This window comes from Musa acuminata, chromosome BXJ2-4, assembly GCF_036884655.1.
Source record: "Musa acuminata AAA Group cultivar baxijiao chromosome BXJ2-4, Cavendish_Baxijiao_AAA, whole genome shotgun sequence".
NCBI lineage: Eukaryota > Viridiplantae > Streptophyta > Magnoliopsida > Zingiberales > Musaceae > Musa > Musa acuminata.
In genome coordinates, this window is record NC_088341.1 from 39,283,204 (window position 1) to 39,342,272 (window position 59,069).

General features: G+C 37.5%; 3 protein-coding genes across 6 annotated transcripts; 1 reads left to right on the plus strand and 2 right to left on the minus strand.

The window, feature by feature from the left end:
* The first annotated feature begins 653 nt into the window (after window positions 1-653).
* Window positions 654-20,757, plus strand: LOC135610805 (regulator of nonsense transcripts 1 homolog). 4 transcript variants are annotated; one of them, XM_065105765.1, is made up of 29 exons: window positions 654-1,402; window positions 2,950-3,201; window positions 3,282-3,452; window positions 3,634-3,684; window positions 3,911-4,003; window positions 4,095-4,190; window positions 4,364-4,414; window positions 4,501-4,619; window positions 4,855-4,963; window positions 7,770-7,892; window positions 7,971-8,042; window positions 9,059-9,130; window positions 9,213-9,279; window positions 9,741-9,883; window positions 10,135-10,206; window positions 10,290-10,418; window positions 11,641-11,796; window positions 11,922-12,035; window positions 12,114-12,212; window positions 12,289-12,366; window positions 13,439-13,573; window positions 16,312-16,386; window positions 16,535-16,649; window positions 16,859-17,232; window positions 17,318-17,380; window positions 17,470-17,541; window positions 19,616-19,747; window positions 19,835-19,931; window positions 20,027-20,757. In XM_065105765.1, exons 1-29 carry the CDS (start codon window positions 872-874, stop codon window positions 20,068-20,070), a joined length of 3,705 nt encoding a protein of 1,234 aa, XP_064961837.1. In that variant the 5' UTR covers window positions 654-871; the 3' UTR covers window positions 20,071-20,757. The 4 variants fall into 4 exon arrangements, with proteins under 4 accessions (XP_064961837.1, XP_064961838.1, XP_064961835.1 ...); XM_065105766.1 differs by having other exon boundaries at window positions 655-1,402; window positions 19,838-19,931; XM_065105763.1 differs by having other exon boundaries at window positions 656-1,402; window positions 19,835-19,957.
* A 3,797-nt stretch (window positions 20,758-24,554) lies between these two features.
* Window positions 24,555-26,631, minus strand: LOC135610806 (E3 ubiquitin-protein ligase ATL4-like). The gene is made up of 2 exons (XM_065105767.1): window positions 25,354-26,631; window positions 24,555-25,032 (listed from the first exon to the last, which is right to left on the minus strand). The coding sequence occupies exons 1-2, from the start codon at window positions 26,400-26,402 to the stop codon at window positions 24,993-24,995; spliced, it is 1,089 nt and encodes a 362-aa protein (XP_064961839.1). The 5' UTR covers window positions 26,403-26,631; the 3' UTR covers window positions 24,555-24,992.
* A 23,038-nt stretch (window positions 26,632-49,669) lies between these two features.
* LOC103983128 (probable ubiquitin-conjugating enzyme E2 16) lies at window positions 49,670-54,815 on the minus strand. Its single transcript, XM_009400296.3, has 6 exons — window positions 54,675-54,815; window positions 54,450-54,553; window positions 54,260-54,362; window positions 54,107-54,170; window positions 50,132-50,220; window positions 49,670-50,041 (listed from the first exon to the last, which is right to left on the minus strand). The coding sequence occupies exons 1-6, from the start codon at window positions 54,702-54,704 to the stop codon at window positions 49,946-49,948; spliced, it is 486 nt and encodes a 161-aa protein (XP_009398571.1). The 5' UTR covers window positions 54,705-54,815; the 3' UTR covers window positions 49,670-49,945.
* Window positions 54,816-59,069: the final 4,254 nt, after the last annotated feature.

Here is a 59,069-nt window from a genome sequence, read left to right on the forward strand (position 1 = left end):
AAAATTTTATGAATATTTTCCTTTTTTTAACTACAAGATTGAAAGAGAATAAAATTTTGCTATATTTATTACTCTGTCATCCTTTTGATAATCTGTTCCTTTCCTATCTTTTTTTCACTATATAATAATATATCATGTAATATAACATAATATTATTTTATATTTAAATAAAATTGTTAAATATATGATTTATTAATTCGGTGGTCAATCCCATTTCCACCCACTTGCTCTTGAATTCCTAAGTTTCTAACAAAATTAAAAGGAATATGAGAAAGATCACTAAGAACTATTTTTTGAATGATAGCATTGACCATAATAAATGCAAGCTTATCAATTGGGACTAAATCACAAATCCTAAACAACAAGGTGGCCTTGGGATCGAGACATTAAATGGGTGAAGCAAACTATTCATACAAAGCCAATCCTTCTCCGTATCCAAAAGAAACAAGAGGTGGAATCAACCAATCTCCTTCACTGTATCCAAAAGATTACTGTCTAAATATAACAGGATAAAACCTATGATCATGGATGCAACGTCTGCGAAATTTTGGGGGTGACGCAACCTCTGACAAGTAATGACCAGAGGTCATTTATGAAGCCACTCAAATCCGGCGTCCCTACAAATGCTCATTTGGTCAAGCGGTTCGGATTTAATTGATCGTCACTTGGTTTTGTACCCAATAAAATTTCTTTCGTCCCTTCTTCTTCTCGTCCTCGCTCCTCTTTTTCCTTTTCTCTCCCGTACTATTAAACCCTAACACTAGGACCTCGACCTCCCTACGCCCTCCCCCTCTTCCCGAAAGCTCGGATTTGGGGAGATAGGCGAGCTATCTGACACTCTAACCCTAATCCTTCCCCGGCAGTCCTAGCCATGGCCGGGCAGTCCGTGAACAACCTCTACGAGACGGCGTCCCAGCCCGACACCAGCGGAGACGCCTACACCTTCCTCGAGTTCAACACCCAGGACGACTTCGACGACTACCCCGAGTTCCAGGAACTCTCCCAGCCCTCCCGATCGACCGCTTGGCCCCCTCCCTCTCCCCCACCAGAGCCCGTTCGGGACACCCCGGCCGCCGATCTGCAGGCACCGGACTCCGCTTCCCCTTCCCCCGCGCGCTCCCCCTCCGCCTCCTCGTCCTCCAAGGTCAGGGGTGCTTCTGGCGGTCAGGCAGCCAGCGCTGGCGCAGTTGATGCCCTCGCGGCCGGCATGAGCGGGCTTAACTTCGAGGAGACTGGCGATGAAAATTATGAATTTGGCAAGGGGGATTTCACGGAACACGCTTGCCGGTATTGTGGGCTGCAGAACCCCGCCTGTGTTGTGAGGTGCAACATTCCTACGTGCAGGAAGTGGTTCTGTAACTCGAGGGGGAACACCTCGGGCTCCCATATCGTCAATCATCTGGTGGGTGGTGATATCTGTTTGGAAGTTCTGCATGACACATAACAGATATCTGTTTCCATTAAACATAGCATAATTGATTTAGGTCCTCAATTTCAGATGGTTTGATGGAAATCTAAATGTAAACTATGAGTTTTTATTAATTTTTCCCCTGAACTAAGTATTCACTAGTTGTTAAATTATTTTACTAGAGGATGCTTCATGCACGGACTTCTAAATTTTATGTTTCCTCTGAACTTAGCCTCCACAAGTCTACTACTTTTTTTCTTTCTGAATACTGTTCTTTTTTGGTTGGAAACGTGAATGTTATGTTGTTAAATTTCATTGACATGAAACATTGGACTTTAGTAGAAATATGAAATTGTAATTTGCTTTCATATATCATGGCCTATCCATCTGTTTTAGTTTCGTTCTTTTGGGATGGGGGCCAAGTTCCGGGCAGAACACTCTGTAGTTTTCTGATATTTTGGATAACATTTGAATGAGATCAATTGTTGTCTTATTTTATGCTACATCAGCTATTTCAGCATCAATTAAAGGTAATTAACAGTGTCTTCATTGCTGATCCATTTTTTATTTAAGGTTAATTTCTGAGTGCCTGTGTGTAGCTTCTGTTTTCTGTAAAATGTAAAAAAGGCAGAGAAAAGGAGGAGAATGTTGTCGCGACTGTTAAGTTTTTGTATAGGCAGTGACTAATTTTAGGTCTTATATTCAGTACATATGGTGAGATATTCTTCTAATAGTTGCATAATGTTAAGTTTTGCATCAGCAGCAACTAAATTTAGGGTCTCATATTCAGTGCATGTGGTGAGAGGTTCTTCTAACATTAGTTGCATAATTATGCAGAAATCTGTTGAGCAACTGTCATGTTTGGTTCACTTAGTCAACCATTTGATGTGGATCATAGGGTAATGACTGTGAGCACAGAATGGGTTCAGGTTTCTTGACATATTTTAGTGATTTAAACTTGGCAGGAAATGTAGTTCCTAATATTAAAAATAATAAAATGATTGAAATCATGAACTGGAAGTCTTTTGCATAGAAAGTAGGCTTCAATCTTTAAGACCTAAGACCTAAGACTAATTTTTCATTCTGTATCTATTACACTGTGATTACTTAATCATTTGAATTTCTATGGTTATGCTATTCTGTTTGCAATATGTTAGATGATATATCATAAGAAATATTCCTTGTAGTAGAATTAGATCTCATAGTAGGTTGAAAGCTGGAATCGTTCCAAAGATGCCAAAATATAACAACAAATGAAACATAATTAACCAGGTTCATAAGTGGCTGTCCCTTATGAACCTGGTGAATATTGTTGGTTCAAAACAGGAACAAATGAAATAAGTGGCTGTCCCTTATGACATTTCTTTTATTTGGTAGAGGGTAGAACAAGACAGTTGTGCTTATGCAATATGTTGATACATAACATTTTCTCTCTGTTTTCAGAAATACTAAGAGCAATAAAGAATACACATAGATTAGTTTTTATGTACCAGTATCCATGGAGCTTGGCATTTACTATTTTTTATTTGATTGGTTCTCAGGTTCGAGCAAAGCACAAAGAAGTTTGTCTCCACAAAGACAGCCCATTAGGAGAAACAATTCTTGAATGCTATAATTGTGGTTGTCGGAATGTTTTTCTCCTTGGATTTATTTCTGCTAAAACAGAAAGTGTTGTTGTTCTCTTGTGCAGAGAACCATGTTTAAATGTCAATGCACTAAAGGACATGAATTGGGATCTAAGTCAGTGGTGTCCACTCATTGATGACAGGTGTTTCCTACCGTGGCTTGTTAAGGTTTGCCAATTTGATTTACTGCATTTTTTATTTGTGACTAAGACTCATACCATTTACTGACTACTGTTAGTTTCCCTCAGGTTCCTTCAGAACAGGAACAATTGAGAGCACGCCAAATTAGTGCTCAGCAAATCAACAAACTGGAAGATCTTTGGAAGACAAACCCTGATGCTTCTATGGAAGATCTTGAGAAGCCTGGAGTGGATGATGAACCTCAGCCTGTTTCTTTGAAGTATGAAGATGCATACCAGGTTAATTCCTGTTTACAAATCGTTATACTTTATCTTGAAAACCATGAATGGTAGGATAGCTGTATCTCCAAGATCTTGTTTCTTCGTGGATTGAATCAGCTTATCCTTTTGGACATTCTAATTACTCCAGAAGGGTTGCTTATACCTTTCTTAATGGATGGGTCTTTCCTTTTTTTTCCAGTACCAAAATGTATTTGCTCCACTTATTAAGCTTGAAGCTGACTATGATAAGGTATGCATGTTGGATCCATTTTTTCCATGTTATTTATTTAAATGCTTTGGTTAAATCTTTCTAACTTTGGAAACATTCTTCTGAGGAACATATATGGAAATAGAATCTATCCATACAAACATATTTGTATATATTTCTAAACATACGTTAGGTGTTTTATGTAGTTTTGAAATATATGTTCTCTTTTTTATGTTACATGGTCACCACCGATGTTTACACTTTGCAGTTGATGAAAGAATCACAAAGTAAAGACAATGTCAGTGTACGCTGGGATATCGGTCTTAACAAAAAGCGCATAGCCTATTTTGTCTTTCCCAAGGTTGACTTTGACCTGACTTAGTTGCTAATCAGCGTTGCTAGCTAGCAGTTTCAAACCTTTTTCTAACTGAAATCATGGTAATTATTTTTAGGAAGATAATGAACTAAGGCTTGTTCCTGGAGATGAGTTGCGGCTGCGATATTCTGGCGACACAGGTCATCCTGCATGGCAATCTGTTGGACACGTGGTATGCTGGTTTCCATTTTATTTTTTACATAATTGATAAATAGACGAAGGTTGCATCTTTCATTTAAACTCGAATGGATCTAAAGTAAACTTTTTTCTCTATTTATATGAATATATTTGATGTGTATTCATTACCCAAGAAATTTGTTAATTTTTAATTTTTTATCTATTCAGATTAAACTAACTGCACAAGAGGAGGTTGCACTTGAACTTCGTGCAAGCCAGGTATAACCAAATGTTGTTCTTTGTATATGATTTAATTGTTTATTGTGCTTAGAGATGTGTAATTATACTTACCACATCCTTGTCAGGGAGTCCCTGTAGATGTGAATCATGGCTTTAGTGTGGATTTTGTCTGGAAAAGTACTAGCTTTGACAGAATGCAGGGAGCTATGAAGACTTTTGCTGTGGACGAAACAAGCGTCAGTGGGTGAGTTGCATCTGTTTTTCAATGTTACTATTTGTTATGGTCATTTAGCTGGTGGTACAACATAATGTCCCTGTAGTGTGCAAAAAGTGCCTACAGTGCACCATGATTTTTTGGGCATATTCTGGCACACTTTTTATCCATACATTGTTGCAGATTGGATGCTAGAGTCATGTCGTTGTATGTAGGTCTAAAATTTTTTTACGTAGCACTACCATGAAGTTATCTTCCCATGCAGTTACATATATCATCACCTTTTGGGTCATGAAGTTGAACACCAAGTAGTCCGTAATGTATTACCTCGACGGTTTGGCGCCCCTGGTCTTCCAGAGCTAAATGCATCCCAAGTGGGTTCTCTTCCTCCTACATTGGTGTTTATGAGTTTATAATTTTTCACTTATTCTATTAAATTAGGTTTGCATTAGTAAATTTACCTTATCTTTGATTTAATTGGAATTGATAATTTATTAGTTTTCATGATTCAGAGCTTGCATGTGCTGTGTCTTATATTAATGCTCCGTAATGTTTCATGAAAATTGATTTTATTTGTATGTATGGACAAAACCCCATTAACCTTTAATTCATTAGCTTTAAATAGCACCCAAGGAAATGAAAAGGAGAAAGATATAGAGAAATTGGATTTTTTGAACCCTTAAGCAAAGTGTATACACCATATGACTGTATGAGACATGCTCTGACTAGGTTTTTCTCTGATTTGAGGAGATAGGGCTTCTCAAAGTACGACAAGAGTGAAAAGAAATCATCGCTAATCTGTTACTAATTTATTGCATAAAAGGACAACCAATTCCAACCATAGCCTCTAGGACTTACAATCACATATATCTGTATATTTTAATATTGACAAGGCAAGAGGATTGGTGGTTTTAAAATTTTGATAAATTAAACATTCTGAAAATTATAATTCATTGTTTACCACATGAGACAATAATTGTTTATAAAATTTCAAACATCACTATTAAGTATTAACTACTCAAATTTGTTTTAAACTACCCACTTTCTAACTTCTCTTAGTCCTCAAGGAAGCTGAGAATATTTGCTCTATGTTTATAGACTACTTAGAGGTCTTGTGAGAGAACATTTTCATTCTTAGGTTATCTAATCATGTAATAAAATCTTATCTAGATAGACCTTTGGAACAACAAATTTGGGGTTTGGATACATGATTCTTTTCTACCATTGAGTTCTGTGTATTGCAATATCTTTAGTTGTGAGAACTTGAAACTTTTTTTAGTTACCCATGATGTCTTCTTAGGTTTGTGGTAAAACACAACCCCTGATGATTCCAGGATTTCCCTGACCCAATTCATATTGAAAATAAGATTCTTTACTTTCAGTAGAACTAAAAGTTAGTTAACTAAAATTTTGAAATAAAATAATGATTAAAATATGGATGGAAGCCTCTAAAAAATAGAAAATTCAGTTGAAAGGCTCTTGTTGTGGGATGTGCCTAATGAGGTATGGATCGAGGTTATTCCTCTTCATAACATACTACTACTATTTCAAGTTAGAGAGGATCATTAAATGCAGTTCCGTTAGTCCAGACTTAAAATGCAGTTCCGTTAGTCCACTATCTGGAGTAGTGGTTGTTGATTTGGTGTTTGAGAGGACCCAATAATCCCAGCCTTCTTAATGGATGGTTGATGAAGAGGGAGAAATATCTGCTCAGTAAAGCTTGGATGTCTTTTTTGAATCTACACAATAGGAGAATCTCTGGTCTTCTGATGTCTAACAAAGACCTTGTTATAATTTTTAGTTAAAACTTTTGGGGAAATAACATTTGTAATAGGTAATTCCATTAGGAAATAAAAAAAAGATGAATCTAGTGCAGGATGCACTCCCCAGTGCATGGTTTAGGGAGGATCAATGCATGTAAGCCTTATTCCTGCAAATAGAGAGGATTATTTCTGTGTTTCAAACCCTGATCACCTAGTTTAACTTGCCCTTGTTTTTAAGAAAGAAATTGAAATCCTCAAAACAAATATTCTTGTTGTTAGTTACTCTGTCACCAAAGGAACTTTTCCTTGTCATCTTGATCATTGGTATGGCGACATCATTCTTTAATCAATAACTCTTTGAGTTACAAGAATTTGTAGAAGTTTTGAGAACATAAAGGTGATGTGGCATATCCTTGTGATCACTATATCTTTACTTTTACTAAAGGTGGTCCATAGTGATTTTTATGGACATAAACACAAAGTGTAACAAGTTATTTTTTATAATCTAGGGATGACGATATTATCTTGCTGATGGAGAAAAAAATGTTGACTCGAAGATTCTCTGTAGGACATAGACGAAACACAGCATTATTGTGACAGAAGATTAAAAACTCATCGGTTTGTCTTTTAATGATTTATCGTGGTTTACACCATTTACCTTAACAAGTTCTATTCTTGATTTTTTTGGTATAAAACATAACTACCAATAATTCTGGAAATTTTTTGTTTTCTGTTTGGAATGAAACCTTTTTGTTTGTATAGTACATTTTAAGTCAACTTGAACAAGATATGCTTACGGATCACTTTTCAGTACTGTTTGGTATAGCCCAATATACTATTGTATTATCGTTATCATATAATGTAAAACATTGGTACACTAGAATGTGAGGAATCACAATCATTTAGCAGTTGCACATTTGATGCATTGTCATATGAGCAAAAGATAGGAAAAGCTATTTGTCAGGCTGGAATTTGAAATATTATGAACAACGAAATATGGATGTGCATTCCTCTACCTTGGTTTATAAGTGTGTAATGGATTATGATTGAATATAAGATAATGTTGTTTCTTTTATTTTTTTGGTTTGTAACAATATTTGGAGGAACTGTGGATGCTTTTCTGCCTTTGAAATGGCTTATCCTATTTTGTCCTGGTATTCTGAGGCAGTCACCTATTCTGCATTTTTATGGTTAGGTTATGTAATGTGTACATGTTTATGGTACCATACACCAAAATTTTGTAGCTATGTAATTAAGAAGCCTTCTTTCCTTTTAGCTATTATATTTGTTTAGTATTGATATGTTTCAAAATCTTTACATATCCTAATATCTTATACATTGTTTATGTACAAAAGTATTGTCATTTGCATATGTAATAAATCTTCTTGTTGTCTTGATTTATTTCTTTTTTGGGCAGGTTTTTGCTGTTAAGAGTGTCCTCCAGAAACCAATAAGTTTAATTCAGGGCCCACCTGGTACGGGAAAGACTGTCACATCTGCAGCAATTGTATATCACATGGCTAAACAGGGCCAAGGGCAGGTATCTTAACAATAATTAAAAGGTAACATTTTGGAGGAAGACATTGTTCAAAATCAAATGACATTTTGTCTATTCCAGGTTCTAGTATGTGCTCCAAGCAATGTTGCTGTTGACCAACTTGCTGATAAGATAAGCTCAACTGGGTTGAAGGTGTGTTCTCAGTGAGCCTTTTGTCTTTGCACAAGATGTTACGGTGTCAAAAGTTTGCCAAAATGCTTTTTTATTTCTTATTTATCATCTTCTTATGATTTATACATTTTCTCTGATGCTTTTGTTAAATCTTTCTCTAAAATTTCAAGATTTTACCATGTTTTATGTTTTTGCCTTATAAATTTTGGCCTGACTTCATCTTTGGAATGGATATTTCTCTTGTGATTGGCAGTGCAAGTGTTGTAGATTTTTTGATGGATGGAATTTAAGTGACTTAATTGTAACTTAAAACAGATCATGTCATTTGTGTTGGTTTGAAGTGAATTTTGCCAACATAAAAGGTTCTTTTGGTATTTCTGTGTTCATGAAGTCAGGTCCAAATTGCTTGTTATAGGTGTATTTTTGTGGTATTACTGTGTTGATATATAGATTGCTTGCTGTCTCAGTACCAGTACTGGGCACATGTTGTGTGCATACTTCTGGATACTTATTCGACGGGTCATGAATGCGAAGAAAGTAACCATTTTATGAACTGAAATGACAGTGCAGGTGTGGTAGATTTTTTGATGGATGGAATTGAAATGACTTAATTGTAACTTAAAACAGATCATGTCATTTGTGTTGGTTTGAAGTGAATTTTGCAAACATTAAGGTTCTTTTGGTATTTCTGTGTCCGTGAAGTCAGGTCCAAATTGCTTGTTATAGGTGTATATTTGTGGTATTACTGTGTTAATACATAGATTGCTTGCTGTATCAGTACCAGTACTGGGCACATGTTCTGTACATACTTCTGGATACTTATTCGACGGGTCGTGAATGTGAAGAAAGCAACCATTTTGTGAACTAATTATTCTAAAAATGTATACTTTCTTGGAGAATGTTGTTTTACTTGAATATTGAATTTTTAATTGTGTGCATGTTGTTGAAGTATGAAATGTGTTTCTCAACTAGCTTTATATGTTTCATTCATCAAATAGAGTTTACTGATAATCTTGTTCCTCCCTCCTGTTATTCAGGTTGTCAGGCTTTGTGCTAAATCAAGAGAAGCTGTCATGTCTCCTGTTGAGCATCTAACACTTCACTATCAGGTATAGTTGGAATAGCCACTCTTTCAGTTTCGACTTATTGCAAGATTTTCTGGCATAAAATTGATATCATAGAACATTGCAGGTCCGCCATCTTGATACATCTGAAAAGAGTGAACTTCATAAGCTGCAGCAGTTAAAAGATGAACAAGGTACATATTTTTCACTTCAACATGAAACACCTATTATCTTTGTCTTTTTTTACCTGACTTGTTTTTTTTCCAATCTATCCTTTGTAAAAGCAGAGTTTGTTTTAGCATGTGTCCTACTTCGATGTGCTTTGTTTTTGTGATATCACAATTATGATATAATGAATAGTAGAATCCCCATAAAACTCCTGTCTACATGTTCAATTGATGGTCTTCATAAATGAAGAAGAATGCTGGTGAAATTCAACAACTGTTCTTTTCTTCTTTCTCTTCTGCATTTTTTCCTGTTGAGTTTATGATACTGTCACCTTGTAAAATGCTTTTTTTTGTAGTTTTGTCCATCAGTAGGGAAATAGTGCTCTTTTACTTGCATTCTTAAAGTTTGTGATTGGTTTTTCATAAATCTTGATTTTGGCTTAGTGTTATTTGAGTTAAGAAGTTGAACTTTGTGTACGTCTTTTCAGGTGAATTGTCAAGCAGTGATGAAAAGAAGTTCAAAGCACTAAAACGGGCTACTGAAAGGGAGATATTGCAGAGTGCTGATGTAATTTGTTGCACATGTGTTGGTGCAGGAGACCCCCGGCTTGAAAATTTCCGATTCCGCCAGGTAAGGAGATGCCTTTTGTATAATTACTTTAAGGTCTAGATGGCAACTAGAGCATTGCTTTTCTGCTAGACTAGATCCTAATGATGATTGATTATTTTCACATTACGTATTTCTTTAGTTTTAAACATGTGCCTCAAAATAAAGAAAAAGGACTATCCAATTTGTGAGGCTCCTACCATGCAGGACCTGGGGAAAGATCATGACATGTTTTAACATACTAATATTGTGCTGTTCATATTTTGTTGTTTCAGGTTCTTGTTGATGAGTCTACACAGGCAACAGAGCCCGAGTGTCTTATTCCATTAGTTTTAGGTGTCAAACAGGTAGCTGGTTTTACATGCTTTCATATGATGCCTTCATCAGTATGTGGTCTGATTTATTGATACTTTAGTCCTTTCTTGATTAGGTTGTTCTTGTTGGAGATCATTGTCAGCTTGGTCCAGTCATAATGTGTAAAAAGGCTGCTCGTGCAGGATTAGCGCAGTCTCTCTTTGAGCGCCTTGTTCTTCTTGGTCATAAAACTTTTAGATTGCAGGTGATTACTGTTTTGGACTTCATTGTTCCGTATTAATGGAAGTAACTTGTCAAAATTTATGTTGGTTAAGCAGGCTCTAAATTTTGATATTTTATGACATGATTGCAGCTTACAAGCTTTTGCTGTTTTCATTATGTTCCACTCTTATATGGGACATTTGATCAAATTAGCATCTTTTGCAATTTCTTGAAATTAAATATTTGATGACAAATGGCCAGTATACCTGTGGAAGCTGTTTGTGCTTGGTAGTCAGTCATCACACATTGGTCTTTTAAAAACTGTCAGTGCTATGGAAATTGAATTTTCAGATTCTTAGTCATGGTTGTATCTTGGTACTTTTTTTGTCTTCACACCTTGGAGGGGTCGCTGATGAGTTCATTATAATGTGATTTGGAGCATTCTTTGGCTTGGTTTTGGAATACTAGTATTTTTAGCAAAATTATGGAGCCCTGATGTCTCCTTTCAGGGCTACTAATGTTTCCAAGTCTTGCTGCAAATTGTTTTATGTGATTGAAGAGTTAAAAGTATGGTATTCGTCAAGTAGAAATATATGCAGCCTTATGACTGGGATCATTTTGTTATGTTAATGATTGTTTTTGGAAGAGTAAATTGTGATTCAAAAAACTGATTACTAAAACCAAAAAGGTGGTAGAGATTGTATCTTCTTTATCATTTTCTGTTTACATATCTTTGGTAGTCAGTCATCACACATTGGTCTTTTAAAAACTGTCAGTGCTATGGAAATTGAATTTTCAGATTCTTAGTCATGGTTGTATCTTGGTACTTTTTTTGTCTTCACACCTTGGAGGGGTCGCTGATGAGTTCATTATAATGTGATTTGGAGCATTCTTTGGCTTGGTTTTGGAATACTAGTATTTTTAGCAAAATTATGGAGCCCTGATGTCTCCTTTCAGGGCTACTAATGTTTCCAAGTCTTGCTGCAAATTGTTTTATGTGATTGAAGAGTTAAAAGTATGGCATTCGTCAAGTAGAAATATATGCAGCCTTATGACTGGGATCATTTTGTTATGTTAATGATTGTTTTTGGAAGAGTAAATTGTGATTCAAAAAACTGATTACTAAAACCAAAAAGGTGGTAGAGATTGTATCTTCTTTATCATTTTCTGTTTACATATCTTTGTGGATATCCCTGCGTATTTTTGTGTGACATACCTAAATTACAAGCTCATTTGATGATTGCTAAGCATATATGGAATCGCAGGTCCAGTACAGAATGCATCCTTGCTTATCTGAATTTCCTTCTAATAGCTTCTATGAGGGCACTCTTCAGAATGGAGTGACAGTTAATGAGAGGCAATCATCTGGCATTGATTTTCCTTGGCCGGTTCCAAACCGTCCTATGTTTTTCTATGTGCAGGTATCTTATACTCTAACCAAATTCTCTTTTCATCTTGGAAGATGTGGATGAATATATCTATATTCTCTTCTCATGACTCTATAGTTGTTTTTGCTGTATTCTGAAATATGTATTTGCCTTTTTAGATGGGCCAAGAAGAAATTAGTGCAAGTGGGACCTCTTATCTCAATAGAACTGAGGCTGCAAATGTTGAAAAACTTGTTACTACTTTTTTAAGAAGTGGTGTCATACCTAGTCAGGTACTCTCGCTTCAGCTCTTCTGGTCCATTTTCTAAATTTATGTTTGATCTGCTCTGATCGGTGGCTGGATAATGCAGATAGGAGTTATTACACCATATGAGGGGCAAAGGGCGTACATTGTGAGTTATATGTCGAGGAATGGTGCTCTTAGACAGCAGCTTTACAAGGAAATTGAGGTTGATGCTGATCTTGGACTGTTGGACACTTCTGCTATTGTTGGTTTGTCTCTTTAACTAAATTTTGTTATTGCAGGTTGCTAGTGTTGACTCCTTTCAGGGTAGAGAGAAAGATTACATTATTCTGTCTTGCGTGAGAAGTAATGAACATCAGGTGTGTCTTTCTATCTCTGTGATTTTTTGTTCATGTTTTTCTTGACAGCAGAATACCTGTAGCTGGCTTGTGGCCTATGTTATGCATTATGAAATCATAAAACGTTGATTTAAAAAGACAGATTACTAACAGGCTTTGATTCATAAAGGAAAAAATGGATACTGCTGGAGTTACAGTATTCTAATACATATGTTGATAGACAAATAAAGTGATCTACCTCCGATTAAATTTACATTATGAAGCCCTGCTAATTTAGTGTTGCCCAAATTTTTACTTTGAAAGATGTTGTTCATAGTAGATCTAGATGATCAGTAATTTAAGGTGAATGAGGACCTCCTCGAGTGAATTTTCGTGTCTTTAGATTAAAAAGATGATATTGCTTCTGAGGCATTAGTTGGATCCAATGAATTTGATTGTAGCTTGACTTTTAATATTAAAGTTGAGATAGCATCTTTGGTACAATAAGACGTTGCATGCTCGGCATCATCTGGCCACTATTATGATCAGCATCTTGGAGTGGTGTCCCTAGTTGGCATGATTTTCACAGAATAATACAAGTAGTATGGTTTGCATTCTAAATCATTGAGGGGATGAGAGTTTCTATACAAGAACAAAGTTGGAATCAACTATGGATTAATTATATTGACACTGGAATGCAATAGGTTATTAGATACAAAAGTTGTGTTAATTGACAGCTTAATGGATTTTTAGAGATTCATACTTGAAACGGAGGTTGGATTCAGATTGAGTAGTCATGTTATTGTCATAATCAGCTGTGTTGTTGCTTTTTATTAAGTGTGCCATACCATATACAGTAGTTTGATAGTTATTTTGGGCACTTGAAAGTTGAAACACCTTATTTGTTTAGTTAAGTATCTATTTTTTCTTGCACTTTTTGAGCAAGACATATTCAAGGTACATCATTACATGCAATGTGTTAGTTTTTTTTTTTTCTTCTCTTTTTTCCATCTCATTAATTTTTTGGAGATGGTGGGGACAGCAATTATACTTTTTAATCAATGATTGTAAAATTTTAATTGTGTGGTGCTTTCCTATTGTTTCTACTTTTCAGGGTATTGGATTTCTTAATGATCCACGTAGATTGAATGTTGCACTAACTCGAGCTCGTTATGGAATTGTTATCCTTGGGAATCCCAAGGTTCTAAGCAAACAGCCTCTTTGGAATAGTTTGTTGACACATTACAAGGTGTTGCTTTTTTGCTTTTATATTTTAATGTTGTTTACACATTCTTTATTGCAGGTGTGTAGTACTATGGCATGCTATTTCTTTTTTGACTATTTGAGTTTGTTTAAACCTTAGTATTTTGCTATTTCTTTCTTATCCATATTTTAAGAGTTGCAGAACCATTCAGTTTCTTGTTTAACCATTGAAGTATGAATTTCTTCAATATACTGGTCTTTAATTTTTCTTAATCATGCAATTTAAATCAACGATTGAAATTTTGTACCGTACTGGAATTTTGAGATATGTTCGATATGGTACGATACTACTGTATACCGATCGGTATATTTCGGTATACTGCTTGGTATATATATATATATATATATATATATATATATATATATATATATATATATATATATATATATATATATATATATATATATATATATATATATATATATATATATATATAAGGTAAACCGCTCGGTATATCTCTCTTCTCCCCACGTGGGGTGACGTCGCAGAAAAAAAAAAAATTTCGTTGAGGCATTACCTCTATTTGCCCCGCGACGCGAATACTCTTCTCCCCGCGCACGGATGAGAAGTCGCCACAGACGAGGAGAGCGGCGTCGATCTCAGGTTCTCTCTTTTTTTTCCTATTTCTTTCTTCCTCTTCTGCCTCTTCTTTCACCTTCTCCCTCGGTCACCGTCGACTCCCTCTTTCTTCTCCCTCATTCACCGTCGACGATAACGGCCTCAATCGAGGCTAATGCTCAGTAGCGGGCGGTTCGTGTACCGGTTTGCTGACGGATCGGTACATACCACCTGGTACGGGCGATATCATTCGGTATTGCAAACCTTGGTTTAAATGATATGGTTAAGACCAAGGTTTCAAGTTTTGCATACCAGGTAGTAAGGACTTGCTGGTCTGGATTTGAACTGGGATGCTGACCAGGGCTTTTCGCTGATTCAATTTGGATATTAAAGGGGGTATGTTAGGTTTAGCATGCTCACAAGATGCAGGCTAGGCGTTTTGTGATTCCTTTTATGAGGCGAGTTTTTAGTGCTTGTGGGACAGATTCTCCTTGCACCGGTGCTCATTGTTCATCGGTGGCCCTCCTTGTATATTGGTATATCTTTCTTATTGATGTTTTAGCAGTTGCAGAAGCGTTCAGTTTCTTGTTTAACTATTGAGGTATGAATTCCTTGCTACAGGGTATTTAATTCTTTTTATTTATGCTGTAGCATTCATTTAAATGATATGGTTAAGACAAGCATTTCAAAGTTTACCTGGATCAGTAAGTGCTGATGATTATATTGTGGTCCAGGCTTCAATGGGGATGTGGACCAGGGTGTTTGCTGGTTCGATTGGGTTTATTTTGTTTGTGGGGGTGGCACCTATGGGCTTTAGCACTCATAGGATACAAACTAAGCTTTCTGTGATTTCTTTTTGGGGTTTTAGCTTGCATAGGATGCGGATGCTCACACCGATATCAAGTGGACCTGTCCACCTAGGGACCAGTACATGTCCGGTAGTTGAGACTTTGAACTGTGGTTAATACCAAGGATTTTAATTTCTCGTGGTTCAGCATAATTATCAGTCCGACTGTTGACTGGGATGTGGATAGCTGAAGTCCGGACTGGCCCATTATTTAGATCTTCTTTTGCTGCCTGTTGCTGCCCACGCTCGCGGCCTATCGTCTCTTCTCCTCCACTGCCTGTTTCTCCTTTTCTTCTTTCTTCTTCCTCTTCTTCTACAACCCCCCTCTCCAGCAGATTGGTAGTGGATATGTTCTGGTGTGTCATGTGTTGGCATGCTAGAATGGACCAGACCTATGCTGGTTCAGCCATGGACTGGCACGGGCATGGGTCTGGTACCTGAAATTGGATTCCTTGGTTAGGACCTATTTTTTGTTTTATCTTTTATCTTACTTGTAAGTCAGATAAATATTTGTTTCATTCTAAAGTTTTGCTTTGTGTGTTCTTTGTGGTCATTTGACTTGTACACCGTATCATTTTGAATTTGTTTTTTCAGGAACTCAATCTTTGCTTTAGATGGTGTGGCTTGCTTTTTTTATATTACCAATTTAGTCAGACAAGTATTACTTACGTCCTTATGTTCATCATGTGTGCTAGTCCTTTGTTTGCCCTTTTAGTCATCAAATGCTGATAAGCTGGCTTTCCCTTTAGATTGATTGGATCAGAGGTTTTCCTAATTGAATGGAACATGGTTTTGTGAGGTTTTTTAAAATGATGTCCACTATTTGTTCATCATGAAGTACTGTAGTTCAGTTGCTTTACGTTTGAGACTTAGTGATCTGGTGTGGGATAATTAACTTTTTTTTCTGAAAGAAATTGTTTTCCAGCAACAACTTGTTTGGCCTAATCTGTAATTTATTTAATCATGTCTCAATAGAAGTGCATCCTTTAGTTATGTGATTGGTTGATTACTTCTGGCAGACACTACAATAGTTTCCATTGATTTCTTTAGGTTTGTATGTGGGATAAAGCTAACATTTATAATATTCAGGTCGTAACTTTTTCCTGATAAAATATTCATAATGAAGTTAAAGAGTAATTGTTTTGACATAATTGGGACTGCTAAAAGTTTATATCATTCCGCATATTATGGTCGACTCTGGAATATTCATTTTATGTCTTTTGATGGTGTCTTTGACTTTAGCTATTGTCATGATTTGATTTGGCCTTCTTTCACAAATCTATATGGACATAACTCTTGTTTATTTCATCATGTCTAGGAGCATGAGTGTCTTGTAGAAGGACCACTTAACAATTTGAAGCAAAGCATGGTACAGTTTCAGAAGCCAAAAAAGGTATGCTGTAGTCACACACAAAAAGGAGAGAGGGCAGAGAGAGACTTTTCTACCCAAATCAATCTGTACAAATTTAATCTTTCTATTTAAGTCTCTGTACTTCGTACCATTTGTATAATGTGCCTGTGGCTGGTTTTATGGTCAACAGATTTACAACAGCAGACTTTTCTATGGGGGTGGTCCAGCGATGGTTCAGACTGATAACTATGGTCCTGTCAGTTCCTCAAGCCCGCTTGCTGAGAAGAGAGGTGGGCACATTAAAGGTATGCTTTTTAACTTGGGTTATTATTGAGATGAAAATAAGAAGTTTTCTGATAGTTGACAAGATTAAATTTGTTTTAAGCATAGTTGAGGAATGGTTCATGCCTTAGCAATTGAAGCACCACTTATATCTAATGTTGATTAATTTTTCTGGGGAACACCTTTTGTTTAAAAGGAGTTTGTAACTGTTTGGTGTATGCATAAAAACCAGGTCATTCTTATGTCCCATTTGGCCCTTCAAATGGCACACAAAAACCTGGTATGCATCCACCGGGATATCCTTTGCCCTGTGTCCCTCTTCCGCCATTTGCTGGAGGTCCTCATTCTCAGCCATATGCAATTCCAACTCGTGGTGCGGTTCATGGACCTTTAGGGGCTGTTCCACAGGTCCCACAGCCTGGTAATAGGGGTTTTGGGGCCGGTCGTGGTAATGCTGGTGGTCCTATTGGTGGTCACCTGGCTCATCAGCAAAATTCCCAGCAAACTTTGGGTATTGGGTCTGCTTTCAACTTTCCTCCCTTTGATGATTCAAATAGTCAACCATCTGTTGGTGCTCCATCATCTCAGACTGGATTAATGACTCAGGTCTGAAACCTTTACCTATCCAACATTGGGTTTGCATGGGTGATCAATTCCATTGTTTTCTATCTTCTTTCTTTTTCTCTTCTAGATGCCAGTTCAAGGCCTCGGTCAAGCATTTCGTGATGGACTTTCTGTTGGTGGCATGTCACAGGTACCTGATGATGGTCATCTATTATTTGTTTTGCTTTCTTTGCTGATGTGTTGGTTTTTTTGTTGATGTTTAACCTTCTTTGATTTCAGGACTTTATTGGTGATGACTTTAAAAGCCAAGGATCACATGTTGCATATAATGTTGCTGATTTTTCTGCACAGGTGCTTATGTTATTATCCTGCACTTCTTTATAATGTATAGTTGTATACTAAGTTGTTCAATGTCTTTAGGTTTAGGCAGCATCATTTTAAGTTTTGCCTCAGTGATTCTGAATATGGCAGATAAATGTATCTTCGACTTTGATATTGTATTTGTTTTTGGTTGTAGCTTTCATTTGAATTTCTTGTATTTCTTATCATCCATTTTGTTGCTGTCTTTTATTAAATTATTGCATTTGTCAAAGCCAACTTTATTAATATGGCATTTTGAATATTGGATTCATATGCCAATCTTGTTATCATGATCTATCATTTTGAATCTTGGTATATAGGGTTCATATTCAATTGGAATGGAGATCCATGGAGTCTATCAGTTATCATTGATCATTGTCTTCCAATGTGCATCTGGCCATTATAGTTTGTGGATGAAAAAGGATAGCGTCATGTTAGCGGAAAAGGTTGACATGCATGTTGATGTTAATTGCATCAAATTGCATGTGATGACATACTGGGACTTATTATTTTGTTGTGCCTCTTTGTGGTACTTGTCATTAAAATCTTTGAACAGAGGTATTTTAGTTGGATCTATTCCGATATTTTGATATGTATGCAACTTCAGTACCATAAGACCATGACATGTGCATGTAGTTGAAGTAGGTCATCAAGAAATATTAAACTGGAAAGATATATATATATATATATATATATATATATATATATATATATATATATATATATATATATATATATATATATATATATATATATATATATATCCCATTCAAAGGCTTGATGTTCTCGTCAAAGCCCAACATAACCTAGATCAAACCCTAGCATAGTGCATGTGAGGTTTAACTCAGTGGTGGCTCCACGCCGTGATGAGTTCTCTGACTCCATCCACGGGTAGCCCTTTCCTACTCGAGCCCTCACATCCTACCCAAATGCTAGGTCGGCTCTGATACCAAATGTCATGACCCGAGTCTGATGAGCTAACTGGCCAATAACTCCATTTTGATCCTTCAACCGCGGACCAAAATGCTTAAGCGGGAGTTAACGTAATATACTCATCAGGCCCTTATAAGCTAATCATACACATTGCCCACTTCCGATGTGGGACTAATGGGATGTTAGAGAGAGAGAGAGAGATGCTGGAGGGGATGTCACTTGTGTTATCAATTGGATGATTAAATTAGAGATGTATCTGGCATGTCATGGAACCATGAACATCTGTTCTGTTTGTAAGGAAGGTTTTACAGGGGGACTATACCATCAGGCCATGTGTATCAGAGTGTTGCACAATTTAGGAAGCAAAATGTACAGATTCATTTTTCATCTGTAATATGAATTCTGAGGTTGGATGATTGGTGTTGTTATAATCTGAAAAGAATAATGCAGATGTGTTTACATTAGAGCTAGCAATCTTCGAGGATACATCTACTTTTCGTTGTTGCGAATAATGACTAGGAAAAGTAACGAGATTATTGCCTTTTCCATTTTGGTGTTGATTACACTTGCTTTGCCCTATTTCTGAGTGTATGCAGGCTAATTGAGCTGTTTCCATTTTTACATCGACTATACATCTTCCGGTTGTTGAATCTGTGCAAGTCTGCATGGCATTTGCTGTAAGACTGCCACCATTGTGTTTGCAGCACTTGGCATGGTCTTGTATTTCAAGGATACAATTAGTTGTGGGCCTTCTTTAGTCAAATTATCCATAGTGTTTCACTATGTTAGTTTTCATTGTTCCAGCTAAATGCAACATATATTAAATTGAAATTGCCATGACCTTTCAAAGACTATTGAAGGTGCATTCTGTTTTGCTGGTAAACTACTGCAAATGGGTCAACCTGTGCTGTTGAACATGCACCACCAAGGCAATTCTTGTCACTGTTGTATGTATTTTCATATTATTTACTGTGCAACTTGGTGGATTTGAGTAGATGTCATTTTCATCAATTTCTTCGGGGTTTATGCCATATATTGCGTTCCCCCATGGATGAGATGCACTGTATTGCCTGTATGAATAATTGATTTTTTTATTTTATTTGTGCTACATCTCATTTTGCTCACTTGACAGGCTTCTCAAAGTGGATTTGGTGTTGATTATGTCTCCCAAGGTCCTCATGCTGGTTTCCCAGGGAGTTATTTAAATCAGAGTACCCAGCCAGGATATTCCCATTTGGGCACTGGAAACGATTTTTTGTTTCAGGTTGATTAGCCTTAAATTGATCTTGTATTTCTGCTCCAAATGATTGCATTCCTTTTAACATTGTGGCTAAAGCATGAAACATTTTAGCAGGAATACATGCCGCATGGATCACAAGGTTTATTCACACAAGCAGGATTCAATGATCCATCACAAGATGAATCTTCTCAGAGCCACTTTGGCATGGGTGGGCCCAGTTCTCTTCAGTCACAGGTTCTATTAGGAGCTTGTAATTCATGCTTGTCAAGATCTATCACATTTCTAACAATGAAGCTTCTGCAGGCATTGCTAAACCCTCTGTATTCACAACCCTTTGCTCATTATAATGCTCAGCCTCAAAATCTGCAGTCTCCACCACAGCAAAATCAGGGCTCACCCAATCAGAAACTTCACTACAATGGCTGAGCTGCACTGGATTTAGGAGTGATGGGTTACATCCTTTGCACCCAGCTACAGTGGTTGTGCCGAGTCATGTCTTCGTACATTGACAGATAACAGCTCAACCTTCTTTTTTTTGCTTCTCGCAGTCGCATATGGTGCACTAGTTTTAAGATAGGAGTGGTGCATATGGAGATTCGAGATAGCAATGGTGCTGATTGTGCCTGAGGAGAGGATTTAGCCCATACTTCCAACTACATTTATTTTTTTCGGAAGGAGTTGACCATTGGGAGAAAGCATCTTTTGCTTATATGAGGGCTCACAGCAATTGGTGCCTGCATATTGTGAAGAAAGCCATTCTGAGGGTAAGTGAGACATTGCACATACATGTTCATAACCAACTCTAAAGGCTCCATTTTGAAGAAGTGGAGTTTTCCTCCACCCGGATGGTATGATGAGCAAGTGTTGCATTATGTACAGCAGTGTTCAAAGATGACTGGCCCGTGCTTGCCATTTGCATGCTCAGATACGGATCAAACTCACGCCTTGTCCTTTGTTGGAATTTAATTATGAAATTAGTGCATAGTGTCATTGTTACAAGGCTCTGTTACTAAGAAAAACTTGCTTTACTTGAAGTGTGAGTTTGGAGTTTGCTTGATTTATATGATTTTGATTTTTATTCTTGTGGTAAATTGATATTAAATGGTTTTAATTTTTTTAATGAGCACCGGGCTTGCTTCGCTGGCTTTGCTAAGCTTCAAACCTTATAGGATTGAACACCAGACGTCAGCTAGCTGCTGGCAGTCAGTTCTTGTGGTGATGATTTGAGCTGTTCATGCATGAAGCAATTAGATTATATGCTGGCAGTCAGGGGCTTAAAAGTGTGGCATCCAAGTTATGGAACGGGAAATGTTGGCATCATGTGGTGGTTACCTTGTGAGCTGTGGAGGCTGCAGTGGATGGGAATTAGTAAAGAATTTCAATTCTTAAGCTGATGAATACTGAACTCTGAAACAGCCAACAAGGACTGTGCGAGTTCTGCTGATGCCCATCGGGTGAAGTTTTGAACGGGATTGATGCTTTAAGCCGAGAAGAAGCAGTTCGAGTGTTGGCAATGAGCAGCAGTATTCATTCTTCACTTCCAAGTCCAGTTTTCGGGAGCAAGACAAGGAAGATACCTGTTTCCCTTAGCGCAAGTGAAATTACAAGTTTTCATTTAAGAATTGAATCTAGTGTGACTAATATAGAAGTCTGTAAAAACACTTACCTTACTCTCAGGTCTCTCTTTGAGCTCCATAAGCGCAACATTATCCGTTGCATGTTGAATTACGAGTTTCGCTTTTCGTTTCAGAATAAAGATAATCTTCAATGACATGATTCACTTCAAGTTGAGTTACGATTGCTTGTTTGGTTGACAGCTTTCAAAACTCAAAATGAGGGTTCCGATTAATAATAGCAAGGGAGCGAGGGCGTTTATGAGTTAAGGGAATTGAGTTCAGTGTTGCGCGTTAGGGAAGCTTCCCGTTGCGCAAAGGCGCTGATGCTATTTATTGTGTCACGGGGCATTGGGTAGATAAGGGAGTAGAGTCTCTCGTTTATTTCGTCTAATGTTATTCTTTCTTTTGCACTATATGTATTATATTCTTTAGTTGGGGAACAAGCAATTGGTATTCCATAGCTGCTGGGAACTGGTATTTAAACAGCTATTGGAACCAGTATTCCATAGCTTATGGAATTGGTATTCAATAAAAGCACTTTGTTTGTGTCGATTAGTCTGAACGACTATGCTCAGAATAGGATAGTATTTGAATAGTTAGAAATAGGGTCTTAGGAGAGCCTAACCCCAGCCTCATCCTGGTGATTAGAAGAAACATCTCTGATCCTTCACCCTAATGTGACACCTTCTCTACCAGAAGAGTTGTATTCTTAACAGGTTCAGTCGACTAGAGAGCGAGACTAATCATCTTCTGGTATGGGAAAGTTGTGCCCTGTACTAATACTAACCAAACTCTTAGTTCTATGATGGTCTTCAAGTCATCATTTTACAATACTTTTATTTTAGGCTGGTTACCATTACCTTTTTTACTTGGAAGAATGATCCGAGCAAAGGAAAGCGTAGTGAGTGCACCTAATGCGTCTATGCATTTTCCATTCTTTTTATTAGATCAGATGATGAATTCAATAGAATGTCCAATCTCTAGTGGTGGTGGCTGACGATGTCTGCTGTCTGACCCAACCTCAAACTCTTTCTTGCCTACCTATCTATCTAGCTATTTGACTCTTTGGCCCCAATTATGTAGGTGGTATCATGATTTTTTGAAGAGATTGAATTCCTTGAAACTTTGATATTAGCCTATAGTAATATAGAAATGATAATTAATATCTATATGATCCACAAAAATACATCGGCCCATATAAATGAAAGCGATCTTGGTCCATGGAGTCCTAATAAAGTAGGAAATCATTACACTCACTCTCATCTCAATACACTGCTTATTTAGTAAGGAAAGGCGTGAAAGCCGTCTTTCTTATCGTTGACCAAGTGTTATGGCAAATCAACTATTGAAGGTACGTATCCTATGGCTCTTCTAATGCATTATTTAAGCCCTACATCTTAGTCGAGCACTGTTGTATTGCTTGTTGAATTGAGCATTCAAAGTGTCGAGTCACAACTCAAATCTTAATTTCTTCTTTCGAGCACAGAACCTTCTCTTACAACTGTAGCCAACTTTTGAACTAATCCTTCTCCTTCTGATCTCGGTGCCAACATAGATGAAACTTGAATCGGAAGTGGTCACTTGAAACAACCATCCGATCCGGAGCAAATCCTGTTTTCATTGATTTTGAAGTTCATAATGTCACTTCCGATTACCGAATTCTATTATCGACATGCTTCTTTGATTTGTCAGTTCATAATGTCATTTCAAAATAAAATCGAATCTATCTCTCGTCTTGCTTGTCTCGGTCAGATTTAGTAGTATTCGTTGATGTTATGTTCATTGAGTTTGACTTTTCCTCTAAAGAAATGAATTAAGTTTGACTTGAAGCCGAGAATGAATCAGTTGTTAATTGGCTAAGGCCAAAAGCACAAGGTGGAGTTCTTGTTTCATCGACTAGAGAAGAAGCGTGTTAGGCTTCTTGTTCTTGCTTGGGTGCTTATGCGAGCGAGTTACTACCAACATTCCTTCTTAAAGGAAGTCATTTGTTTACGATTCAATGATTGATATATGATGATAGGCTCGATTCTGGTTTACAGAATTACTAAACTTTGATTGTCCATGCTTTTTCGATCGTAGGAATAGCTACTCTCCCTTGCCTCTGGAATATACTTCTTCTACTCTTAACTCACGAGTGTTAGATAGAATTAGAATGTGCGCATGAGATTGTGCACTAGGTTTATTGTGTTAGAATTTGAAGGATCACATGAATAATTAAATATGTTAAGTCATTATTTTGATTAATCAAAATTAAAGTGATTTAATTAAAATAAAATTATTTAGCTAAGTGATGTAATTATTATGAAAATTAATTGTATAGATATCATCAATCATATTTCTAACTTAATGACGAGATAGATAGGAATATGAAACTCTTGAGGCATAATGAATATAATCATAATTGTAGATTCAGAAGTTATGAATATAAATAAGGTTAGGTCACTAGTTGTAGTATCAAATAAAGTTTCTCTTCACCCGTCAAAAGAAATCTAAAATTCTTAAGGATACTCCATAGAATAAATCATTAATTAATTTAGAAAATACTTTGATGGATTCATCATGTATGCTTCCGTGTTAATATATTTTATAATTATTGTAGGATTTCATGTATATTATTGTGGATCTAATAAGTCCTATAGAAACGTTCTAAAATTCGGTTTTGCTTCTATAAAACATATTTGATCTATATTTGAAGTGTTAAAGAACCAAACAAATGAACCAACAAATCTTGTTTTGTATTTATAAACCATGTTTGAACCAAAATTCAATTTTTTGATATGTTAAAAAGATCCAACATATTATGCTTGGGTGCTTATGTGAGATCCAAAATGCATTTGAACAACCTTTAGGGTAGGAAAGAACATAGGATTGCTTCGTCAAGTACAAAATCAAAGAATCAGTTGCAAGCGGAGCGAGAAGGAAAGTCGAAGAATGATTTTGACTTCGGATCGAGTTGTTATGCACTAACAGGAGGAGCAAAGAGAAGAAAGATCAGAATCAAGAGAAGAAGGATGAGAGGCAACAAGCAGCAGGTAATCCTCAACTAGAGGTCATGCACTGACTGACTGCTCAAATAATTAAGACTTACTCCTCAAAAGCGTTAGTGAGCACTTTGTATTGCTTCTTCTCCGTTACTCTAATAGAGAGAGAATATTTGATAGCTATCTATCTACCTAACACCTTAAGACTTGACAGTTAGCTCTGCTCTAACTTAATCTACAGCTGGTTCAACTAGCAAAGGTCAAAGGTCAAATAGACTACTCAGTGTTACACATACATTAAGTAACCAAAAACCTTATATATACATACGATTACACTGATTGACATGGTAACTCAATTCTTATAGCAAATTCCTTAGTCACCTCCTTGTAAACAGGTAGTTGATAATTTGCTGTTGACTTTAGCACAAAGTCAACTCATGAATCTCCTTGTTGTAAATTGAAAATAGAACTTGTTTCTTGTTCCGTTTCAACAACTCCCTTACTTACGTCCTTAACTTGCAAGTTACATCTCAATTATCTTCTTCTCCCAACTCTCCGTGGGGTTGGTTCGATGAAAGGAAGTTGACAGGGTAGAATAGACATGGACGAATCTGATATTTCTCTATTCCATCGGTGTCATCATAGTTCACCAGCGATCCTCGGAGACTCGGGTCACGCCGACTTTGGAATCAACCCCGATTTGGTACCATACCTGCACTGCTTCACATTCCCAATCAATCCACAAAACTCCGTTCCGTTGCGATAGCCACGAAACATATCCAAATGAAACAGAAGAAATAAAGAGAGTAGTAAATGAATAAGAACGATGGTCCGATCTTGTTCCTCAAGTTTCGGAACTTCTCGGGCTCTCAGATCTCAGCCGTCCATTTGGTTAGTGGCGGCGCCGACGGCGTCACTGTAGATGTGATAACGGGGAAACCCAAACCATTCCATGGAAGCTTAAGTGGCCGCTGGCGAGTGGGGTTAGACGAAAGGGAGGGAACGAATTGACGACTATACCCCTGTTACCCACATGTAGAGAGCAGCCAGGCCGCCACCGCCGTCGTCCTCCTCCTCCTCCTCCGTCTCCCGCCTCGCGGTTCCCTCCGGTTCCGCGGATTCCCGGTCGCCGCCGTCGTCGTAGAGGTGGCTCCAACGACCGGAGAACCGGAACGAAGACGATGAGAGCCGGTCCACGTAGTCCATCAGCCACCCCCTCGACCCTTCGCCTGACGGCCCCGCCGCCACGGGCCCTGAGGCAGCGGAATCGGCGTCCTGTCGCCTAGGTATCCGATGCACTACCGCCTCCACGTCCTCCTCTTCCTCGTTCATCATGTGGTCGAACGACGAGCCGATCGAGTGTGTTTGGTGGCGCGACGACGACGACTGCGGTGTAGGAAGGGACGGGTTTCTCCGGGATAAGACGTCTCCCGGGGTCCCATTGCTAGCGCTGCCGATCTCGACGTCGAAGCTTCGGGACATGGGGGGGTCCTCGCAGGGCGTGTGCGACGCAACCGAGGGTAGAGGCGGCGGCGGGAGGGTGACTGGTGCGCGGCAGAGAGGGCATGAAGGGGATTTCCGGATCCAGGGCTCGACGCAGCCGGAATGGAAGGCGTGGCGGCAGGCGGGAAGCAGGCGTAGGTCCTCATCGGGGCCGAAGGGCCGGAGGCACACGGCGCAGTCCGGCGAGGATTTGGGGAGGGCGGCGAGGGAGGAGGAGAGATTGAAGATGGGGAGGGAGTCGATCAGCGCCGACTTCACTGGATCGGAGCTCGGGTCAGCGGTGGACGTGACAGAGGCGGAGGCAGAGCGTGAGCTGACGAGGAGCGACGCCGCAGCGACGGAGGAGGATGAAGAGGAGGAGCGGCGGGAGGAGAAGAGGAGTCGGAGGATGAGGTGGATAGACACGGAGGCGACGCAGACGCAGGCGAGGATGGCGGCGATGATGAGGAGGCTCGGGCTGAAGGATAGGGAGGAGGAGGAGGAAGTGTCAGATGGGAGGTGGTTGGGCTCCACCGCCAATGGAAAGGGTTGGAGAAGCAGTGGCGGTGACGGAGAAGGCAAAGAGGGGCCGTAGTCCATGGCGAAAGTGGGGAGATAGCCTCTTGGGCTTTGGAAGATATGCGTGAATTGTACGGGAAGCAGCCGCTTCTTTCTCTCTTTAGCTTTGCTTTGTGTTCGCTACTTTGGCTTACGTTGCTTGTCGTCCCCCCTCCTCCTCACCCACCTCTCACTGACTCTTTGGCTACGCAAGCTCAAATAGAGACTTTCATGTGTCATTGCATCTCATGTGATGGACGGATGCTGTAATGACAGGTGATTCTCCTTATCCTTTATTCTCCAACAAGCGTCTGCAACCTTCTCTTTCTTTTGAGTGTTACCATAAACTTTGCTCACATAGAACTGTGACATATTGTATAGATTACAAAGTTGTTTCCATTTTGATTCTGATGTCGTGCATACATTAGAATTAGATAATGTGAAGCTCCAAAATATATCGATAATATCTGAAGTTAGCCCTTTTTTGCACTTTCAAGAAAAAATAAAGTCACTAATTTACAGTATCAGATAAAATATGAAATATTTTATTGTTTTTCCTTATAATGAAGTAACTTTTAAGTATACGGCAATGAGAGGGGAAGAAACGGGCAAAGTAGACAGGTGGTGGGGTTCTCGAGCTCGTCATGAGCTTGACATGTCATTTCGTAGGTCATTAGAGACCCAATGAGTTCTTCAAGAGGGAATGCTTTAAGGTCTTTGGCCTCTTGAATGGCCGTAACTTTTAGATCCCAACTTTTAGGGAGGGATCTTAAGATTTTAGTTACTAGTTCAAAGTTAGTAAAATCTTTACCAAGAGCTTTGAGTCCATTGATGACATCCGTAAACCGGGTGTACATGTCTCCGATGGACTCACTTGGTTTCATTCGGAAAAGTTCGTAAGAGTGCACAAGGATGTTGATTTTGGACTCTTTCACTCGGCTAGTACCTTCATGAGTGACCCTGCCACCTTAGTATGTTTCTGTCCCCATATAAAATTGGCAATTCCAGCTCTAAAAACTAACTTTTTCATGGATCAAACTTAATTATATTGCAGCGGAATGAGCAAATGTTTATTTCTTTGTCAAATTCCTTCCAATCTTGTTTCAATCAAGCAGTACCAATCATGAACATCCATACTTGTTCTTATTCTAATTGCAGTATTTCCTTCTCTTTTTTAGATTTTGGAAATAGATTTTGACCCAAGCTTGAGATTGACTGAATGAAAATAAAAAACTTCAACCTACACGTGAAAAATAATGGATGAAAATGAAAAAGGATTAATACTCCTATCATTGGATTCCAAATCTTACAAACAGTAACACCTGCCTAAAGCCTGCAATGTACACAATCCAATGGTCGTAAGCTACAATGACCAGTGAATTCCGCCACAGTACTACTCCATCCCCTTGCTTCTTGACCGTCAACTTCCTTGTAATAGGATCAAGTGAAAGCACAGTGATATGAATTCCACTGATATCTCTACATCATCTGCAAGTTGGCAGTCGTAAACATACTCAGCAACTGTCCAAAGGTCTCTGTGGATGAAGCATGGATAGGGATGTATGAGTAGAAAAAACCAACTGCCTTGTTCCCTCGTCTGAGGGGTGATCTCTTTGTCACTGGGCCATGGTTGCTTTGTCTGCTGCACTGGCTTGCCATGTTTTATCAGGAAGAACCCGAGGGTTCCACTGCCAACCTGCACTGTTAGCATCAGCAACTCCTCAGAAATCCTAAACCAGCGGTGCATGTTACATGAATCCTTGCAAGGTTAAAGAGATGATCCTGTTAGCTATTACATCTCTGTAAGTCTTCATCGACACGTTTTGTAGCAGCATATACCTTCTGTCCTTTTTAGAGGATGCTGTTCTGAAATGTAGGGTATGGGCGTCCATGTACACTGTTTCAGCTGCTGCATGAGTTTGTTTGTGTTGGAGTCCTACCTATGGCTTCCACTGTGTTGTCCCTTGTCAGACCAAGGCAATTCTTGCCTGAGGAAGGATGAGTCTGTAGGCTTAAGGCATCAAAATACCAGCTAATTAAAATGGTAAAGCTCAATCCCAAAGGTAAGCTTGAATTAACTGTTATGATTTCTGTACTCACAGTAGCACAATGGTTTCCAAGATTAGACACATATTTTCTCTTGTACTGCATCAATGGATGGGAAGACGTTTGCTAAGCAATCACTGTTGGGAAAATAGTGTAAAAACTAAAATAATAAAACCAAAGATCAAACCAACTGAAATAATAACACCAAGACATAACGTTATAATAAAATTCTTAATTGGTTAAAGAGAAATAATATCCACCGACCAACAAAGGGAAATAAGATCTTATCTCTTGTAGTAAGAGCCAAAAAAAAACTCACAAAAGGGGAAAAACTAAGGAGGAACCAAATGATATGATCTTTCTTTCTCTCTATTCCTCTCTGCACGAAATGGATTGGATTGAGTTCCCCCTCTACACATCGGTGCCTTGTTTACGTACTGGAGGGGAGAGTACTCCTACATACACATGTTTGCTCTAAAGATCATATCAGTGAGGATGTTGCAGCTTCCCACATCGCGTCCACGCATGGAAGGTTGCAACCTGCCCTCGTCCCCGCGGGTGAAACTATCCAATCGCACGGACATGGTTGTAATTGCCTCCTCATCCTTTTTTATTTTATTTCTTCATAATCTCTCACTAGACCACAAGAGAATATGGTCCACGTGAGTTTGTCTTATAATATTTATTTGTTTTGTCATAACATTCATTAGGTTGTCCATTGTGTTGATCTTCTGCATATCCATGGTTTACTGTCCGTCGTTACTTCTCGAATAAAATAATATTGACCTTCTATATGTTTTATCATAGAATGGAAAGCTAGATTTCTCTGACTTTTATAATAGAAGGAAATATCCTTCTATTTATACCCGAATTTTTTCTATTAACCTTCTAATCCATATCACCTCCTTAGCATACTTGTGTAGCTGCTATATATTATACTTTTGTGGTAGATAGAACTATCACAATCCGTAATTTTGAAACTTAGCTCACTGCTCCTCCTACAAGTGTAAACACATAGCACGGAGAGAGATATATTAATCAATAAATTCTTTTATTTTTTTTAATTATTAAGAACTATTCATTTTTCCTTTTTTTTGGCAATATATGGTATATGCTGCATGGACCAATACGTAGGCATGCCTTTTTTTAAATATTTGCCTAAAATATTGTAAGTCTTGGATTCAGTTTTCATGACAAAAAAAAAAAATCCAACGAGAGAGATATTTTGATCAAGAAGTTCCTTTAATTTATTTTTAATTATAATAAACTATATTAATTTTTCCATTTCAACTATATATGGAATGATTTGGATCCTCAACCATGATCAACTTATCGTTGTTATTGTATGAGAAAAGTTAGGGAGAGACTTAAAGATATCTTACTAGAAATTATATACAATGATTTAAATACTTTTAATTAAAAATATATTTTTTTATAGACCTTAATGATGATAAAAGATTCATATATCTAATCTCAAATAATTAATATATTATAATTTTATTGATGTCATTGAATCATGATTTTACGGTTCAAATTATTGAATCTCGGATTTTGATGATAAAACCAACTGAAATTGTTTATAATTTGGTCTGTGTTTTGAGTGTTGCAGGAAGCTTTGATCAATGAGAGAAAATTAAAGCAGGAAGAATCATGTTGGGCCGGAGAAAAACATGTTAGAAGATTGGACGTCACGCCGAAGGATCGGTAGTCGTATCGGCAGAAGGCTTCGGGCAATGGGTTCGGACATCGGGTCAAGAAGAGCAGAAATTGCACCGAGGAAATCGGAGTTGCAGAGGTCAACTAACCGATTGAGTAATAGGTGGCAAGAGAGGACGATACGTCGAAGAATTAGATGAAGTGTCGATGAACTAATGACATGCCGGACAACATTTGATTCAAGCTTTGTAATAATTATTTAAATCGAAGTAGGTTTTGAGTGTGCAGGATCAACTACGATAGCGATCGAGGCATAAAGCAAAATGAAGTTCCAAAGTTAAGAACAAGACTTCGTTAGGAGTTCGAGAGTTCATTTTGAACGTTTGTTCTGCCAAAATTGATCGAGTAGTCCAGGAGCTTGCCAAAGAAGCTCGTCGCAACTCGTCAAGAAGATCGTCGTGAAGTCCATAAGCTTGCCGGGAGTCCGCTGAAATATTGCTGAGAGATTGTTAGAAGAAACTTAGACTTACCGAACTTATTTAGCTTAGTGTATGCCTTAAAATTTATAGTTAGCACATAATTGAGTTGAAATTGGGCTAAGGAGCCAATTGGCCCAAGTTTGAGTTGTGTTGGGCCAAGTGAAAGGCCCAAACAGTAACCCAATAGGTGGAATCGTCATGGCATAGTCTCTGAGACTGTGTCAAGCGGTGGTACTGCCCAACATAGGTAATGGTACAACCATGACCCTGGAAATCCGGGATGAGACCTTTTTAAACTCCAAGTTTAAATCTACTTGAGGCCTATAAATAACTTTCTCATCATTGGTTAATATATACAAGCATATATAGCTTAAAAGTGGGAAAATACTATTACAATCAATTAAGAGATCCCCTCCTCTAATTCTAAGTTTAGAATTTTATTTAGGGAGGAGTTAGTGCTTGTAAAAGGTTGTCTCCTAAACATGTAAAAAGGAGACGAGGGGTGTAAAATGGTAGTTGATATTCGCCCATTGAAAGAGATCGTTAATGAATGTCGGTGGCCTCGATGGAAGGGAAATCGGTGAAGTGGATATAGGTCACGATGATCGAACCATTATAAAAATCTGATTTATATTTATTTTATATAATTTATCTTTACTGTAAACTATTTTACTTTTACTATGCTTCCATACACTTTCAAGTTAAACATATTACATATATGGGTTTTGTCGGATATCGAATTTAATCGAAACGAAATTTTTAAATCGATATTTTTATCATATACGGGCAATATTGGATTTAATCGAAATAAAATTTCTAAGTCGATGTTTTTACCATTACACTTATTTGATACTTAACTCAATCCTAACACAAATTTGATATTTAACTCTCTTCGTAGGTAAATATTTATATAATAATCTATTAGAGCAAATTATCTGAATCTGAACCCAATTCAAGTAATTGATTTAAGATATTTGAACATAGTTATTTTTCTAATGTGGGCGTATCTAAAATTTGATTAAAAAGTAAATTAGTCCGAATAAAAAAGGAATAACATATCCTGTAACCCTCCCTCTCCATCAAGATGCGTGCGGCCAATCCCATACAAATCGTCATATCGATGGTATTTGGAACACTGCACACATTTAACTGGTCATCCCGACCACCGACCAGATCTTGTCGGACTTCCTTTTCCACCGCTAGTGGACGCTTAAATCACGCTCATGTCGGTCAAAGTCATCTTCGTTTACTCCGACTCACGAGAGAAAGGACTGCAGAACGAGCCGAGTCAAAAAAAGACGGTAGAATATTTTTTGTCCTCCGGACCGAAATCATGGGCTACTTGGAATTGAATGATACTTTTTGTTAGAAAAATAAGGATGATGGAGGAAAAAGATAAACTGTTAATTTTATTAGATTTAAATATTTAAATATCTATTCACAATCACATCAAAACTATATTCATAAAAGATAAAAACTAAGGAGTGAATGCTATTTTTCTATTTGTAAGATATTTTGATAATTTTAGAGACATATCAATATTTAAGGAGAAGATTTTGTCTTCTTTCTGAAAGATCGATATCGTTTCCAAAATGTAAAATTCTTCCTTCATCCAAGATTATCAATTTAGATCATCTTCGATTAAATTAAGCTTAGTCTCAATACTTCCCCTTAAGGTTAATTTTTCTTTCATTCAAAGTACTAAGAAATGACTTGGTAGATAGATAAACTTCAAATGGTTTGGTGAATATATGATTTCTTTAAGTCTTGACATCAACTTCATTTGTATTCACATACTCTCGGATAAAATAAAATTTCAAGTTATTACGCTTTGTTCCTTTTGTGATACACCAAGTTATTTACTAGTGCAACGAGGGATTTATTATCGATGTAAATTTATATTATTTTTTATTTGATATGCATGGTCTTTAGCAAGCTTTTTAATCATATAGCATGACTGATGCCATAATATATTCAGTTTCACAAATTGAGAGTTTCACAATTGAGAGATATAAAATACAAATATGGATGTGTTGCTTCAAAGCGTTTCTCCTCCCAATTATTATCGGAATATTAAAAAAATTAAAATGATTAGAACTTGAATAAAATAATCAATGGGAGAGAATATCTTTGATATAATACAAAATCTTTTTCATAACTTTACAATGAGTTGATTTAGGCTCGTCTATGAATCAGCTCACTAATCCAACGGTATATAAAATATCTGATCTCAATGTTAAATATCTTAAGCAGTAACTAAACTCTTATAAAAAGTTACCGCTATCGTTTTGCCTTCATCATCATGACACTATAATCCATATTGGGTTGCAGACAGTCAACGATTGCAGTCAGCTTCCACCAACGATTGAAAAAGGAAAACGAAAGGGAAATCACTATGTACTTCCCGCTGCCATAGACGAACCACTCAATCAGTCTTTCCTTTCTCCTTATTCTTCTCCTTGTATATAAGAGAAGGGACAGAGTTCTGGTAGCAAGAGCAGCAGCAACATCAAAAATATCATATGGGGAATCATCACCGAGCTCGTTTCACCCTCATGACCTCCTCCTTCATCATCATCATCATCATGTTTTGGTTGGCAGCATTGCAGCCGGCAGAGGTGGACGCCGGGCGGCCGATTCTGAGTAGGTGGGTCGACCCAGATCCACAGTTGCCGTCGCTGCCTCAGGGTACCACTCTTCCGAGGTCTTCTCTGGACACTTGCCCCGGATCCGCTTGCCGAAGGTCTGGTTGCGGCGATGATTGTCAGGCGCCTGTCAGCGAGCTGAAGCCTCCAGATCGAAGGCAAAATCCATATAAGACTACCGTGAATCCACCCCCACGCCGACCATAAGCCTCCAGTGGGCTTCCCATGCATCGTTGAAGTCGATCGAGTATATGCATGTTTCTGTTTTCTCAGCTTGCTTCTGTCCGCAGCAACAAAAATATTCCAAGACAATAGAAGTTCCTATTTTGTGCTCGAGTTTTGTCAAGGTTTCTTGGATTCCTGTGTGTGTTAGATGTGCTTGTGCCATCTAATTCGAGTATATGCATGTTCCTGTTTTCTCAGCTTGCTTCTGTCTGCAGTTTGTGCGGGTTTCTTGGAGTACGTGGGTGTTTTAGATATGCTTGTGCCATCTAATTCGTTTGCTATTCTTCTTCTATGTTCTTCGTGTGTTAGATATGCTTGGGCTTAGATCTTCTTTCCTGGCAATCAACTACGATTTCAACAAGGAAAACAAGAGAATCCTAGACAGCTAGAAAGACGAGTTCTTGGGATGATGCTGCGGTTATTAATTTGCAGTACTTCAAGCATAAGATTCGATTGTTGAGAAGAAATACATTTAATTTAGCACAATTTTGTACGAGGAAAAGACAGCGAAAAGTTTGAATAAGAAATGAAGGGTCGCTATAAATACATCATAGCATGCATGACAGTACAAGGAACCTCTTTTATCGACTCTATCAATCCTTACCTCTCTTTGTTTCATCTCTATTATGCTGGACATTGGCTGCTTTATGATTTGGATTGGGTGGATAAGCTAATAAGACTTCTAATATGTACATGTTCTGAGAAATTTAAACTTAATTAAAGGAGAAAATTGAAATCTTTCTTTTACGAACAGATGGACAAAAGAATTATAACATCTAGGGTTTGAATACACACCATGATAAAAAAATGACCATGAAGAAAAAGATTATATGGGTTATAAGAAGTAGAGAGTCAATAGTAAATTTTATAGGTTGTACATGATAAAACTATATCGATGCATGTTGCTTCACATTCTCTTTCTCTCTCTTTTCTTTTCTTATCAGTGAATACATAAATATTTCTTGAAGGATACATACACATGGGATTGGATATCGATGCATAATTAAAAATTTAAGGCTTTTTAACCCTAACTAATGTGAGATTGTTCATTTGGTTGTTTTAGATCTTTATCTTATACATGCATGTTTTTCTAGCATCAGAATTGTTAGGAATATTTCTCATACTACAAGGAATATTTATTGTCCTGAGGTTAGTCTTTGCATATTTATAAAAAAGTTTGGAACTTGCTTAGTTGCATGATTTCCTAAATTATGATTCCCAAGCATCTTTTTTTCTTGTGAATCTGACTTGGTGGCTGTTGATCGGCCAAGTTAGAAAACCAGAAGCCTCTGAGCTTAGAAGCTGGTAGGTATACTCTCAACTATCCATGGAGATGGAACTAAAAATGTGGCTTCTTGCCAAACTATGAAGAAGACTCGTCATAATCCACCGCCGATCCGCGGTGGTTGCAACACTGCAAAAGATTGTCTGGTAATTATCCAATCAAATCTGAGGGCTGGATTCTGTCGTAATCTAGAAGAGCTCCTGTTTCTTACAGGCACGCTGCAGCCAAAAGTCAGTCTTCGTGTTTACTGCTTCCACTCACAAGTCAGTCCTCCACTACAAGCTGCATTATAAAAGGAGGAGGAAAGACATGAAGCAGCATCAACAGAGATATAATCTTTATTTGGAGATTTCAATATATGGGGTATCATCATCACCCAGCTTCTTTCAGTCTCATGTTCTCCTTCATGGTCATGTTTTGGCTGGTAGCCTTCCAGCCCGTGCAGGTGGACGCCGGAAGAGGATTGATTCAGTCGCTGCAACCAGGTTTATGGTTGAAGTCGCTGTCTCAACATTTTCTGAAGCCTCCCCAGAATAGATCGGGCTGCAGGTTCAATCAGAAGTGTGATCCCCGAGATCCTGTCCGTGACAGTTGGCATTCTAAACCAAGCCAAACCCCGTATGGGGCCTCGCTGAACCCACCACCACCCCGTCGATAAGCTTCCTTCCTTCCTTCCTATGTTGGCTTCCCATGCATGCATCGTTGCAGTCGATCGAGTCAGTCATTCTGCCAGTAAGAAACCCCACTCTCAGCGGTCTGGGTATATTTTTCTTAGTGTTATCAGCTTGCTGCTCTGTGCACAACTCGATATATAGTTGGCACATCAAAACAAATCTTCAAAGAGAATAAAGTTTCCATCTGTATGTGAGCTTCATCGAGATTTCCTGTATGATCTAATTTGTGGCCGTTCTTCTGTTCTAGTTCCAAGGAAATGTTGGGAAACAAATGATTCTAAAGAAAGCAATATCGTGCTAGATGTATATTTCAGGACAGATGCGATCTGCATCTGAATCTGCAAGATGAGAGAGCGAACATCTCCAACAAGCAGCAGATGTCGAGAGGCGATCGAGAATTAAACGAATACACGGAACAGTAGTCGTGTTCGGACATCAGTGTTCATATCAACGTCGGATGACACTGTGCCTTCATTCCCAAGACTCATCCAGTCCACACACTGCACCGTCTGCGGTGGAAGATGGTCAAACTCAAATCATTCTTCCTTTTCCATGCATGCGCATTAATTCAAGAGGTGACGTCACGTCAAAACCGAACCACACCACCGTCACCATTAAGAAAGAGGGAAGAGGCAAATTAAGCTTCCATGCATCTTCAATTTTTAAAAGCTTTAGATGATATATTCTTATTGACAGTTGATTAAACCCAACACAAGAATATTTATTGGAGAATTTTGATGAAAAATCTTAATTTTATTAAACTTATATTATTTTTAGGATCCTATTAAAAAAACAATATGATCCATCCAAAAATAGCATAACTCAACTCCCAATCTCTCAAAAAACAAAAAAAAATCATAATTTTTTTTAGAGACATTGGAAACGACATGTAAAACCTAAATGGTCATTATTTTTTTTATTTTTAAGCTAAATTTTCATTGGTTTAGCATATGTTGGCTTTTCTAAATTACTTTGTTTTAGCATTTGTAACCACCAACTGCAAATGCATTACTTTGCAATTCTCTTTTTGTTGATTTGATTGTTGGACAATTTCCAATCTTCCATGTAAACATTAACATTCCATAGAGCTCAGAAAGCTTTGGTCCTGAAAGGAAAGTTGCATTGCAATTCAAAGACAAGAAAAATAATAAAACTACAGGAAGTTTGAGTTTGGAAGTAATCAAACATTCTGCAAGGATAATAAATACTCCCAACCCTGACCACGAGTTTTTTGGCCAGTTGGAATCTATGTAAAGACCATTCCTTCAATTATAGGTTCAAACAAGCAACCAAATTGCATAAATCAACATATTCATTACAAAAGAAAGCACCTCCAGAAGGAACATAGACATAACAAAATCATCAGTTTCAGCTTCCACATGAATCAGCTGAAAATATGCTGAGCATAAAGGTGCATCAGAGCAGCCCACACACAAGACTTCCAACACTGCAGTGTACTAAAATAACTTGGCGAGTCTTATACTTGGCAAAGCAACTTGTATCACTCAAGCGAGACCTAAGCCACAATAAAACAATCAACCAAGAAGCACTGTACTAAAATTATATACAAGAAGACAAGGGAAAACTTGACGAAGAAAATGTCGACATCCAACCATTAGCTTTTTATAACCTAAAATCGCTTTTAAATATCATCACTTTATTTTTGCTTGTTAAGTGCCAAAAATTGATGTCGTTGTGAATTATTAACTCCGTTGTTCTAACAAAATCTTTTTTTTTTAATTTTTAACTCTGTAAAATTATTTTTTTAATTATGTATAGGAATATTAATATTTTACTTTCGTAAGTATACTAATCCTAATATAATTTTTGAAAATATAGGAATCGGAATGCTAAATATAACTAATTATACATACAATTCTATTTTTCTAATCTTATACTATATTTTCAACAAATCTTTGCTGAAAAATTGAAGTCAAACGACGTTAGCATTAGCATTACCATCGTAAATGCTTTTTGTGTGAGTAACATAAGAGGGGAACGAATTCCCTGCATAAGTGGGCATTATTAATAAAGGAAAACATTAAATGAGAGAAATCCTCATACATCCTTTACACTAGGCTTTGGATTTAACTATGTAATGCCGAGGTTTTGGAATCATCGAGAGCTATGGGCTTTGGAGTTGCATACAAAAGTGTTCCTCGAGATCTCATGCTATATTTTGCACCTATCCTTAAGTTAGTAAAAGAAATGAGGGATTCCGAAACAAGTGTTGTTGTTGTTGTATACTCTAATCGCACATACCCTCTTTTCACCTTTGGAATTAAGTTTGTAGATACGGTTGCATGCATAAAATCATCAATTATTATTGGATCATTGAACCGTCAAGAATTATAGTTGTTGCGTGCAACGTTTGTGCGAATGGGACGGGTGAAGAGTTGACGTGAACTGATGAATTGGACTGACAATATATCACGTAACATAAATGTCAGACCCAACGCATGAATGCGCAAGTACAAGCATCCGCAGATGCATCTAAGTGGGAGACAACACGTCGTGCTTCCCAAGCAACTTCTTTTTCTTCTCCTATTGTCCACCCAAGTTGCCGGTTGTCGATGGAAGACCAGCGTGAAGAACGAGTCCACCCAAGTTGCGAGATGTCGATGGAAGGCCAGCATGAAGAACGAGTCCACCCAAGTTGCGAGTCGTCGTTGGAAGGACAGCATGAAGAACGAGTCCACCATTTGTTCTCATCACTTCTCGAAGAAGAAAGAGAAAGAGAAGAGTATGTCGTGAATCGCAAGCCAAAGCCATATTTCAACCTTAATTTCATATCTATGGGGTCAAAAGGCACGTTTTCCGACATCACCTCCACGAGACAACCACTCTCTCTCAAAGTTGCTCGGAAAAGAAAGCTGCAATGGCCATGTCTTACGGCAATAATTCATGCGTGAAAATAGGCAACGATTCATGAATTATTTCCTAACAAAATGTTCAACCAAAATCGCTAGTTTGATTCAAACTCATCAAATTTCAGATCTTAATTTAACGTGAATGGATTAAATGGAAAAAAGAATAACTCATAATTATGCACCTATTAAGCTAGATAACCTAAATTAGTTAAAGCCAAATTAGTCATGGCTTGATTTAAGTGAAAAAAAAGTAGTAACATATGAAATTAACATAGATTTAATCCACACATTAAAGGAGGTGACACTGAAAAAAAATTTATGTGCGTGATGAAGACAGAGATGAACTAAACATTATTCCCACATTAGTATTGAATAAAGGAGTTCAATATCATTTAATGTAAAACTTTATGTTTGGGCTCATTTAACTCATATACATTAAGATCCCAACGTGGTTTCTCGAATCACATATGACGACGATGTCTTTAAAAAACCATAATATTTCTAGATGGAACAAAAATTAGTTAGCACATTGCTTACGATTAACCTTATGCTTTTTGGTTCCATTATTAATTTAATTCAAACTCATCTAATTTTAAATTTTAACATATAATTTCAGAGTCATGATCAATTAGACTCGGACTCATATAATTTCAAATATCAACAAAGTGAATCATACTTGAATCATGTGGAAATCTTATCGTGTCCTCATTGAGCATTCTCTTTATAATGTTTGATACATTTGCCCAAGTCATAAAATGTGATTTTCCCATTCAATTGCTTGCATCTGAATCCATGACTTTGAATGTAGAATACGAGGATTAACTTTTCTTTTTTCCTTCTCCCTTCACTGAAAAAATCTTCTACAAGGAATAGGATTGTAGATTCTACTGACGATATATTGTTAGATTGTTTAATATGTTCAAGTGTCTTCTGGTTGAACTTAAACTTTCCATAAAAATTAAGTAGGACATTTCATAATTGCCTACAACCATATATTAAGTAAGCTCATCTATAGGAGATAGCATTAACCTAACTATATGTTAGTAGTTTATAGGCTATCAAAGTAGGAAGTTGACTCGGATTCAATCTTATTCTTTCTCGAGCCTATCTTAAGATGGAGCTTTTCGGGTCGGATGTTAAAAACCTATAAAATTTTATCAGGGGTATTCTCAACGAACCTCTAATGCTTAAGTCAATAATATAGTCGGACAAATCGAACTTAAAATTGTTTAATATGTTTTGGACATACTTGTATGACCCTTTTTATAGTAGGCACCTAGCGGAGGCCATTATGCTATTCGTAACACATGCCCTTCACTTTATGAGCTGAGAAACATAGTGGACAATTGGTAGAGAAGTATTATTCTATTGATATACGTGGTCAATATAAGGGATGATAGAATGCCCAAGTCGAGCTGTCCAACTCGTGACTCGATTGTGCCGATACAACATGTTGATGACCAATACCCTGATTGGACATGGTAGCACAAGAGGATGATACAGTTAGGTACAATAGCACGATGAGATGGTATAATCGAGTGCGACGGTAGCGATGCATAATGGACTAATGAGGTCAGGCACGATAACACATTGGGTTAGTACCTCCAAGTATGGCGGCACAAAGGACTAAACGTTGGGGGGCTGAGTGTAGTGGTGCACAAAGGCTAAGAGGCCAAGTGCAATGGCACACAAAGGGCAAGTGAAGCCGAGTGACATGGTGCACATAGGGACGGGAGGCTAGGTGCAATAGCATGCAAAGGGCTAGTGAAGTCAAGCATGGTGGTGCATGAAGGGTTTGGAGACCGGGTGTAGTAGTACACAAAGGGCTAGTGAAGCCAGGCACAGTGGTGCACAAAGGGCTAGGAGGTTGAGTGTAATCGTACACAAAGGGTCAGTGAAGCTAGGTGCGATGGTGCATGAAAGGCCGAGATGCTAAGAATAATGTCGAGCAAAGGGCTAATGAAGTCAAACACAATGGCATAGAGGGCCAGTGACGTTGAGCATGCTTATTCTTGGGCGAGAGAATTTAAGAAAACCAAGTCATGATTTGATAATTGATCACACATCATACCCATCTATGGTGAAGGGGGACGTGGCACAATCCACATCTGTCGCATGGTCATTACGTAGATCATCACGGATTTGACGTGATCTTCTTGACAATTTGAATGATCGTTGCATCATTAGGATTATGCCACATGTCTTGGGGTGCACCATATGACATTATGTGCTCGACTCTCTTTGAGGTGCTCAGGAGCCAAACAGGTAATGAAGCATAGGAAGCACCGCCTTTGCCCCCTATAAATAGTGGTTCATTGCCACAGTTACTCCTTATCTCATCTTACAACTTGAATCTTTATGAACAATACACTCGAAACTATTCACATAATGAAAGATATGCGATGTCATCCTCGGTTTTAACTTTCAACATTTTTTAGTCAAATAAATCATCGATCCCATCACCACCTGTAGTGTTAGCAATAAAAACTTCATTCTATGAAGGAGTTGAATTAATTGAACCGATGGAGGCAAATCCATTGTGATGTGACTCTGCCACCTATGGTAGAGTCCTTCGACTCATACTCAATGGTGTTGGCCTCCAACCTAAAGATGCACTAGGAGGTGTATCATACATCGATCAAGTTCGAGCTAGTGCCTACTTGGTCAGGTGACCGACCTTATGTATTAAGTCACATGTTTTGCACAAGCATATGTGTACTAGATGTGGGGCTTTGTTTTCACCTCTATCCTTTTTTTGATTGAGGCTTACAACTATTGGAAGTCACGCCCACCTAGATAGTGCTAAATTTCTGATATTTTCTTATGACATTCATTGCAAAATGCATGAGGACTTATGTCTCCCTAATGCTAACCCTTTTGTTAGCCTGCTTTAAGGGGCCAGTGTATTTCCTATGTGTCCGACCCAACTATTGGATTAAGGGTGCTCTAACCTCCTATAAAGGTTGGAAGATGAGATACCTTTTTTATTCTTTCGAGAAACGGTTGGTCGATCAATTTAGATTGGTCCAACTACACGTCTTCCAACATTGCCTTGGGGCTAAAGCAGTCGAAAAAAGAGTAGTTTTGTAAACTATCTCTAGCCCTATCTAAGTCAACAGTCATCTTTTATATGAGTAAGCAATTGCTCATTAATTGAGGGCTTAAGCCGAACTCCTCACGGTAAGAAGTTAGGAACTTTCATTGTTTAAGGGTTTATTTTAATTTACTAACTTTAAATCTTTCTTTTGCATATATATATATATATATATATATATATATATATATATATATATATCTCGATGGAAGTATCCTTGAATACAACACTCATCCCTAAGGTGGGTGGATGAAAAGTGTTGTTTCTTGGCCCAATGAAAGAGAGATAGAGGTCAATAAAGAGCACCGCCAACCTATCACTAAAGGGAAGGGGTTGGTAGGCACTTGGGTAGGGCAAAAATGCATGTCGACTCCCCCTTCATCGTCACCCCCACCCAGCCAACACAAATATCGGGAGGAGCTTGCCCCGTCGATTGGGCCCTCAATAAGGTCCGACCTCCCTCGTTCATGGGATCAACAGGTAGAACAAGAGAGAGCTAAGACTCACGAGCCTAAGCAATAGCGACAGTAACATCTCATCGCTCATTTTTTAGACACTTCGAGAGTGGGACCCTCGGTCGCCCTATATGGTTCGTTACCTTCATCAACGATGTAAATACTATAAATCTGATAGAATTCTTATCGCTATGAATTAATGATGAGGTGGTTACTAGGGAAAGAGGACATTAGCATTTGTGTCTTAAAAATACCATAAAAAAAATATTATGGTCCAACATAGGAAATAGATTCGGACTAATCGATACCCCAAATTATCCCTAATTCAAGATCATCAAAATTGGGGGATTTGGCAAGGGAGTATTCATGGTTGTTGGAGTCGAGGGATTCAAATCTTCACGTTTTATCAAAGATAAATATGTGAGGTTTCTTTGAGACATACCAGTCAGCCCTCATAGCACCAAACTGTTAGAATAGTTTCTAAGTTGTTCGAGCTGGAAGCTGACTCAAATCTAACTTGATTCTTCTTCAAACGTATCTCAAGATGGAACTTGTCAGGTCGAATATCCAAAGCCTAGAAAATTGTATCGGGGGTATCCCGACAAAATTCTTTTAATGCTTAAGTCAATAATCTTATCGAATAAGACAGATTTAAGATTGTTCAATATATCTTGGGTATATTTGTGCGACTCCTTTGATAGTGGGTGCTTGGGAGAGTCATTACCTCGTTTGTTCATAGGTGAGAGAATCGATCATAACCACTTTTGTTATGTTTATTTATCATATGTGAATTAGGTAACTCGACTAGGTTGAGAGAAGATATTGAACACTAGGTAACTATATATATATATATATATATATATATATATATATATATATATATCAGATGAATACAAAGACGACAGCCATCAAGCATAACAATCTATTCCTAAGAACATTTAGTTCCGACCACTCCTACTTAGTCAACCATCTCATGATTAGCTGACAAAACCCAAAGGCTTAAATCGTAAAGTGACTCAATATATTTATAGGCCTTAAAAGTTTCGGATCTCCGAACATTTTAGAGCTCAAGAAATTGAGCTCAGAGTGATCTCAGTGGCGTGGAAAGAAAGAGGAGGCACCCAAGCTGTGGTTCCATTGCATAGACGACGACGATGGTGGTGGTTGTGGCTGTCTTCAACTGTTGCCGGCGGAGCTGAAGTCTCCGTGGGTGGTGGTGGTGTTGGTGGAAGGTGGCTTGTAGTACATGCGCGCGGTCTGAGGGCAGTGGGAATGGAACCGCGCCGCTATCCTCACCAACATCTCCACGTACCTCCCCATCATCTCTCTCTCTCTCTCTCTAAATATTAGCAGAAGAAAGATGGAAGAGAGATCTTCTTTGGATGGTTAGTGTAGGAGAAAGACAGATGGCATCAACGCTACTGCTCTTATAGCTGCTTACAATCAGCACAACAGCACGTAGATCACAACTGTGACTTGTCTTTCTCCATCACCCAACAGAAGCAAATGTGGAGGGTGTGCCAAATAAGGAGAAGAAAGAGAAGACATTGTGCGTACGTTATTCCTTGAAACACAGTGCAAGTCGACGGATTCTTCTTCGCAATTAATCATGGGAGGACTTTGCAGAGAAGCAAAGCAAGATAATTTACTAGGAATTGTTATTTGATTCGATGCTTTATGTTCAAGGAGAATAAGTCGAAGAAGAAAATTGAAACAAATTACTTGTAGATTCTACGAGTTAGTGTCATAAGAAGGATTTCTTTTAAAGTAAATGCAAACATCCCATTAAGAGTTTGATACAATCCTTTATTAGATGTGATGAACAACATTTTGTTATTTTCGATCCTATACTATCTATTTATAAAATTATTATCTTATCATTTTTAATATAAAAATATATTGTTTTATTATTTTGTAAATTAGAATAATATAATTATTTAATTTTTAATTTACTTTTTAATATTTTAATCATACAAAAATATTGGTTTGTAATACAAAATTATTTTTTGGGTTCAATTAATTATATATACATATATGTGAAAATTAATATTTTCTCCCCTTTGTGTAATATGAACAAGTTTTTGATTCAAATTATACATAAAGGAAATTAAAATAACATCATTATCATTTTGTGCAAAAACATGTTTTCAACACCATCTTGTTGTTTCTTTGACCTCACCAAACGAGTTAGTTGAAATGAAGTCTCCTCCTCCATCGGTCAACGTGTTACATGTGTTGTGCGTTGGCCACCACCACAAAAACCGGACGCCGTCCGCCTTCTTCTTCCTTCCGTCGTCGACGCACTGCCTTTGACCTTTTCTTCCTCCTCCCTCCTTTCACGGATGAAACGAACTCAACATGGAACAGGCAATAATGCATGTTTCTTTCGTGATGCTTGCCGTGGGATTTGAAGTCCATTTGGCGTGTTCTCTTCTGCAAACTTAGTATCAGAATCTGAAGCCTGTGATGTGATGCTTGCCGTGAGGACCAAATTGCAGTTCAATATTTTTGAGGTAGCGTGATTCGATTTGGTCTCTTCTCTTGCGTTCGTGCGTTGTGTTAAGATGATTATGTTAGAAGGTTATCTCGTTTTCGTCTCTTATTTTTGCAAAAGGAAACCTTCTAATGAAAAATATTTTTGCACTCGTTTGATTAACATATTAACTTTTTTTTTCAAAAAAAAAAAGAGCCAAAGACAAGATAATCATAAATAAAAAAATAGATAAACAAAATTTTCAATCAAAATGGTGACAACACCAATCAACAAGAACAATAATGGATTGATTACAGAGGAAGGAAGAACAGCAAGGACACTCCTACTACAAGTTTCAGAACCCCAAGGACAAAAATAATAATAATAATAATAATAATAATAATAATAAGATTCCTTCTGCTACCAAAATTTACCATATTAAATATTTCGAATAAGCAATGACACAGAGGAAGATTGGTGGCATACACCCTTGACAAAAGCCGAGTAGGTGACACCCACCCAAGCTGGTATACGTCGTCGCGTAGTCAAGTCAGATGCATGACAAAATGCTGCCCGAGTGGATGCATGCATTTGGGAAGAAGAATGTTTATAACCCACCAACTCCATCTCGATTTGCATTTATAAGTTGCATGAGATTCCATTTGTTTTTAAATATATAAAATTATTTTCGTGACTCAAACAAATCTCAGCAACCTCAAAATGATGCCAAAGAAATGATTCAAGAAAGAACCCATGGAGTAGTCTCCCATTGGCGTTCCTTCAACATTTTATTATCAAAGGCATGCTTTCTTGCACGGAGGTGATCGTTAACACTGGTGTTTATGCAGTAGAAAAGAGATTGAGCAATCAAATCCCCTGCTCTGTAATCTGTTGTCAGGTGACAGAGATCTCTGTGAAAAATACTTCAAATTTCATGAAAAGGCCTAACATATTATAGGTTCTTCATGCTCTCTCTCTCTCTCTAAGATATGAGCCTCGTGATGATACAAATTAATTACGGAGAAAGATATTATACAAGTATAAATACAAGATGAAATGAAGAGAGGTGGATATAGATTTTGGACTCACGAGATGAAAAATTTTGATGGGAATGAGTATTAATTCTAAAAACATGCTTAATTGTGACAATCCGTATATTTATTAAGGTGTAGAAATAAATTACAGAACCTATGAACACGATTGATTCCTTTGCGGTAAGGGAGCCAAACCAATCGAATCCATGTAGCTGATATATTAGCCTCTTTATGAGTGCCAAAAAACAACAAGAGGAATCAAAACCAAACAACAAGCGTTACTGTTTGGCCTGTGAGCAATGGGTGACATCGGCGACGACGAGAACAGGAAGACATCACAAAAACAGATGAAGCCTCTCCTTGCATCCCCTCACTGCTCTCGCTCAAACGATGGAACGGAGAATGATCTCCTTGGCGCGGAGCATAACGACGCCGACGTCGACAGCGAAGACGAAGAAGAGGAACAAGGAAAAGAAGACGCCCACGTCTTGGAGGCGTCGTCGGCGGGGTTAGCTTCACCGTCGGTGGCGGTGGGAGGCGGCTTGTAGTACATGCGGGCGGTCTGAGGGCAGTGGGAATGGAACCGCCACACGATCCTCACCCCCATGTCCAGCAACTCCACGTACTTCGCCATCCTTCCTCCCGCTCCTCCTCCCTGCACAAATGCCTGCGAGCGTGAAGGAAAGAGAGATGGAGACGAGTGCGGGAAGGGTTCCTCAGAAGACGTCCCAAAGGAAGGCCATGAAAGGAGAGAGAAGGAGATAGAGGCGTATGAGGAGGAGGCGGAGGGGGAGAGATAAGATCCTGGAATTTATAGTCTCTCTCTCTTCCTTAGGTCATGTCTCACGATGGAAAGAGGATGGAGGACTATTTCTTGGGAGGACGCCGACCACGCAAAGTCCAATGGAGAGAGAGAGAGAGAGAGAGAGAGAGAGAGAGAGCACTAAGATTGGGGAGGATGGCCCAATGAGATCATTTCCGGCACAGCAGCTGTGCCGGTTAACACCTTCCTTGGATGTCACCACTCTACCAATTCGGCTTTGGGTTGGAAGATACATATGGCTTTGGGTTGGTGTCAGATTCCTCACTTCTGCCACCATTCACACCATCCGTTGCTGAGATGTCTTTTCCTTTATTGATTTATTATTATTTTTCAGCATTCTTTTATTTTTTTAAAGTAAGATATTGAATGTGCCAATTAGATTCTTCTTTTTTTGGAAATAGTACGTACGTTTGATGCCTTTAAATTTTAATATAATATATTTATATTCCTCTTTATGTTTGGGCCTTATATATATATATATATATATATATATATATATATATATATCTTTAAATATTTAAATCCTTTCTATGTGCTTAGTAATCATTCAGTGAATTTGGAATGTTACTTGATATTATAAAATATTAAATTATCTAAAGTATTTTTAGATATTTTCTTCAGGAATTTAAATCGAAACTAGCAAATACAATAATTACATAATTTTATAACCTAAACTTAGATTTAAGAGAATATGTATATATATTATTAATTTGGCCCTCTAATTCTGACCCGAGCAGTGAAATCAAATCTGATACACAAATAATATAAGCATAAGTATTAACTTGATCTTAACATTCGATCCATTCGGCTATTTATAATGTTAATTTTCTAATTAATTAAAAGAAGATGATCTCAAAGAAGGCTGAGACTTATACGAAAAGCTAAAGAAACAGTCATATGTGCTTTGACAATAAATTTCAGTTGCATTTTCCTAAAGGGCTATGAAATGGAAGAAAAAACATTTAATACATGCGATTAAATGTATGAAGTATGAACTGAAAAGGACTTAATTCTTGCATTAATATCAGGTTGCTTTCATCCAACTCATACCACGCGTTTCTCGAGATTTCTTCCCTTATTTTCTTTATTATTCTGGGGAATAATAAATAAAAGTGTAGGTTGATTCCACCCAACCACTCATGAAGAACATTTTGGAGGTTCCCAAAATGATGCTTGGTTGGTATCCTCTAAGTTTGCCTCTACATTCAAGGAATTTGGATGATTAGCTAAAATATCTCATTAATTATTTGAAAAGTTCATGAATGAGTCAGCACTTGTAGGCATTTAATTTATGTTTCGGAAGTAAATTAGAAGGTGCATATCCTCTTGAATGGTGTGTGAAACAATGTCCAAAGAAGATGCGTTTCGAAGATGCCAATTTTGATATTGAAACCCATTGAATGAACCAATTTGTGCTAATTATGACGGTTTGTCCTTATTTGAGATTACGTTGATTAATTGTATTGAGATAAGTAATTTATATTATTTTCTCATCTTAGGGAAAGCTTTTTTATTTTTTTATATATAAAAAGAAATAGAATGAATTTTCATCCATTCGACAAGTCGTATAGTAAAAGTCATGTCTAAAATGTCATGGCAAAGGTTTCTTATATTCTTGGAGTTTCATTTACGGAGTTGAAAAGATAGATGAAGTGGAAGTTGTTCGAGCTACTGAGAATATTTTTTTAGATGAAGATTTACTGTAGTACAAAGACTATCTCAGATAGTCTAGCATTCAGCATGTAATAATGGGTTCGAAGCTGCAAGAGAGACTCTCACTGAATGACAGATTAAATAATTAATTTGTGCAGAAGAAGTGTTAATAGTAAATGAACCATCGCATTTTATAATAAAATCACGGAGAACAATCGTAGAAGGAGATTTTGAGATGATGGTGGTGAAGTCCTCCTCAAATTGCTTGGAGGTGAGTTTGCCATCGACACAAAAAAAAAAAGGGCTTGGACTTTGCACCAAATAATATTAGGAGAGGGTAGGATTGTGAAAAGGCGCATCATTTTTAATCTTCGAGAACATGAAGGTTGAAATAATAACTAGTATGATATAGTATATTTACATCCACCCACGTGACACATTAGCTATCATAGTAGATTCGGCATGACATCTTTAAGTCGATGTGTCGCATCGAACCATCCCAACATCATGAGCCCGAGGTCAATTAGTCACCTGACGCTACCCCCCTACGAGACGACGTGACCATGTACCGGGCCACATAAGAGGCGGGAAGCAACATCAAACGAGACTGAATCGAGCAAATCAAATGACGCTTGCACCCAACGCACGAGCCGATCGCCTACGGTGTTATCGAGTATTAAACACTCATACAATGACGATTGGAGATTATTAAAGTTGTTATGTACGATCGCATGTAGAAACAAGTATAAAAGCCACCCCCAGGAACAACGCTAGGGTTGGACCTCATACACACACTCCAACTCCCTCATCTCCAATTTTTGCTAACTTAAGCATGGAAGGAGTCGAGTCAAGAATCCCTCTCCCGATTTCGATCTGAGCACCCAACGGACAGCTAAATGAGTGATCTTCAATCTCAACCTGGGAGAACGAGGCCTATGCCCCCCTTAATCAAATCTTGGGTTAATATACTCTAGCTTAGAGACCGTGCTAATGATCTTGCATACTTCGGACGGGCCAAACCATATTGACACCTCAGCCACATAAAGGTGCAAAACAAAGTATAATGCAAAAAGAGTTTTTATCTAGATTGTCTCCTTCATAGAGCTGCATACTATTTGGTTGAACGTTAAGATATCAAAAACATTACCCAAGAGGAAGGTAGTAAGTCAATTCTAAAATAGTTTTCAAAAAATTTGACTCAATAACAAAGAACATTAATGCTCCAAATCACTAGTCATTCAAAGCCACTTATGCTTATTTTAAAAGTTTATATAAACTTTTAGATACAACCAATCCTAAATGATGTGGCATCCAAAACAACTGGGTAAGAATATAAATAGAGGATATAAATTTTACTAAGTGTGGGTAGAGAAGCTTGTTATTTGTGAATATATGTAATTGCTTGCACTTACAAACTTGAACTACATATTTTAATGTATTATTATTTTGAAGCAATCAGGAAAATAATTTTGCCCAGTTATTTTCTTGGGTCATTTTTATTTGCATCGAGAATAAGTCATCTATAAAGGTTATTTTCCTGGCTACAATATTTGACCAGATAGTATATTGATTTGACCAGTGAGAATGAGTCATATACATTGCATCGACGTGCTTGGCAAGTAATTGAAGGGAAAAAGTAAGCCAACTCAAACCTGGTTGTCTTCCAATTAGGGCCAAGTTTCTGAGGTGTACTTACTGGATGACTACAACATCTAACAAGTGTCAAGTTAAAACATCAGTATCGGCAATCATCAAAGATATAAAGAAACACAAACAATTGTATGTGGCAAATTCTTCTTTGGTTTTACCCACTTTTCCTTTTTTATCTTTCTCTGGGATGAAACGAGGTGATGAGGTGTTTGGATACAGATTATGAGAGGAACATGAGTCTAATATGTGCAGAACAATATGAGTTTATTGATCATCCATAGAGGTAAATGGGTTGTTGTCCACCACAATGTTTGACTGAGAGTGGAACACAGCCAGTATGATTATGCCATGTCTTCATAATTTTATATTAGTTCCTTCCATGCAACTAAGCTTTACAGTTACCAGAAGCGAGATGAAAAGATAAAGCAAATGGCCAATTCAGATGGTATTATCAAGGCAGAAACACTGCATGACATCTTTCATTAGGTGGAGAGTGGAGCTGAAGGGGGCAGTAGCATCATTATTACACTTTGTCATCATGGAACCACCATCTAGTCTCCTTGGGAGACCTACCATTCCTACAGTTCCTCACGTATCGATCGTTATCAGGCGGGCGTTGCTGAAATCACAAGAAATATTTCAATCTTTGTGTTGAAGAAAAAAGATGTTCAAATGTGTAGTGATGTATCGACTAGGAATGTGATGAAACCTTTGCTGTCGAGCTGGATAGCATGGATAAAATGCTGATGCAGACAGAGCTTACAGTCATTGCTGGTGACCAGGAGTCATACAAGATATCTGCCAAAGAAACCAAAAAATATGTTAAGAAAGCAAATCTTCAAGATGGAAACAAGAATAATACTAGTTTTGCGTCCACTTCTTGTTTATAAAATTCCACCGATTCAAAAAAATCTGGTATCGTTTCCTCAAGTTAATCAACATGATGGTGAATAGAATTTGTCTTCAAGGATGAGAAACAAATGAAATATGTATCTTCAAAGATGCATATATTAGTTGTCCAGGACATACTCTAATCTCCCAGCTCAAACATTCTGACCTTGAGCCATGAAGGTTCCTTTAAAATGTGTTAAGTTGCTATATATACAAGAAAGAGAGGCTTACAAAATATAAAATAAACAGATAATAACTAATATATTGATGAAACAACCAAGCTAAATATAACCACACACAGAGAAGTAGACATTAGTCTATTGACTTATTCATGCCTTGCTCTTCACAAAGAGTTCTTTCCTATCAACTGTCCGATATATAGCGGAATCTGGATGAAACCACCATGGTAGCTACACATAACTAATAAGACCAACTGCTAGTCTACCTAGGAAATTGCTGAACTACACCCTTGTTCAGTTAATTCCCTTAAGGTCTGTCATGCTTAAAGACTAGCTGGTCTGATAGAATGAGATCAGGTTTTTATTACCTCGATGAAAAGATTGGATCTCATTATTCTCGACAAATCAGAAATAATCCCTAAAATTCTCCCCTCCCTTCCTTCTTCCTTTGTTGCCACTTATCACTTCTAAAATACCATTTGGAAAGTCTGGATCAATGTTAAACCTATCTATGAAGAATAAGATGGACCCTGGCTCATGATTATAATGTCACCTTACAGATCATTTAGTCATGCTTGATTAATATGCATGTCACTATTTTTTATTATTCAAACTTAATATAAGGCATGCATTATCTGTAAAAATTGCATGTTCTTCATGAACAAGTCAAGAAAGCTCATGTAGTACTTAATCTACTGTTACTTGATACTTATTTGCTTTTAATAAAGGTACTAGAGGCTTCCAACCTGTATATACTAATTTTGGCATGTATATCTAGTTAATACTTCTATTGTTATGTCCTTCTAGCTTGTGCGCTGACATACCACACCCATTTGTTTGTGTTTGCTAAATTGTCTACAAACCAAGCAGCATTATCCTTTTTGAATATTTACATCATCATCCCCCTGTGGCCTATCCTCGTAAGAATATATAACTTTTGCTGTGCTATCAATCATCAACCATTGCCTATAAGGTTAAGACACGCAAAAGAACATGTAGGATGTACATTTTCAGAAGCCTAATGCTGAGCAAATGGAATCTAAACTTTTTAACTAGACATATGAACATAGTTACCAAGAATGTTGAATATTTTGGGTCATGTGATATGTTGGCAGATAAGGGTATGCCACTTAGATTAGTCCATCATATGTGGTGAGTAAGAATAGTTGGGTTTGACGTTTTGGATCACAGTACATGTTAAATTGCTTAATTGAATTGTGTTATATATTGAATCAGTTAGGTTGCTTGTGACCTCTTGTGAGATATCTTGATCTTAATAATTATCTATGCATCTAAGAGGATCAATATTAGTGCTTTAAGACCACCTGAAAGTTACAGATTTTGTTTTTATCAATTTTTTTACTGCTTTTGTTATTTTAGGCATTTTTAAAGGATTATAGAGTAAAAAATGTTGGTGGATTTTATTCATCTTTGTAACTTCAACCTGTAAAGAAAATGATATTGACAAGAATGTACACATAATTTTGACATCCTATACGGCATAGTACTACAGTAATCCAAGATGCAAAAGTATAGTGAACAGGAACAAGGAACTAGCTGATGGTTCAACAAGGGTATCACAATCCAAATAAGAACTATGATCTAAATTCTGTAAGCTAATATTGCTAAAAACTCACATAAAGAGCCTCTCTTGATAATGCCTATCATTAATTGATGACAGTTGGGATGCAAAACAACCAGAGGAATAAAATGATGATATGTACTTAAAACAGGCCAAAAGGATGATTGTGCATTGTTCAGTACCAAAACATCTACGATTGGATAAATTAACAAATCATGCAATCATGCCACACTGAATACTTTTGCTGGTGAGGAATTACAAGATTTCACTAACTGGATTCACAGAGTAGTTTAAACATCTCTAGAAAGGAGTTCCACAAGCATGGTCTGAAGGATCAACAGATCTTCCAACCACCATCCCTTGCCATACTGAGTTGATGAGAAACAATCGATCAACTACAATCAACATATTTTCCATTGATCCCAACCAATGCCAGGTCAAGTTCTAATCCCATGCAAATCTCAGCCAATTATTCATCGCAAATTACCATATATAGATATTAGAAATATTTGTGTTCTTTTACCTGATAATGTATATTTGGAAAATTTTCAATAAATTTACCAAATTCTTAAGGAGCCCACAAGTATTTTTGAATGGTCCAGGAAAGGAAGTTGAACTGAATGAAATAATGGATTGTTGGTCATCATCATGTAGAAATTAACCTTTTCCAAATAAGCAAATATAAATGGAAGAACAATAGTAGTGATTTGGATGCTTGCACATAAGAGTTCCCTTTCAGCTATGGAAGTTCACTACACCAATCCTTAAAATCTTTTTGGTCTACTTTATATAATCATTCACATTATCCAAATATTAGAGTGCACATAGGATCTCACTACTCAAAGTCTTGAATTAACTATGTAAATGGCCATATCATGCCCAAAAAATATCCCTTAGAATCAAGGAATCAACCAACAATAATGCTAGGGTTCACACAAAAAAAATGGATTATCGAAATTAATTTATGATAGTCATGCAAAAGAAGAGATTGATCTTCCCATTATAAATATGGATGAATAACATGCAGACCAGCTAACCACATTGGCCAAATTTAACAGAAACAATGCAAAAAATAAAGGATAGGAAATTTTCTCAATAGTCTAGAAACCTGGATCGACATGACAGATGCGATGGCCTGAGCTTTCCAGGCCATGAAGTAACATCATATCCATGTCATCATGTGCCTGCATGCTCACTAGCATGGGCCAGCAACAGCAAGCAACAATTCTTACAAATTTGTTTTCCACATTTAGTTGGTGTCACAAGCTTCTAATATTATGAAAATTTATAAAGGAAATGATAATATTGATTGTCTAAAGTAATTATCAGTCTTCCAAGTCTCTGTTCTTACATGATAAAAATTTAGTATAACATATATCCAGAAAAGAAGTTCTGATATTTTGCAACTTTATAAGTTAAATGATCTTGTGCACAACATTAACATAGAAATCAGGTGTCCGGTATGGAAGATATAACCTTGTTAGGAGTTATTTGAATATCTATAATTTCAAGGACATTATGCCTTAGATTGGGCCACAACTACACTTGAGTGGATGATATTATATGGTATTCTTCCCCGAGTGCTGGTGTGAAGACTAATAAGGAAATTGGAACAAAGAACAAGAGCGGATTAGCAACCAGGCGGCATGAAAAATCCACCAGAGGACAGATGATTGAAGAAACATGCATATCGAACAGCGCATACCCTTTGGAGTCTTTTATGGTAAACAAAAAGAAGAAGGTAACCGAAAAAGATTATCTAAAACAAACTAGCTCCTTGACTAAAAGAGTTTAGCTAAATAAGAAAAGAAATTAATAGAGATAGAAGCCGATTCAGCACACATCTCCACACCATTCTTCCAAAGGATGCCTAGTTAAATGTGGATCAAAACAACGGTTTGTTGATAGAAGAAGACGAGAGACTGTTCATTCAAGCAAGGAATATTTCTGGCACACAAGATACAGCTGCAACATAGAACTATTCGATTAGATCAAATTGATCGTGGGTTCCAACTCAAGCAACGAGAATTACCTAAACATATGTGCCCGTTGCTGTAGATGTGCGGATGAAGAGGCGCAGGATGCAGAAATATGACCTGAACAAAACCCACTAAATCATACTCCAATCATCCCAGCTAACAGAAAATAAGGAACCCTTACCAAGACGATCCAACGATTTCCTTACCTGTGGAGCTTCCATGGGATAATGCTCCGGGAAATCGACCTGCAGCTGGTACTTCTCGTTGGCATACAGCGTGCCGGGCGCTCCGATCACCTCGATCACCCACCTTCGAAGGAAAGAAAGAAAAGAAGGAATCAAGACGCTGGTCAAAACAAGAGGAGGGCAAGGAGCGAGATGAAGACCGAGCCCCAACCTTTGGAGGTTATCGGTGACCTTGTGCTTGAAACCGGCCGGTGGGTTGACTTGCCATTCCACCAGCTCTTTCTGGAGCCTGTTGCAAGCGATCTTGCTCAGGGCCTGCGATCAACCGATGCATACGAGGAGAAATTTAGGACCAAACGGGAGAGGGGAAATCGCAGGAGGGGAAGGAATCGGAAGACGATGATCGACGGAATCCCAAGAAGAGGAGAACGACCACCTTGCGAGAAGCGGCGGAGGAGCTGGTCATGCTTCTGCGGCAGCGGCGGAGACGAGGTGTCGTGCGGAGCGAGAGATAGAGAGAGAGAGAGAGAGAAAAGGGGGCGTCTATTATGCATTTAAAATAGTATTCTTTTCTTATCTTTTTTGGAAAAAAATCCATAAATTCGCCCCAAATTGGATTTTAATATCTTTTAGAATTCGACTCGGACATCCCAATCTCATCAAATACCAAAAAGCTATTGACACGTCAATTTTATTACTTTTGTATTAATCGAATAAATTGATATTTCACCAAATTATACTTACAAAATTCTCAGATAATAAAATAAATCTATAGAAATTCCGATATGAGTTAGATAAATTTAATGGTGTTATGCGTTGCTCTAAATAATATTACACTTAATTATGGAATGAAAATAAAATATAATAAATTATAAAGGCTCCTAAAATATATAAAAAAAATTTTAAAGGATAAGTGGTAAAGGAGAGTTTGGATCTAAACTTTATATTATACTCATTTATGAGTATAATATTATAAAGCTTGTCTTTCAAAATAGTAGGTAAATATGATGTACATAATAATTTTATTTTTGGATATTTTCTAAATTGGATTTCATGTGTTTTCAGGTACTCGAATTAGTCAGTCTCAATCTTCCCCGAATAAAGTCAAACCATATAAATGCATATATGGAGGAAAGACTACCATCTTCTTCTGCTTATACATCGCTCTTCAGGACCTGAAGGTGAAGGACATCATAGTCCTCATCTGTTTGCACTCTTTGAGCTCTGTGCTTGAGACATTGGACTCAAAACTAGCAGAGCTCGAGAGAATTTGAATTGCTGTCGATAGCACCAAACTTCTTGGCAAGCTGAGAGAACTCAAGAAGACTCGACCTGATGCAGAATGATGTATGTTCTCTTCAAGATAGAGATCCTTTCGCAAAGGACAAAAAGAAGAAAAGCAAAATGCTATAGGCAACCACACATGATTCCTGAACAGCCTTCCTTGTGAAGCTTAGAATATAATTAATGCAGTATAATCCAGTTGGTCAGACAGACAGTATGAGATTATGAAGAGACAACCAAAAAAAAGTGATTGATTGGATTGCAATAAACTTAAACAACAAAAGCTGACGACCTAAAGCACCCAAGAGAACTAGAAATCTGGAGTCTAATTTCTCGAGGTGCTTGCCCTGTGTAACCCCATCGTCTAGTTACTAGCACCTGTCATCACTGCATTGAAGAAGGAAGCAGCATGGATTTGTCTATCACAAGAACAGTGCTATCTGACCAAAAAGAAATAAGCATTGTCACTCTTCTTCACATGACAGATCTGCTTTGGTGCTCTAGGAAATGTTTGCCATGTCCCCCCTGTCATCCTGTACTCGAAATTAGTTTGCAAATTAGGTCAACCATGTCCATCTGGAAGTCCTTTTCCTCTTTGACTAATAAATATTTATTTGATTATGCAGCTTGACTAAGAGATACATGCACCTTGATCTAAGTCAAGCATATGTCAACGTTTTCCATGATCATCTGTAAATATTTCTAGTTAAGATTAATTCTTTTCATGGGCATGATGAATCCAGACTGATTTAGCTAATCAAATACATCACCAGATTAATTAAGTTGGCTAGGTTTTAGTGTCAGAAAAGGCACAATTGGTCAAGCAATTACTCTTGGCATCTCACAAAGGAGCATAACTTGCATCTTTCAGATTGCTTATGCTTTGCCATAATAGAGATGCTAGAATAGCTTTGGTGAAAAGCTGCACTTTGATGAACTTTTATCATTCAGATAGGTTCCATTACAAAGGTATAATAAATTCATTACCTACCAAGCATCTAACCATTGTTAGGCAAGTGCAGAAGTCACATTTCCATTTAGGTAGGACTGAAAAATAAAGGAACAAAACAGGTTCTCCATAACATCATTAAGCATCAGAATATTACTGTCGCAAGTGCTCAACTGGACAGTACAAATCCTCTCCTTTTTGAACTAGTAGATTCTGGAACAGACTTCTGAAAGACTCAGAAAGGAGCAACATTCAATTTGCAAGGAATAATAATTTGATTGCAATGACTTTTTTTTTTGGAATATATTGTCAATCAGGTACCTTGTGAACTGTGCAAAGAATTCTCTGTTCCTATCAGAAAGATCAAAATTTTCTTGACGCATGTCATGGAACTTGAGAAGATTTTGTGTTGTGCAAGGCATAGAAGTTTCTGTACAAACTTCCTCCATGTAAATGTAGAAACTGCTATCAGGGAAATTTCTTGGTTTCACATTCCTCTGAGAAATGTAGGAATTTGACTATTCCAAGTTGTTCAAAGTCATGGAAGACTTCGTTAGTAGTTTCCTACATGGAAGTTTCTACTAGAATACATATCTCTATGCTGCCATCTTGATAGATTCTTTTCTTTGTCTTGATAGATATTACTCAGGACTGGTATCTGGTAAGTTATATCCCCCATTCCAGTAGAAGTCGGATCACTCAAAATCAAAGATAAATTAGATCCACAAATTTCCGTGAGCAAAATGCAGAAAGAAATATATGAGAGATTTCCAGATTTACAAGTGACCAAACAACAAAGCATAAAGCATACCTGATCAGCTCTGGACACAGCACATAATAAGTAGAACCGTTCCAACTCAAATGCAATTGAAGTTTATTTACCTGTCAAAGTGTGACAAAGTGTTAAGGCTTAAATGATAGCGTATCTTCAAAATGCTCATCAGCCAACACCATAACAGCTAACCAAAGCAGCAGAGAAATTATTGGAAGTCAAGCAGCCCTACATAAAACAAGAACAGACGAAGCACAAGCAAATTTAACCTACAAAAAGCTAATGAAATATTTACCGATCAGTGTTTTGAAAAGTACTAGATGCTAAAAGGTGACAAAACACTGAGTTACCTAAGTACTCGCAAATGCTTGGGCTTAGGCAAGCACCCGAGTGGTGCCCTTTTTAAATGCCTCACCTTGATCTATTATGAGGCACTCGAGCCTTGTCTCGTCCAAGCATCTTTTGAGAATATAGATCTACAGTAAAATATAATTTTTTTAAAGAAAAATATCAAAACTATCTTGAATGTGGTGTAATTTTAACACCATTTAAGTTTTATTAGATTAGCCGCTAGCCTACATATTTAATTTGAAAAATTAATATAGGTTTTTCTTTACTATTAATTGATGGTTGTTTGTTTAGGTTTTTGATTGCACATCAACTATGACAATACAAAGCAATTAGGATGCTTATAATGAATGTCATTGGATTTATGCATGAGCTTACTCGTGCATCAACTATGACCAAACCAAGCCAACTATGACAATAACAAAACCAAGTCATCTAATACTATTGTATTGTCATAATTGATGCAGAAATATTAATTGCTTTGTATTTTCTTTACTAATAACCAAACCAAAGTCAACTATGACTACCATATCATTACTCATGCATAAGAAGTCAACTATAACCAAACTGACGCAGAAATCCATCATCACTGGATTGCTGCATAAGTTTACATATGCATCAACTATGACCAAAATAAGTCAACTACGACAATAACCAAACCAAGTCACCTAATACTATTGCATTGTCATATTTGATACAGGAAATATTAATTACTCTGTATTTTCTTTACTGATAACCAAACCAATTCACCTATGACCAACATATCATTTCTCATGCAGAACACAAAATCAAATTGTATCAGAATAGACTTGTGAAATTTAACTCTTTGAATAAGAAAACTTTACGATCAAGCCTATTGATGGATCCCTTGAGATTTATGGGCCGATCATTCACATGAGGGTAGGATATCTATACTTCAGCCTTGTACTTGGCCCCTGGCAAGATCTTCCTCTTAAAATGGGGAGAGTTTAACTTGATAAGAAAGATATCCTTCATTCTGGAATAACTCACTCAGGCACAGGTGATTGTGAAAAGGATTTTTTTATTCCCTCTAAGGGGCTACTCAAAATATGATTTTTAGAACAGGGCGTGCATTAGCACTACAACTTTCAAGCTATAGTTTGCTAGCTTGGCGCTATTACTATTTCTTGTAGGATGACCACATTTGAAGTATGTATGTCTTGTAAAGTGTGTTTTCGGGATGTGGCAACTTGTTAAGGAGCTTTAGGCTTTAAGGTCTTGGGGTTTGTTGCTGTTTGTGTATCTATACAAGGTTTCTGGACCCATGCCGATCGATGATCCAGCATGACGAAGAGAGGAAGAAGACAGTAGAAGAAGAAGAAGAAGAAGAAGAAGAAGAAGCAAGGAAAAGACCAAATCGGTTACTATAAGCAAAAGGCTAGGCCAAATGTCATATTCATCTACTCTAAGATGGCCCATGTGGTATATAATGACATTAAAGAGAAATAATAATGAAG

What these genes read in the sequence shown, in the direction of transcription:
- LOC135610805 (XM_065105763.1), top strand. Translation starts at nt 872, where the DNA reads ATGGCCGGGCAGTCCGTGAACAACCTCTACGAGACGGCGTCCCAGCCC. An exon ending in TCCTACCGTGGCTTGTTAAG is followed by an intron (nt 3,202 to 3,281) that starts GTTTGCCAATTT and finishes AGTTTCCCTCAG; the next exon opens with GTTCCTTCAGAACAGGAACA. An exon ending in TTGCTGATTTTTCTGCACAG is followed by an intron (nt 17,542 to 19,615) that starts GTGCTTATGTTA and finishes CTCACTTGACAG; the next exon opens with GCTTCTCAAAGTGGATTTGG.
- LOC135610806 (XM_065105767.1), bottom strand. Translation starts at nt 26,402, where the DNA reads ATGGACTACGGCCCCTCTTTGCCTTCTCCGTCACCGCCACTGCTTCTC. An exon ending in GGCCTGGCTGCTCTCTACAT is followed by an intron (nt 25,033 to 25,353) that starts GTGGGTAACAGG and finishes GAAGCAGTGCAG; the next exon opens with GTATGGTACCAAATCGGGGT.
- LOC103983128 (XM_009400296.3), bottom strand. Translation starts at nt 54,704, where the DNA reads ATGACCAGCTCCTCCGCCGCTTCTCGCAAG. An exon ending in ATCCCATGGAAGCTCCACAG is followed by an intron (nt 54,171 to 54,259) that starts GTAAGGAAATCG and finishes GGTTTTGTTCAG; the next exon opens with GTCATATTTCTGCATCCTGC. An exon ending in CAACGGGCACATATGTTTAG is followed by an intron (nt 50,221 to 54,106) that starts GTAATTCTCGTT and finishes TTTCTTTGGCAG; the next exon opens with ATATCTTGTATGACTCCTGG.